The 72,089-nt window shown below is 35.0% G+C and overlaps 4 protein-coding genes and 1 long non-coding RNA gene across 7 annotated transcripts in view; 2 read left to right on the top strand and 3 right to left on the bottom strand.

The window, feature by feature from the left end:
• The window catches only part of LOC127859592 (serine-rich adhesin for platelets-like), a gene marked incomplete at its 5' end in the record, with an annotated part of 13,673 nt that extends 11,591 nt beyond the window's left edge, over positions 1 to 2,082 (top strand). Inside the window, 2 exons of the mRNA XM_052397091.1 lie at positions 1 to 599; positions 2,078 to 2,082. The exon at positions 1 to 599 is cut by the window's left edge and continues 279 nt beyond it. Coding sequence (XP_052253051.1) covers positions 1 to 599; positions 2,078 to 2,082 — 604 coding nt within the window. The remainder of the gene's footprint in view (positions 600 to 2,077) is intronic.
• A 7,234-nt stretch (positions 2,083 to 9,316) lies between these two features.
• Positions 9,317 to 17,256, top strand: LOC127859593 (uncharacterized). Its single transcript, XM_052397092.1, has 5 exons — positions 9,317 to 9,323; positions 11,209 to 11,359; positions 11,862 to 12,022; positions 13,097 to 13,158; positions 16,844 to 17,256. The coding sequence occupies exons 1-5, from the start codon at positions 9,317 to 9,319 to the stop codon at positions 16,856 to 16,858; spliced, it is 396 nt and encodes a 131-aa protein (XP_052253052.1). The 3' UTR covers positions 16,859 to 17,256.
• Positions 17,257 to 18,766: 1,510 nt separating this feature from the next.
• Positions 18,767 to 49,121, bottom strand: LOC127860481 (twitchin-like). 3 transcript variants are annotated; one of them, XR_008039818.1, is made up of 9 exons: positions 48,941 to 49,121; positions 47,238 to 47,522; positions 46,508 to 46,786; positions 45,557 to 45,767; positions 44,970 to 45,046; positions 44,535 to 44,677; positions 43,878 to 44,043; positions 37,808 to 37,948; positions 36,787 to 36,924 (listed from the first exon to the last, which is right to left on the bottom strand). XR_008039818.1 is itself a non-coding variant. In XM_052398570.1 (8 exons), the coding sequence occupies exons 1-8, from the start codon at positions 48,984 to 48,986 to the stop codon at positions 18,875 to 18,877; spliced, it is 1,083 nt and encodes a 360-aa protein (XP_052254530.1). In that variant the 5' UTR covers positions 48,987 to 49,120; the 3' UTR covers positions 18,767 to 18,874. The 3 variants fall into 3 exon arrangements, 2 of the variants coding, with proteins under 2 accessions (XP_052254530.1, XP_052254532.1); XM_052398570.1 differs by lacking the exons at positions 36,787 to 36,924; positions 37,808 to 37,948; positions 43,878 to 44,043; ... (2 more) ...; positions 45,557 to 45,767; positions 46,508 to 46,786 and adding exons at positions 18,767 to 18,888; positions 20,417 to 20,557; positions 21,341 to 21,512; ... (1 more) ...; positions 23,361 to 23,437; positions 24,410 to 24,614 and having other exon boundaries at positions 48,941 to 49,120; XM_052398572.1 differs by lacking the exons at positions 36,787 to 36,924; positions 37,808 to 37,948; positions 43,878 to 44,043; ... (4 more) ...; positions 47,238 to 47,522; positions 48,941 to 49,121 and adding exons at positions 18,767 to 18,888; positions 20,417 to 20,557; positions 21,341 to 21,512; ... (3 more) ...; positions 26,584 to 26,868; positions 27,681 to 27,886.
• Positions 49,122 to 54,443: 5,322 nt separating this feature from the next.
• LOC127860492 (uncharacterized) lies at positions 54,444 to 55,375 on the bottom strand. The gene is made up of 2 exons (XR_008039819.1): positions 55,230 to 55,375; positions 54,444 to 55,078 (listed from the first exon to the last, which is right to left on the bottom strand). It is a non-coding gene; the product is annotated as an uncharacterized LOC127860492 (long non-coding RNA).
• Positions 55,376 to 68,147: 12,772 nt separating this feature from the next.
• Positions 68,148 to 72,089, bottom strand: part of LOC127860479 (protein sax-3-like) — a 7,465-nt gene continuing 3,523 nt past the window's right edge. The window contains exons 5-9 of the mRNA XM_052398568.1: positions 71,439 to 71,515; positions 70,855 to 70,997; positions 69,914 to 70,079; positions 69,159 to 69,299; positions 68,148 to 68,286 (exon numbers count right to left, since the gene is read on the bottom strand). Of these exons, the coding sequence (XP_052254528.1) occupies positions 68,273 to 68,286; positions 69,159 to 69,299; positions 69,914 to 70,079; positions 70,855 to 70,997; positions 71,439 to 71,515 (541 nt within the window). The 3' untranslated portion in view covers positions 68,148 to 68,272. The remainder of the gene's footprint in view (positions 68,287 to 69,158; positions 69,300 to 69,913; positions 70,080 to 70,854; positions 70,998 to 71,438; positions 71,516 to 72,089) is intronic.

Raw genomic sequence — 72,089 nt, forward strand, 5'->3', positions numbered from 1 at the left:
TACTGGCACCATTACAACAACATCTACTGACACCATTACAGCCGCATCAACTGGCACCATTACAGCCACATCTACTGGTACCATTACAGCCACATCTACTGACACCAGTACAGCCACATCTACTGACACCATTACATCCACATCTACTGACACAAGTACAGTCACAGCTACTGGCACCAGTACAACCACATCTACTGACACCATTACAGTCGCATCTACTGACACCAGTACAGCCACATCTACTGACACAATTACAGCCACATCTACTGACACAAGTACAGCCACGTCTACTGGTACCAGCTCAGCGACAGCTACTGGCACCATTACAACAACATCTACTGACACCATTTCAGCCGCATCAACTGGCACCATTACAGCCACATCTACTGACACAAGTTCAGTCACAGCTACTGGCACCAGTACAACCACATCTATTGACACCATTACAGCCGCATCTACTGGCACCAGTACAGCCATATCTACTGACACCATTACAACCACGCCTACTGACACCAGTACAGCCACAGATACTGTTATCAGTAAAGCCACAACTTTTCTCACCAGTACAGCCACTGCTACTCTCACCAGTACAGCCACAGGTACTGACACCAGTATATTAACGTCATCTCCCACTTCTTCAATACAGACATCTTTCACCATGACATTCACTGAATCTGCCTCCAGTACAATAACGTTTACTTCAATACCTACGTCGACGATTATTGCTACCTCTTCAAGCGTTTTATCAACATCAACGATACAACCGTCAAGCTCTTCTGCTGTTGCATCATCATCCACTTCAGGTAATTATTTTATAGATACTTGTGTGAGATCGGTTATAAGCCACGTTTCAGTTCATGCAACGGATTAATAAATATACGAGTAAACATTAAGCTCAAAATCTCTTATAATAGTTTCAATAATAGAAAATTGTAATACATGTATTGTACAATATACATCAGCCTCTATTTGCTATTTTGTTGTTATTTTATGCTAATTATTTATCTGTTTTCATAGAAAGGTATTAAAAGGAACAAAACTGTAAATGCATGATATTTTCTATTAAATAGTGCCTGGTTGCAGTACCCCTATACTTTCGAATGGGCAATTTAACGGTCCTATAACTATAGGAAGTAACGTTACATTTTCGTGCAACCAGAACTATTCTTTAATCGGTCCATCGAGCGCTTTATGCCACGGAAATGGGTCATGGTCGCCTTTGCCAAATTGTACTAGAGGCAAGTAATATGTGTGTACACTTATTTATGTATGTAAATGTCTATTTAATATGCGCTCGCCATGTCATCATTTCAACTGCATTTCTCTTCCTTGATTAAGTCATATATGAGGTATAACACAAATCCGGCAAATTAATATTTTCCGCTTTCTAAGACGTATACATATAAATTATTGAATTTTCACTAAAAGTTTTGGAATCTTTTCTTTTTATGAAATGGAGGCCATGTTTGATAATCAGTCAATTTGCATCAGGCTTTTTTAAGTGATTTCTCTTTTCTTAGCCAAAATTGGATATTTACAGTTCAGGAGTATAACTTACACGCTTTGTCGAATCATCATAAAACTTTTGTTCATGTATTGTGGTATGAAATAGAGAAAAAGTTTGGGTCATCAGACTAATCACACTCTTCTAGATATTGGCCTTTTTTTTTGTAAAACACTCAAATATCGCCACTTCATGACCCATTCATTTTTTATCGAATCTTCAACAAAATTTGCATTTATTTGTGTACCGATTAAATTTAAGTCAAGTCCGATACTGTGAATTTTTCTGTCCATGACCATTTGTGCGGTGTATTTATATATTTAAATGTATATCGTTATTAGTTCATTAAGTGAGGTAACGAAGAATGTACGTCTTTTCGAGTTTTCAACTATGCAATCCAATTGATTATTTGGAGATGTTATTTTGGACTGGTTCTTTTTTTCGGTAAACTAGGAAAACTGACATTCAAAAAAATATATAAGGATAATAAGTCTAGTTGAATCTCGCAATTCATCATTACTGAGGCTAATCTAACAGCAAGAAACTCGTTTTCTTAAATTGTATTGTTTTTAGCATGATTATCTGGAATACACTTATTTATTTAAACCATGGAAACAACCGTAGTCAATGTTATTTATGTATTTTTTATCTTTTATTGTGTACATTTATATTTGAGCGCGAAGAGCTGAACAATATATAATTAAAACTCTACCTGGTCGTTTTATTTTAGACTTTTGTTTATAGCTCATATATATTTATTGTGTTTAAATACGGTTTATTCTCGTTGCAAAACAGAAATGTAATTCTTTGTTACAGTAAGATATTTGTTCACTTTATGACAGACAGACAGACAGACAGACAGACAGACAGACAGACAGACAGACAGACAGACAGACAGACAGACAGACAGACAGACAGACAGACAGACAGACAGACAGACAGACAGACAGACAGACAGACAGACAGACAGACAGACAGACAGACAGACAGACAGACAGACAGACAGACAGACAGACAGACAGACAGACAGACAGACAGACAGACAGACAGACAGACAGACAGACAGACAGACAGACAGACAGACAGACAGTTTATTTCGACTTGTACAAAGTACATCGTCAACAACACATAATGATAACAGTACAGTTTGTCAATTGTGATAGGAACAAGGTTTTATACAAATTTACAAATCATTTACTAAGCAAATACAGTGGCGTGATTACAAATTAAATATAACAACAACAGAAAAGAAAGAAAAAAAAAGAAAAAAGGAAAAATGAAAAAAGAGGATGAACAATTAGAGTATTCTTGCATTTAGAATAGATGTTCGTACTTTAAGTGATTCTTTTACATAAAGGCATATATTAATTAGTTCTGTTTTATTATTCGTTTGCAGTAAACTTCAATATTTATACATAGATGGTCTTATATAATAACATGCTTTAATGTATTTTTTTCTAATGTTTCCAAACGTCGGGCAAATACAAATAAAGTGAAATTCATCTTCAATATCGGTCGAATCGCAACAAATGCAATATCGAAGGTTTCTAGAAATGATTTGTCTCGCATAACGACCGGTTTGAATATGTTATGGGTGGGCTGACAATCTAAGTCTAGTAAAAAGGTATCTCAAACTTCTTGGGATAATGTCTAGGTAGGACTCATATTCAAAGTTGATTTTAAAACTTCGGTAAACATCTAGCATTGAACTGTTGTTTAATGTCCCATACCAGTCCTGTGTAAAGTGATCATATACTCTGCGTTTAAATTCCTCTACAAATGTATTAATATCAATATTAATATTAGTTACATCATCAAATACATAACTGAAACCATAGTCATCAAGCATCTTTTTAACATTAAATATCCAATTATGACAGCCTTTGTGGTAATCTGAAACGGTCAAGTTATATACAGTTTTAATAATGATATTTTTTGATCTACGTATATTAAACCAATATTTAATGACACGTACATATCTATTTATATACATGGGATATCTACCCAGCTCACCATAAACACATGAATTACACGTGTTAAGTTTAACCTTTAATAATCGTTTACAAAATTTCAAATGAATTCTTTCTAATTCCTTAGATTTAGTATAGCCCCAAACTTCCGAGGCATAGTTTAAAATGAAACCAACAAAAGCGTCAAATAGTTGACAAAGTATTTTGGGCTTTAAATCATAGTCATGACATTTAGATAATAAGATATTCATTGCTTTTAATGCTTTACCCGTTAGGTGTTCCTTGTTCAATGTGAAACTCACAGTATAATTAAAAACAACTCCTAGATAATTAAAATCGTTCACTACTTGAATGACATGTCCATTGTAGGTCCACTTTTCGTTGGGCAATAATCCGCCTCTTTTCCTAAATACCATAATCTTTGTTTTCTCTGTATTTACTTTAAATCCCCAAACATTGCAATAATAATGTAGATTATCTAAATGATTTTGAATTTCGTCTGGCGATTTACCTACAATGGCCATGTCGTCAGCAAATAACAGTAAAATCAAGACAATGTCATCAATATGCAATCCGGATTGTACATCATTTTGTAAAAACAACTCGAGATCTTCTACAAACAAAGAAAATAATAAAGGGGACATAACCTCCCCCTGACGAAGCCCCACTGCATATGAAAAATAGTCAGAATATGAAGACAATGACTTAACACAAGATTTCACTTTTTTATACATATCCCGAACAATCCTAAGAATTTTACCCTGTATGCCACATTTATACATTTTTAACCATAATGCATTTCTATATATAGTATCAAAACATTTCATCATGTCCACAAAAAATAATATATAATCTCTTATTTTCAAATAAATAATTTTTAACAAGGGAATGGAGAATAAATATTGCATCAGTCGTAGACCGCCCTTTCCGAAATCCGAATTGGGCGTCCGAAATAGTGTTATTTTCACAACAGATATTTTCAATACGATTGTTTAAAACGGTTGTAAAGAGCTTAGATAAACAGCTAACCAAAGTAATCCCTCTATAATTATTGACATCTTCTTTTGAACCTTTTTTGTGCAGAGGGACAATTATTCCCTCGGTCCATTTTTCAGGATAATACCCTGAGTTCAATATGCAATTAAATAAGTCACATATATGCAAGGGTAATATATCAACACTTTCAATAAAATACTCGTTCAAAAGGTTATCACTACCGCAAGATTTGTTCCGCTTCAATGACTTAACAGCATTAATGATCTCTTCAACTGAAATTTGATCATCGAGCTCAGGGTAAACATGATTAGGATTATCAAAATCATTACAACTATTAAAATTTTCAGCATCATAATTCTTATCATTTGAAATGTCTGTGCTTAGATTTTCAAAATACTTTTTAAACTCATCGAGAGTTATTTTGGAAGATGTTTTTGCAGATTTAGATTGAAAATGTTTCCAAAATTCTCTGGGCCTACTTTGGCGTAAATTTGCCAATTCTGACATACGTGTATTATAGTCTGCGTGCTTTTTCTTTCTAACGATATTTTTATAATTAGTTTTTGCATCACATAAAATGAACATTTACTCTTGTAGTAGAGTAGAAACATGTATCAAGTAAGCAAGACATATAAAAAGATAAATAGATGTATATAGTTGTCGTATTACACGTAAGAAAGGCCTTCTTTTAATATGCGTATTCGCTAAATATCACAATTGTCCTAAATGTCTATGCCACTTTGTAAGATGATGTAATATTCTGATTTTATTTATTATTTTTAAACATAGATTGTGAGGCGGTGGCAGTCATTTCCAACGGAAAGGTGGCCAACTCATGCTTATTTCAGTCATGCACTGCTCAAATTTCGTGCAACCCTACGCACGATCTCATCGGTCAATATAACATCACGTGCGTACCAGGTGGCTGGAGTCACGAATGGCCAAAATGCAGACCAAAGGGTAAGACTATGTCAGAAAGCTGAGGCGGTTGTCATTGCTCATATTTTATTAATTACTTTCGCATTAAATTAAAAAATCTGTTATAATATTTTATTATCAGCGGATACATATAAAGATAAATATATTTAATTGCTTAGGCCACTGTATGAAATGGATTTTTGTGGTGGTGGTGGTGGTTAATTAATCAATGATGTATACGATGTATATGTATTGAACATCCAGTTTGTTATTTTTACTTTATGTCATATAATCATCGTATTTGAGTTATTGTTCTTGACGATTTCAGTAAAATACACTTACAACAATTAGAACAAATGCGTTCGTTTTACAGACCAGTTAAGGGGATCGTTTAGCAGTATCACATTTTCCATTGACAATCTACCCAGGGACGCGCAAGATCTCAAAAGATTCATGGACGCACTAGGAGCTGAGGTATTTAATGCAATTCATTGCTGTAGATTTTACACATAGCATTTATATTGACAGGTTCACCATCGTCGGAATGCAAATAATATCTTTCGGAACGGATTATTCTTTTTATGATATTTAGCTTTGATTATCTAATATTGTATTGTGCGCACGACCAATACAAAGTGACTCATTTGTTTCCTATATGTTTCGTTCTGATTATACTTGGCCTGGTACTTGCATCAAAGTTGAATTAGGCTATGATTGCAATTATTTTTAACGTCTATATGGTCAATACACAATCCATATTCTATCTTAAGATAGGGAACAAAATGTTTAAGTATTTAAATGTAATATGTTGCTTTTTAGCTCGATGACCATTTCAAAACTGAGATGGGATCTTATTACGAATCAGTTACAGTACATTCGATCAGGTAACGTATTTTAAAATAATGTAACATTGAATTAACTTATTACGTTAACGAAAGTCACACAAAACTGCTACCCGAAAACGCATTTTGTAAGCATTTGTTTTGTTTACAAAAAAGCGTAGGTTGCTTACTTGAATTATTTCTGCCACGATGAACAACTGCTATTGTTTAAAAAAAAATGATGTTAAACTTTCATTGACGCTTTCCTGTCGTCCAGCCAATTGCGTTTCTCGTATTCATGATTTGATTTCTGTTTAGAAGTTTAATTTCATTAAAGTACACGTTAATGAAATTGTTTTAAGGACTTTACAGTTTTCAAATGTCAATAATGTTTACAAGAAAAATACCACAACAAGTTTGATAAAGAGGATATTTGTTGGATTCGGTGGTTATCGATTTTAATTCACGAGTGATCATTGAAAATAATATTTTCACGAGTTGCGCAGCCACGATTTGGGGCAAATATATTTTTCTATGATCACGAGAGATGAAAATCGATATTCCACCAAATCCAACAAATTTTTGTTTTATTTTATGCTTTTTTTCACAGTTTATATACATTGTTTAAGAGTTTTACTAAAGAATTTTGTTGGAATAATGACGTCATTTCGTCCAAAAAAATGACGTCATTTCACAGTAAACAATGAAAATTATCGATAATTTTCACTGCTAATTTTCACTGTTTGAAACAGTGAAATTATCAGTTTTAATTCACTGATATTTCTCTATAACCTCCGAAAAGCATAAAATAAATTGTTGTTATTTTTAATTCATTTGAGCCGCGCTTTGGGGACACTTGACTGAATTCATATACTAAAATTGAAAAAAAACCTACACGAATGTAAAGTTGTCAGAATCAAAACCTTTCCAAAAGTTCATATTATTCCATAAATATGCATGTAGCCCCAATGGAGTGGCAAACATCACGTTTTTCATCGGAAACACGGACGCGGCCAAAGCATCATTTGCCAGTTCCATGGCGGCTCTAATCAAGGGCGAACCAATCACCGTGCTGAACAAAAGCGCAAAGGTTAACGCAGCCACACTGGAGTCTGGACAACAAGGTCAGTCCATGTGTTAGTTGACACGAATGGGTAATTAGTATGCAGTACACATGATTTCGTTAGAAACACGTGTGAAAAGTTAACCGTTAGAAAGTTTCAGTTATATTTCTAGTACAATAAACGGTACAGTTTCAATTGTATAATGCGGTGGTTTTATGTGCTGTATTGCACTGATGTTGTACATTTCCATGACATTGCAGCATGATAAATGACTTCATATTTTAATGAAGCGATCGCATTAAATTATATAATGTAACACTTAAAATATTTCAATATTGTAAAATTTATATAGTATGGCTATCCATTACTTGTCTTTATTATAATGATTATAAAAAATGTTCCGAACAAGTGGCATACCCTTGCATAGACAGGTTAAGGTCCTTTAATATATAATACTTATGAAATTTAAACTTAAAAAAAATTAATCAGCATTTGCATGGTTACCAAATCGCTGTATGAATTATTAACACGCGAACGTTTAACAGATAAGTAGTATGCTTACGCGGATTTTTAAGTCTTCGAAAGTTGCTTCCCTTAACATATCCGGCTTATTTAGTAAATCTTATAGATGTTTCTCCAACTGTTTCGTATCAAGGCACACAATGAAATACGTTCTAAGTTTTTATAGGTTATTAGACGTTTCACTGTACAATACGGAGATATATTTGGACGAGCACACAGTTTGACGTTATATTGGACGAGCCGTTATGCGAGTCCAATATGACTTCAAACTGTGTGCGAGTCCAAATATATCACGTATTGTACAGTTTAAACGTCTAATAAGCTTTTTATTATATATCCCTTTCTTCAGTTCTTTGTTTCATTTTAATTTTGATTTTAAAATGCTTTAATTGCATCTATGCTATTTTCAAGACAAGCGCCCTTGTGAGTCGATTATAGTACATTCGGATATTTTTTCTCGGTAACGGCTTTTATAGTTATAAAACAATTGCTTAGTGCACTTGTACTCAACTGTCCAATATGGAAAAAATACTGGTACAGACTTTTTGGATCCAATACCGGAATATATTGGACGGTCACGTGGTAAATATGAAGAATGCCGATTGGATGAATTTATGTGGTATAGAATAATGAAACATATTGCATGATATGCACGACAGAGGAAAATTTAAACACAACTCCGGAGTTGTAATTTTGAATTAACAATACATAATTTGTATCTCAGCTTAATTTGTATTGAAGGCATACATTTAAATTGACTGAGATAGTGGGCGTAAATATGTCTTTGTTCAGTGACCATCAACTTATTGTCTGAACTTATATATAAAATCAACGATAACTTACAATATTGCTATTGCGGGTTTAGAGGCTTACGGTTTAAGGTATCATTTCTTTATAAATCGTTTAATAGCAACAGTGACAGATATGAGCTCAATATGATAATGTTTCATCTGACTAAGTATCAAATACAACATGGAATTTCATTTTTGAAATGCAAATTTTAAAGATTTAAAAACGAAACTGCATGTTTTCGTGTGATGTAACGCACATTTTCACATACCATAATTATGATTTAGTTATACATAGTATACATTTCATAATTGATAAAAAAAGTCATTACAAATGTTTTTATATATTTGTGAACGGTTATGGAGATTTATAAATAACCTGATCAATAAACTGCACGTGAATTTCCAAAACTACGAGTTTTACGAAATGTATGTCAATGTACGTTCGACAACATAGGTTGCGATAGTAAATGCACCGAGCCAAGATTAGTATACCACACATGAGTAACTGACTTTTCTGTTTTGCAGTCGTTTTAAACCAAACGCAGGCGGAGATGTCTTGCGCCATTTACGAGTCAATCCAAGGGTTATGTCCCACTCAGACAAAGTGCAAATATGTAGATGAGAAGCCGATTTGTGAGTAAGTATTATGGCCTGGCAATTATGTACTAGTAGTTGCTATACCGTCGACTGTATAAGTAGATGACGCGAACACTGTCCTGCAAAAGCAACAATGCGACGTAGGTGACTGTTTGAACACTATTTGTGAATACAAAATTACATAGAATCAAAATAGATGATTAAGGATTCTGACAGACATAAGATTAATTGTATACATTCTATCAATCGGTCGGTATTATTTGCTAATCCTCTCGATATTTCCTATCCATTTTAAAGGAGATGTATGATGCTTCACTCAAGCGTTAAGGTCATTTATGCATAATGTCTAGAAAAAAAGGCCTTGGCAAACAGCGTAGACCCAGATGAGACGCCGCATGATGCGGCGTCTCATCAGGGTCTGCGCTGTTTGCTTAAAGGAATTTCTGTAAGAAATATTCTAAATATAGAAATTAATATACTAGACATCCCTTATTTTGGAAATATATTGATTCAATTGAAAAAGATGGGAGAGTCCACTAGGCATAAATGAGTTTAGGTCATTGAGTCACAGCGGCTCAAGTCACACTTGAAGGTTTAATGTTTGAACCACCATGTTCGTGTCCGCTTAGTAGTGTGCATCTCCCATACTCTTTAAACGATCGAACGTGATTTAAGTGTTAAGATGTACAGAAAGCTGGTATGAGTAAGTCACTATGACAAGCGGTTCGACGCATTATTACAAGAAACTCGTTTTTTTATGACAACCTAGGTTCTCATTCTGAGAACCTAAGTTCTCATTTTAAGAACCTAGGTTCTCGCTTGGAGATTGCACATGGCTTCCAGAACCCAAGGTTTTGTTTGATATCTTAGGTTTTCACCAGAACCCAAGTTATCATAAAATGTGCATCAAACGACGATAATCTAAGTTCTTATTAAAAAACCAAGGTTCTGGTAAGAACCTAGGTTCTCAGAATGAGAACCTAGGTTCTCATGAAAACCCTCATTTCTTGGTATTATGCGTCGAACCGCTTGCCATACCCAATCAAGATAGCCACATGTGTACCTTTTTCAGAAACGCTTTTTCTAAAAACATAATTGCTTTCAATGTTCTGTGTGATAATGGTGTCAAAATATTGATCAAAGTTGACAATGCCGGTAATTATTTATATAATAGCATATTTATTTTCTATTTCAGACCTTTGACAAAACAAGGTAAGATATAAATAACGATTAACAATTAATTAGCTCGGGATAAGTCATAAGAGTTAAAACAAACACTTTAAACCAATTGCATATTTCACAATTGAATTTCAAAAATCTAAATGAAAAGTTCATACCTAACTCAACGATGTCCCGCTCATTAATTTAGATGGAGGGTTGAACCGCTTTCATATGAAAATATGTGGGCTTATGTTTTTATCTTCTGTTGTATCGTCTTGAAATACATAAAATAACCCGACAAACAAGGCATCGCACGATGCAAATGGTTTGTAAGTCCTTTGTGCTGAAATAAGTTGTATCCAACCTTTTTCGGTTTTCGTAGAGTTTACATGTTATGTGTGCTGTCATTGGTTGACAACATTCAAATGGAAGTTGTATATTTTTTATTCAAGATATTATAATTAATATAATATAGATAATATATCATTTCTTTTCCTTTTGCTAACGATGCCTGAGATGTATAACGTCACGCATGATTTCGCAGATGACTCCGATTGATGAGACTAAGAGTATCTATTCTTAAGTATATCGTCCAATGTTAGTACGTTCTAGCGATGTGCTTATGAACCAAAAGCAAACGGTTTAAGACAAAGTACTTTGTTATTTAATAAAATGAATAAGGTCAGGTAGTTACTTTTGTATAAACCGACCCAAGGCTTGTGATCTAGCTCTGTCGAATTCAGCATCTGTACAGTAATAGTGAATAAGAAATGCATACACATATTTGCACATATTACATTTCTATAAACTATCCAGTACTATTTACTATGTACTATTTTTATAATTTGTCAAATGATTTCACAGACGACTTCGCCCTGTTGGTGGGCCTCGGTGTTGGAATCCCTATGTTCCTCATCGCCGCCCTTGTATTGGGTCTTCTCACGTACCGGATGTGCAGAAATAAAAGAAAAATGGCGGAGGATGATGATACAATTAGCTCATACACCTCATACAAGTACGGATGCTGTATTCATGTTTTGTTGCCTGAAATTAAATTAAGTATATGCATATTTGACCAAAAAAACACGGCAAGCACTATACATCGGACAAACCCTGATAGTGCTACCTTTCCATGGAAAATGTGAACTAACCGCGTATGTACAATAATTGTAAAAAGGCGTGAACGTTGAAAGAATATTGATGGACAATCACAAACAATAATTATTTAACAACAAATGTTTAAATCCAGTGCACATTATCATCTTAAATATGAAAAACGTTCTTGTTATTGCTTTTGTAATTTTTAAAGTAAAACAGTGAACATATTGACTTTTTCATAGTATTGTGGGGTAACTTGTTCACCTATATTTGTAACCATGGACGCTTGGTTACTAAACGTGCCCGTGAATCAAAAAACTAGTTTTCAATTTCAAATAATCTGTGTGCCAAAAGTAGGAGGAAGATACTGTTTTCTGATATACTTACAATGGATAAGTTTATTTGTCTATTACTTTTAGACCCGTTATGGGACCATTCCTACCGACCATCATTCCGATCAGGTACAATCCGATGAGTCGTCGGGGCCCAATATATGGTAGTGAACATGGGTGGGACAGTATGTCCGAAATAGGAAGAAATAACGCTCCGTCTGATGTAGAAGTTTCAATAGGATTCGAGGGTGAGTAAATTGTGCACATGAGAACCCAATGTGTAGCTGTTTAATGAATCAACAATGATTAAACGCTTTAAGACATGTTTTCTTTAATTATTAGCTACGCATGCATGCTTCATTCTGCGAAACTTTTTGTTTTTAACAAAGATGAGTCATTTGAGGGTGAAAAATCTTTATCCGTTAGAAATTTAACTAATATTATCAGTAATCAACAGGTAAGTTTTTGAAAAGCTGGCGCCTATACATAGAATATATATAACCGTTTTAGCGTAAACATGTTTAACAAATGCTCTTGCAATTCATTATTATTAAATAATTTAGAAACTGTTTAGGCATATAACATTGCAGATTAGCAATGCTTTAATATAAACGAGAAAGGATGACTGCCTATGAGTATTATAACTAGTAAAGGGTTAATACAGTATACACATATATAAATTGTACAATGACATACACATGCCTAACATTGACTGTAAGTAACAAAATAGCGGATTAAAAACTGTCTATGGGTCCTGATACATTTGCTATAAAGTAGACGTAATTTATACGTATTCGATATATTTCAAGCCTCTATAACGCTCAAAATCAACGAAAATTTCGTAAAATATTTCGTAAAATAAAGTTAACCAATTAAAAATCAGTGTTTCTTAAGGCAATTGCCGAAGTTTTCAAATCCAGTTGTGGTCTGGTAAAATAGATGTCTGTAGATACAGAATGCTCGTTTTTATTATTGCTTTGCATATTTATTCCATTTTAATTTCCCGCAACGATATCATTTCATACGATATATGAACGCTAACGTGGTACATGTTCCATTTTAGTGTTCGTGTGTCGTGTGCATAGATATATTCGCGGGAAATTAAAATAGAAGTAATAGTGTCACAAATAAATAAAAACGAGCATTTTGTATCTACAAAAATCTATGTAATCATACCACATCTAGCGTTGAAATTGTGTCTATTCCTATAAGAAACACTGATTGTTTAGGTGTTAGCATTATTTTACGAAATACTTTGCGAACTTTACGTTGATTTTGAGCGTTATAGAGGCTTTAAAACAAGATCTTTGATGTTTTTACAGATCGGTTATATCGTTCGGTACGGTCTTCAAACTTTTCATGGGACAATATGTATCCTCCAATAGTAAGTTGTGTTATTAATAGTATTTGTTTATCAAAATATCGAGTTATTTATTATGTCGAGTATAAAAGGCATGGTCGATATGCTTTCCACCCTTTAAACAAAACAACAACGAATGTGTTACGTGAATCTTTATAATTGATATGGAGCTCTAGCTTTAATCTGTTTAGCTCATCTTAGCACACCATGCTAATTGTGAGCTACTGTGATCCCGTGATGTCCGTCGTCCGTACATACACACATTCATGCATGCGTAAGTTTGTCCTTAAAGCCACACACCATGAAATGAAATAAATGTTAATCAATACATATAGATGCAATTTGAAAGTGTGCAAAATTATCATTAAATCTATAGCCTAGTTAGCAAGTAATTTTTTTTTATATTTTAAAACCGAAAGTAGGATTTCTATACGAATAAGTACGTCCATTTCGAAAAACGCGATTATTTTTAAGTTTTAAAGCGCAAAAAGACAGATTTCTACCTTGTAACCAACCAGATGTATTATAATTGGCATGGATAAAATAATATTGAATCTAAAGCCTAGTTAGCATGTAATTTATTATTCTTCAAACGGTACCGCTTTTCAGGCCGAAAGTAGGATTTTTTAGACGTATACGTCCATTTCGACAAACGCGATTATTTTTAAGTTTTAAAGCGCAAATAACCGGATTTCTACCTTGTAGTCACAATGATATATTCTTATTGGCATAGATAAATATTTTTTTTTATTTACACTTTAATTTAATATGCCAAAAAAGTTGTGTGGCTTTAAATGATTCTTCAAAGGATACTCCTCCTGAACCGGGCAGAATTGACGAAACTTTACAGGAATGTTTTTGGGTTAAAATTTGTTGAAATAATTTGGGGTCATTGATTAATTTGGTCAGAGGTAATACATCACTTAACACCTAAGAATATTCTCCTGCAACCCCTCATAGCTCAGAGATTTAGTACTGGGTATGCATAATCGGATCATGGTCATCTACATATATTGTTCAAATTATGCCTTTGGGCCAACACTGGCCTAGGCCCTGGGGTAACACATGTTACAAAGACATATTTAGGAACAATTTTTTTAATGCTCTTGTTTGTCGTTGCAAAACACTATGCCTTTATATGTAGCATATACTTACATAAACGTATATACCGAAAATCTGTAAAAATCTTATCTGAAACCGAAAGTCCACGTCTTTTATATTTTAATGGCAAGCGGTTCGACGCATTATCCCAAGAAACTAGGTTTTTCATGAGAACTTAGGTTCTTACCAGAACTTATGATCCCAAATGAAATTTTGTGCTCTCATGAAAACTTAGGATATCCGAGAGAACGACGCGAAAAGCTGTCGAGAACCTAGGTTCTTGTGAAAACCTTGGATATCAAACGAGAACTTTGGTTCTCAGAATGAGAACCTAGGTTCTCGTGAAAAACCTAGTTTCATGGGATTATGCGTCAGACCGCGCTGAAAACCGGGGTTCTGAAATGATATCTCAGGTTCCCGTGAGAACCTAAGTTATATGTGTGTATGTGTGTCGTCTCGCCGAGAACATGGGTTCTCGAGCGTAAACTAAGGTTTTCAAATGAGAACCTAGGTTCTCATGAAAAATCTAGTTTCTTGGGATTAGTCGTCGAAACGCTTGCCATATTCTAAACGAGCAAGTTTACGCCGTCCTACGCGTAATTCAAGGAACCTAGGTTCTCATGAGAACTATGGTTCCCAAATGAAAACCACGGATTTAGTATTAAAGATGAGAATTCAAGTTCTCGTCATGAGAACTATGGTTTTCACAGTGTAATTCTGGGAACCTAGGTTCTCATGAGAACTATGGTTCCTTAATAAAAACTACGGATTATGGCAAGCGATTCGACGCATAATCCCAAGAAGCTAGGGTTTTCATGAGAACCTAGGTTATCATTCTTTTTCAAATATGAACATAGGCTATCGCCGTTTGATGCACATTTTATGATAACTTTGGTTTTGGTGAAAACCTAGGATATCGAATAAAAACTTGGTTTGTGGAAGCCATGTCCAATCTTCAAGCGAGAACCTAGGTTCTCAGAATGAGAACCTAGGTTCTCATGAAAAACATAGTTTCTTGGGGTTATGCGTCGAACCGATTGCCACAATATTTGGCATAAAGCATCATGTGTAGAATCTCTACAACGTTTGTTCAAATCTTACTTTATACATATTTTATTTCCAGATAATGACATTATACAAATATATACATTGGTCCATACATGTTCAAATCTTGTCCTGAGGGTCAATAGTAGCCCCATGGATAATTAGTTAAACTTTAACTTGTAATATAGATCATATTGTCTGAAAATACAAAAGCCATGGCTGTTATGTTTTTGTATATAATATCACCAAGAACCCATCTGCAAAGTTTGTTCACATTATGCCCCTTAGATCCATATTTTCTCTACCGGGCGTCATTTTTGATATGGAAATATTGCAAAATAACTTTTAAATCTCTGAAACAGAGAGATTTAATATTAAGTATGTAATATCAGAAAGTGATCCTCCACAAACAATCTTCCAATTATACTTATGGGTTAAAAGCTGGCCAATCCCGAAATGCCACATTTTAATACAGACTTCAGTTCAAATAAGGTATTATCTAGCAAGAAAATGTCCATCGGTGGTGCGGTAGTCGAGTGGTGACACACTACTGGTCTACCATTCCAGAGGTCTCCGGTTCAATTCCTGGCCGGGGTACTAGAAATTTCAGAAATGCTTCAAGTGTTTCCTACCCAACTAGAGATGTACTGGTATGAAACCCAGGTAATTCTCGCGTGAATCGGTGCTAAACACTGAGCACGTAAAAGAACCAAGTGATCTATTCGCAAAGAGCTAGGGTATCGCACCCGGATTCCTTGTATCTCAATACTGTCTCTTCTGCTTGCTGTCTCTTCAGCAAAAAACAAAGGACCCCATTGGAAATACGTGCTTGTACTTTCAGGAGTTATCCTTGACTGCAAGGTCAAAAGAAATACATACATACATATATCGGTGTAATATGTGTTATGTAACATCTTAGGCTGATCCTAAAAAAAATCAATGATTGATATGGGAACAAATGTGAAACACATGTTTGGTAGTGCGAACTGTTTTACATAGATCAGCATAGTAACATATGTTCACATTAAGTCCGGGTCGTCAAAAGGAACTGGGGGGTCTCGAGTATTACGCCACTGTTCTAAACTTTATCATGTTAGCGTTCATGGTTATATTAAGTGATGTGTTTAAAATATGTTCTTTTCTCAACATAACATTATTTAAACAGATGTTTTGTCGTGAAAACGTTAATTATAGCTTTATTATAATATTAATGATGTTACTTTTCACGTTCAACTGACAGTTCTATTTAACAACGATTTCGCGATACATGGTGAATACAGATTTTGTAAACGCAAACATTCAACTCCTTGTAGCAATAGCTAAAATAGCTTGTCATTAAAAATAAAACCGAATTGTTATCTCATTAAATCATTGATAAAAAGAAAGCAAAATGAACGAGTTAATATACATTATATTAATTATATGTATGAACCCCGCTTTGAATGTATGAGCCTACATATCAACACAAAGGATGTCAACGATGTTGTACACATTTTATTGTGTAATTACGCAAGTTATGACAAGCTGCTATAAGTACTAAATAATGATATGACACATATTTCAGAATGAACGACTTTGATCACAGACGTGGATTTCATCCAGATGTGAAATTCCTCAATACATTCCCAGTCGGTGGAAAAACTAGCCACATGGGGGTGCATATCGCCATCTTGATTGACAGCGCAATCACACCAAACAATATCGTTTTCGGGTTCCTATTCAGTGTATATTTAGTGTGAATAGTTTCGATATGTTGTGAAGCGTTTTCAAGGTGTTTCGAAAAACTATAAATGTACAGATACAATTAAAGTTACTTAGAATGTATTAGTTTACACTGAAAGTTTTCTTTTCTATTACGTTTCGGTGTGTTTGAATTTTGTCACTGTGTTGGGAATCGTTTTGTCGCTTTGGATACAAAACTGCCCACGTACAGTTATACGTAATTACGAACATATATTTACCACTGGTACACGTTCTCACTGCACGTGTTCATTTGTTGTTATGTTTATTTATTTTTATATATTTATGTCGCATTACAATCGTCGACGATATTATATTAAACTTGTGCATATATGTAAATAATGCCACTAAATATTTTGACGTTTCAACTAAGTCAATAAAATGATATATATTTATATATGTTGCTAACACTTTATATCGATCTCTCTTAAAAGCTTAGTGAGTGAAATGATATATTCAATTGAATACATTTTTAAACTATATGACGAATTTTACACGTATAGGGGCATTCCAAATCACCAATAAAAACTTAGAAAAAACACATATCTTGATATTATAGAAGGTTATAATTGAAATTACAAGAGTTGACAAACTCGTAGCATCAGTACATGCAACAGGCATTTTAGTCGCGGTACTTAGTTCTTCGTCAGCACATTAGTGGCTATGTTTGTATTGTCTTCATTTAAACTGTGTCACATGTAATTAAAATGTAATTTTACATTCAAGGACAAAATCCACAACTTGCTGGTTTTCGTCACGCGCTGTACCAGCGTCTGTAAGTTTTAAAGCTTCCTGAAATAAAATGTGCGACAATGTGCGAGTTAACATTTGTTATTCTAGCTTTCAAAAATATTATGTCGATTGACGTGTTGTTCATTATATGCACGTATAAATATTTTTTCATTTTATTGTTCAGTAAATAGAAACGCTTTACAACGACATTGTATATATTGGTGTGCAAAATCACGTATATTTCAAATTACCATTAGACAATAATATATTTATATAAACGACCATTTAGTCATGAATAATGTTGTCATCAATAAAAAAAGATTTAATTTCTGAACTACACTCTTATAATCGCGCATGAGAGGATCTGCTTATGTTTCCTATAAACCATTCTTTCAAAATTACGCCCCTATGATAAAATTGTTTACCGGACACAGATTTTGGCATGTATTGAAGTTTGTCATCAAATGCTTTATATTGATAATTGTAAATATTGGATAAAAAAAACTCTAGTAAAAAAAAGAATAAAAAAGTAAGATGGGCTCAAACCACTGACCCATGGAGTGAAAAAGTCTATCGCTTAGACCACTCGGCCATCCGTGCTCAAACTATAATTGTTGTATTTTTGTACTTTATAAGCAATCTTCGTAGCGTCACAAAATATAACGAGGACAACAGAACTCTCAAAATTATTCAATCGTTTCGCGTTGCAACGCTTTATAATGTTCAAGTTTTTAAATCTTCAAAAGATGCTTATTGTGGATATTTTATAGCACACATATCATAACTACAACGAACATTTGCGAATCTGAAACATTTTGTTTCAATTATAATTTTATCAATTTACAAAAACGTGAAAAGTCCCTTTAACATGTGCATTTACCTCATTGCTGATTTTCGCAGTTGTCTGTGTAATCTGTACGCACTAAATAAATCAAGATCGTGCGCTGCAGCATTTTTTGAAATAACGTTAAATGAGCACTTCTTTTTGTCGAATACATTTAAAACAAAACACAACTTCGACCGTAAAAACAATACAATTTAGTTTTATTCAAAACATCCAAATGTATTCGATGAATAAAGTTGCACTGAACCAGTTGTGTTGAAAAATATGGACGCAGGTCCCTTATGCCTTCTCATCTGTTAAAATAAAATGTTTATATTAGAAACGCGTCGTGCGAAAATGGGTCTTATGACATTTCCGAGAAGTGAATCTCCAGATATGCCTCTGTCTCCGTACACTCTGACGACCAGTATTGATCTCCGCTAATTAATCCATTTATGCTTAGCGTCTAGAAAAAAAGGCATTGGCAAACAGCGTAGACCCAGATCAGGGTCTGCGCTGTTTGCTTAAAGGAATGTCTGTAAGAAATATTGTAAATAAAGAAATAAATATACTAGACATCCCTAATTTTGGAAATAAATTAATCCAATTTAGAAGGATGGGAGAGTCCACTAGGCATAAATGCGTTTAAAGAGACCTCAAACTCCCGTGACCTTACAGCGGACAGGGTAACTCAGACTTTGCGAATGCACAGACTGGTCTGGATGTACGCTGGCTGCTTATTTCATATGACCAATTTTCGCAAGACGTTGAAAACTTAGGTAGTCATTCTGCGTATGAAAAGGCAATGAAACAATGTTTTCAAATGGTTTGCCAATCATTTAGACGTATTTCCTTTAATTTGTAAAATGCATGTTTTTAATCATTGTCTCAAAATGTGCAGTATAATAAATGGAAATATACTAAATTTCACATGTATTACAGATAAACACAAACAAATATAAACACCAACAAACAGTAAACGTTACGCTGATATTTTACTAACACTTTATACAGATCTCTATAAAAAGCTCTTTGAGTGACATGATATATTCATTTGAATACATTTTCAAACTATATGACGAATTTTTCACGTAAAAGGGTATTCCAAATCATCAATAAAAACACACATAGCTTGATATATTTGTATGAACTCGTAAAGTGACAATTCGCTTATGAATTAATTTAACCCTTAAAGCGCTGGAGCCGAATTTTAAAGGCCTTTGCAAACAGTTTGGATCCAGATGAGACGCCATAGAACGTTGCGTCTCATCTGGATCCAAACTGTTTGCTATTCTGATAGTATTCTTTGAAAAAAAATGAAGAAAATGCTTATTTTAGAAATTCAGCAGACGACATTTTAGCAGAAGACAAATTACCCAGCATGCGAAGGGTTAATATCTTAGTCCTAGATCAAATCCCTGCCAACTTATTGACGGTGTTTCTGCAGAACAATAAAGACGTCAGTTAAGCAGCCTTTAAACTCTTAAGTTGCAAACGTTGTCTGGTTGCTCAAAACTAACAGCCGGATAACGTTAGTTACAAATTAAATAAATATTACTAGCAACGTATATATCAAGCATTTAGAATTTATAAGGAATAAAACTGTTAATTAAAACACCCATTTGATAAGTATATAGTTTCTTTAAGTTAAATGACTTTAGTTATTTCTTGGCATTCGTTCCTTTGACGAAATGAAATACAGAACCGCGGAGTCTATTTTGTAACATATAAATGAATTACAAAATTCAAATCCATTCCAAAAATAATTTATATTGAAACCGTGCTTATATAAGAACATTGTAATACACTCAGCTTAGTATTCATCACTGATAGCTAACTTACAAGAGGTACGCATTCGTCTCCATTTGAGAAGGAACAGCAAGACAGCAGAAATTCCAAGGATTAAGATGACCGACCCCAGTGCAACACCTACGACAATGCCCGTTGAAACGGGATGCAGAAGATCAAAGGTGTTGGGAGAACCTGCAACGCATATTAGTTTTGAACATTCATGGTTTAAACCTTCTAAAATAGTGTGTATTATGTATGACCAAGCTCGCAAACAAGTACAGCGTAATATGTGCCTGTACTGTCATTGTGTGTATGGTGCGCTGCAATTTATCGCAGTGTAAGTGAACTCTTCGATTAGCCAACATTGTGCGTATTATGTCAAGCTTACTCTACAGCAATTACATTGTCATGGGTGCCTTCAACCATTCTTTGTTTGGATTTGTATACCCTATTTTGCATTTAATAATGTACTGATTGTAATGTTTAATGTACACGACTACGTTTAGCCCGTTAAACCTTTGTGTACTAAAATAATTCTCCATAGAATACCAATTATTCACTTAAACAATCCTATTCCAAAATAAGGAAATTATCATAAAAAATACTATAGACATTCCCACAAAGATCGCACTTTTATAGTTCGAATCAAGACGATTTAAACCATCGCTATCGTCTACTCAACCACTTGTTAAACTATCCACTTAAATTTACAATTACACTGTTTATTTAGTAGTAATTAGAAGTTATCTTGCAAAAGGGAGAACACTTAATCGAACTATCAAACCCATAGAGTTGTCGCGACAACTCAGATTAGATTGATAACGTAGATTACATCGATCACATTGCAATGTGTCAAACTCAACTACACGTCATTTACTCTAAGTTAAATGGTTGAGATGTAACATATTGACTAGATTGGTTAGGTTGAAAACATCGATTCAAAAGTGACAAATAAACGAAGGGTAAAATACCCACCGCTAGTTGTGAAAGTTGTCGGCGGCATTGAAAATCTCGACATGCGTTTTTGTTCGTTTATCGCGACGACCGATATGTTGTAGAACGTGTTCTTGGTGAGTCCGTCAACCACATATGTCCACGTTTGGTTGATGCCGTGTGTCGTGGAGTTGTCGTTGATAAAATCAGTCAGCTTAAAGGTTCAAACAAATTTGTTAAACACCAGACAATACAGAGCCATTCGGTCCAATATTACAAATTTCGCAGATATAAGGTACTTAATAAGCATGTTAACATCGGAAATATTGTTGCGATATCTGTTTGATCTTGTTTATGAGTGTGCTCATCTTCCACTCACTGAACCCCTCATTGTTGTGTATAATTATAAGTAAACACAAATGGGCTAAACACAAATTACATTTCGAATATTTGTTGTTTTCATAAATAAATCAAACAATGATTTGAAATAAATATGTGTCTGAATAAACGACATTTAACAGTAGAAGATTACCGTAGAAAAGGAGTTTCCATTGTAAAGTTTCAAGACAAGGAAGCGTTGATGTGAGCCCATGTCGAAACCTGACGTCCATCGGACCGTGACGCTGTTGTCTGTGACGTTGTAGATATGAACATCGCGAGGAGCTTCCGGGAAACCTTAACACGAAAGATAATAGTAATTTGAACGAGCCCTGTTTGAAGACTGATGATTTTACAATATTTCAACTTTAAGTCGTGTGTAAATTAATATTATCTCAATACAAGAACATCCTTCTCAATGAGTAGACATCAGGTAAAAATGAAACAATAAAAAAACACCGTATCAAACAGTTATACACGTTTTAATTTTCTGTGGATTGTTCAAAGTTTGGCAACACGTGGCTCACAAGCGTATAGTTAAAACGCATTTATATTAGCTCGACTGCATAGAAAGCCTAAGGCTTATTTGAAACACTCTCGAGTCCGTTTCCAAGGACTAGAACCAGTACTGGGTGTCTATGGGGGGACATCTAAAAAAAACGTTCCCACAGTATCACGCACACTACTGGGCAAAGCGGACACACAACTTCTTGAATCGCGGGGCGGCCTCCGCCGTTGCGCCGCATGTAACTTGTAGTTCAGAATATTTTACCGACATTGGAAAACGTTGTGGTAGAACTAAATCAAAAGAAATAAATCTCCTTGAACACTGAAATTGACTTGTCATGTTTAAAAAAAAACTACGACACATTCATAACGATACAAAAACGACGTTATAAATACTAAAATTTCGTCAAAAACACGCAGTTTACAACGATAAGATGTTATATTACAAGATTGCAACTGCACTAAACTAGCGAGTTTGTACCCTTCGTTCGTTCCGGTGTTTGGATAGTCGGTCAAATCGATCATCGTCGACGTCACGCTGTTAATACTACGGTGCTGACGTGTCTCTACGACAATAATGCAACCTTTGCGTGCGCATTGCTCTGCTTGTGTGTCATACGGCGTTCTAGCTAAGACAACGAAAGAGAGCGCCGTTTCGGGGTTTTCTTTGAACATGCCCAAAGTTTTTACCGTAAGATCGCCAACATAGGCGTCCTTGACGATTAAACGCCGCTCTCATGGGTTCCCACGACAAATACCTCAGAGATCTTCCGCGTTCTGGGTCGCAGTCAGCACGTAGTAAGAATACCAGCTCTGAGTGATGGGGGTTTAACGCGTTTGCTAACGTTAAGGATCGAATTGCCTTTACGGCGTTAAATTGCGTCGAAACATGATTGAGACACGGTGGATTAATTATGTAATAATGTAAAGTTATACATGTCCATGCACTTATATAGTACACTTGATGAAATTCTACTAATTTTTATATTGTACCATTTTGTGTGTTGCCTAAATACTTGATACCGTTGTATTTATATTACGGAAAGAAAGTAAACAAACACGTGTAAATTGTCCGATAGATGTGTTACCGCCATGTATAAGATTTAAAACATTCTACGGGTCATAACACGTCTCTGTCCGCATGTTGAAAATATGTAAAATATATTCAGCTCCCTACCATCTGCAGTAAGTTGCATCGTTGCCGTATATGTTCCATACTCATTTTGTAACGTAACAGAGTAGTTCCCAAAATCGCTGAAAAAAAAACTGTTTATACATTAACACACCATATGTTCACTGTACAGATGTTTGTTTGTGTTTGCCGTACATAAATGAATTATGAAGTATGAAGATTTTTACTTATCATATAAAAGGATAACCCAGTTTTCCTTTCAAATTAGCTGATATTTGCGCGACATTAAGTTACAATAAAGCCCTAAATGACCTAAAGTAAATTAATCTGCATTAGGCCTAAACCCCGATAAGCATCGTATTCGAAACTATATAGTATGAAACTTTCAAATTGCACCAATACCGGAAAATGTGTTAACTAATGTAAGGTTTAATACATATTTTAATTGATGAGATGTTAATTATGTACTTGCTGAAAATGAAATTATTTGATAAGACATCAGGAAAAGCTGCTCCTCGAACAAACCATATTTAAAAGGCATGCATATGAATACTAATTCCCATTATTCTTCTGTGTATACCTCAGCCAGAATGGTAGGATACTGTGCGCATCCTCTACTATATCAGGGTGCAGAATCAACTGGGTTTCAGGGGTTAACGCACGGGCCGGACAAAATGTAATCACACCGTTAAGAACTTTATTTTTGCAAATTTCTCAAGTTATTGAAATACAATCTTAAGTGAATAAAATACAGTTTTCGTGTGTAATGCAGTTTGTGTCGATATCTTAAGGTACACGAATAAATCCTTGAGTGCGTCTGAAATCGGTGGCAACATTTCACGTTGCGTGATTCATAACCGTGAAGTACAAATCGAATTTTGAACAATACACAGGCTTATTAAATAAATTCTGTATTTTATGCACTAGTTGAAATTTGTAAGTAAAAATGTTAATTGTTTTTATTTTAAATAAAGAACCACTTACATTCTTGTTAACAACCATTAATGTTAAAAGGGGGAACCCCAAAAAGCCACGTGATCCTGCACCCTGATATAAGAATCTTATGACGTTGCGTCGATGGACAATAAACGTACCTGACTTTGACCGGATTCAAGCCATCCCATTCCAGTTCGGTCCTGTCTTGCCAGTCGTTGATCGCTGCCCTTATTTGTTGACCGTTCGGTCTTGACCATATTGTCTTGGGACGTGGATTGGAAGAAAAGTTAAAGGTCAGCTTGGCCGGTTCACCCACGGACCCCTCGAAACTGAAAAGCTGTCCCCATACCGGCCTTGGTGGATCTAACATAGATACAAAGGAGCAATAAACCTAATGCATATTCCCATGTTTATAATTTAATGATATAAAAGCCATCTTGAACAATGTGCGCGCCACAAATGCGATTAAGTCCTTGGCCTTCTGGTTTCAACGAAATCAATCAGCTGAAAAGATTACATGTAGTTTTTTTTTAATAAGTGTTCCTCATTCATTAACCTACCAACATTATTTCAGTTATTGAACTTCTTCACGGATTACCTTAAGCATTGAATCGCGTGTTATTTACGTTTTGGACCACCATAATCGGGTTAAACAAATCCTCAAAAATAAATGGAGATGTAAACCGAGGTCTCCTGGTTCCAAGGCTAGCATTTTAAGATTATGTATGCATCACATTACTTAAAATGGTGAATGTCGCGTTTTGTCATGGCAGCCGTCTGCGCGATGTAATATTGGCCGATTTCCACTTAATCAAGGCGGATAAACATTGTATTATCTTATTATAAATAACACTAAAATGGAAAAAAAGACATACATGTATATTAATCAAAACGTTAATATCCAGATTTTAATAACGTTTTTGCTTAAATCGAGTTGCAATACATTGATTAAAAAATACACAAAAATGTTATGAATAAGCATGACTTTTGCAAAAGATACGTAACGTTATTATATATCTACCAGTAAAAAACAACTGTGCAACCATGTAAGCATTGCGGTATTTAATCGCGAAATTAAGGTAGCGCTCCCGTAATTATTTCCCGCGATTTTTTCAAAGATCGAAGAGCCTTTTTACTTGTTTATTTATGGGTATCTAATTTAAGCAGGTACTGAAGTTGTCGTGGCCGAGTGGCCTAGTGGTTAAGGCGATATACTAGAAATCTGTTGGGATGTTCCCGCGCAGGTTCGAATTCTGTCGACAACGCATACTTTTTGCGACGCGTTGTATTTCTTTTCTAACGTAATTTGATTTAATATTGCATTTAAGCTTTGTTTATTGTAAAATATGTTGCAATTTTTATGCACATTCTTCAATTTTTAAAAACGTTATTGCTAAATTGGGTGATTTACTGCTGAAAATGCGAATCATGCATGTTGCATTTGTATTGTTATTTAAAAAAGTAAACGGTAAATCAGTATATTTCTTGGTATTTTTGCTGTATATAGTGTATCTATAAAAACTAATTTCATAATATTACTTAAAGAAACAAATGTATTTCGAATTTTATGACACTTTGTTGTTAACCAACACAATTTCCACTTGGCTGAAACCACTTACATTTTATGGCGCTCTTCCATAGATAACAAGTTATAAAAAAAAAGTCTGTAAAAGAAAACTTATTTCATCTTGTTTAAACTTTAAACACATTTACTGCATCTGTACACACCAATTGCATGCCTATATGTGGAAATCTAGATGAATTATGGAACGTTCATATACCCCAGGGGTGCAAATAAACTGGAAAAAAGCCGAGCGTGTGGGTGGTTTTGAAAAAATCAGTATATTTTTTTAAAGGATGAAAAGCCTACTTAAAAATTTGCGTCTAGTTCAGTGAAATGATGCTGATTAAGAAAATAATACATTAGATTATATTTGGAAAGGTGCCCATTACGGGTGCGCTACCTTGAAATAACTTCATTAATACATCTTTTTTCCACAGCAGATAATTAAAATTTATCTTGTGCAACGTTACACGTTATATACTTTAAGTAGGCAGAGAAATAAAACAAAATCAAAATGTTGAACATACATTTCTAATACCATGAATCTTTTAAGTATCTGATTTTAGTTGTGGACATGTTTTAATTTATAACTGTTATGTTTATATGTATTAATACAAGATAATGTAGCTTTACCGTGGTCACAATATGCCACATGCTATGCTTTGTGACCGGTTTTTATGTGTTTAAAATGATATTGATAGAAAAAAGCAATAGCATGGCATACCTTTGACGTTTGAAAATAAGAAACAAATGATAATATGAACATACATTCTACGTCCACTGTGATGACGTCAATGGTGACGTTGGTCCCAGTCGCGTTGAAGTAAGGAGCGTCCGTCATATTCAAGGCGTAGCAGACGTATTGACCGGAATACGTCCGGTCGATGTTGAAAATCAGGAGGTCGGTTCCCTTCTGCCGATAGGGTTGCCTCGAGTCTATTTTGGCCCAGTATACGTCGATGTGCGGTAGTACCGTGGCGTTACAGCGTACGATCAAATTGTCGCCTTCTAAACGCGTGTATTTGCTGAGATTTGATGATACGATCTTAAAGCCTGAAATAAATGTGCGTAGTTATAATTTTCGCTTTTAAATGAGACGGCATACATCTATAGTACGATATAATGATTCATTCTGAACAGCGCAAATTTCTTGGATTAGTTATGTTATTTGATTCTACGGCATACGTTATAGTTAGGTTGCATTTAACCAGCATTAAAACTATTTAAGTTTGGACCGTGTTTAATCTTAAAAATGATTTTTTTTTCCGGAAAACACACATAACAGTTTCAATAAGTCGACTTTCGATACTTTTTTAATAGGTAGTAGAAAAATGAATCCGTGGAGTCAATATAATATTTATTGTGAAATGTCCGCAGTCAATATTCAGTTCTAATTTAAATATATAATTAAATAAATATTTACTTATGTCATAACGTATAAAATATCTCAGTTTGCGGATTATGCATCTAAGTTGTTAGATGGTAAGAAACTTCTATAAAAATTATGTCTATTTGAATGCTTTAAAACAGTGAAAAATTTTACACCACAAACAAAATTCAGTACCGTGTATTTTGTGGCCTTGATGTTAAGCAATACCAAGAACATGTAAACATAGCAAAGTCATCTAACCTGATAATAATTCGCCCCATTGGTGCAAAAAGGTACCATGTGTCCTTGAAATCAGAAGACAAATGGTACCTTTTAGCACCGATTGGGCTATATGACAGTAGACATATGAATAAACTGCTCTTTCCACGCAGTCAATATTTCGTATAAACATTCAGACATATTTTAATTTATTTTTTTTTTAATATCAGCGTTCACTAATGCGGTCTCTGAGTATGAACAACGAAAACACTCTTACCTATTATAAAAACACATATAGTAGTTAACCGATCCATATTTTACTTTTAAATACACGTTTGGTTAACTTAATACAATCTATTAGTCGGTTATATCACAGATATTTTGTTATCATCAGCTTTTATTTAAGCGGAGTGACAACAATCGTCATTTCTAAATTTATTACAGGTAACATATCCAAACTCTTTTGCTTTTAGCAATGGCGATACGATATCAGTATTAAAGATGTATGACACCCTGTTACTTCGTTTGATCAAGATATTACCGTGCGTCGGTTAATATACTTAGCCGAGTGTGTTTCAAACTATGTGAGAACCTTACAAGTAACAGAAATACTCAAAATCAATGAATATTTCACAAATTATTTCGTAAAACAAAGTGAAACCGATAAACAAGCAGTGTTCCTTATAGGAATAGTCACAATTTCAACGCTAGATGTGGTTTGTTAACATAGATAAAACAACGTATAACGTGTTTATTATTTTTTGTTGCACAATGTATTCCATTTTAATTTCCCGCAACGGTATCTATTCATACGACACACAAACACTATCTTAGTACATGAACAAATTGTCTCGCATAAAAACAAACAGAGCATATTGTACCTTGTTAAATTAATGTTATCGTTGAAATTTTGGCTAATGCTATATTTGACATTGATTTTGTTATGTATTAACTTTATTTTTCGAAACAGTTAACGAACTTTTCGTTGCCTTTGATGGTTAATTTGCTTTTAAAGGGGCGGTCAAACAGATTGCTATATATCACGAAAACAAGAAAAGTTATAAAATACCGTATTAGCTTAAATTGATTAAAAATATCACGACTAGTATATTGCATTACTTGAAAAATGTTGTTAAGTTTTCATATTTTCAGTAGATTCGGTAATACAATTTTACTGAGTATGTCTACCAGGTAATTTGGAGAGTTCTGTTGTTGTCGTTATATTTTGTGAAACTACGAGAATTGCTTATATACAGCATAAAATACAATGCTCGTTGTATGGACATGGTTGGTCGAGTGGTCTAACTGAAAGACTTTTTACTCTTTTTACTTCAGGACACCAGGGGTCAGTAGTTCAATCTCTGTTCAGGGTTACTTTTTTCCTTTTTTTTTCTTTTTTTCTTTTTTTCTGGAGATTTTTAGATCCAATGTTTAAAATTTATCAATATAAAGAATTTAATGACGGTATTTTAGAACTTTGTTTTTTCGTCAATCTGATTGACTTCCCCTTTAATGCCGCGGTCGGATAATGTTAGATTACGGAATGTATCTTATTTTATGTGTCTGATTTTCTTTATGTTGAGATGGGACGTAATTTAAATCAAATTAATCACACTAAACAAAAATAAGCGGTTACTGGTTGTTTTGTTGTTGAATTCTTGATTGATGCGGTTGGGGAAAAATAGAGCTTTTGTATCTGGAGAAAACCCCATGCTGCCTGTCATAATTGTACTCATCAGCCCAAAAGTCAACGATACTTGTTTTGTAGCTCTTGAGAACAAACAACAAGATGTACAACTATTTTGGTATTGCTTTGTGTTTTTTTCTCTACATATTTCCAAATTCGAATATAAAAGTATGACAGCAATTGTGTCATGTAGCCAGTAAATACGTACATGTGAAATTGAAAAACATGTACTTGTTTGCTCCTTCAAATGTGGTTTTTATCATATGTTTTGGAAAATATTTATATTTATCAATCCTTCCTATTTTTGTATACCTCATCACTGCTTCATTATCAAATAAAACAAAATCGTGCTTACTTGTTTTCTGCCATGGCGGTAGCACACCTTTAATACAATATATCTAGAACATACGTGACAGGAGCGATCAGCCTTGACAATGCGAGACTAAGATAAAGGATACATGATTGCGCATCTTGGGTAAACGTCTAAAAATAAGGGCCCGGTATTAAACTCTCCAGTTGTGTAACGTCTGATAATTGTTACACTGATCACATTTTGGCGACTGATTTTCGCTCAAAATACAAGGAAAACTTCTCAAAAACTAAAAATGAATCCATTTGAGATTTACTCAATAATAATCATTAATACAAAGCGTGAATTAGCTGTCATTGAAAATAAGTTAATGATATTATTGAAATTTCCTTTTATATAACTGATTCTTGTATTGGAAGGCAAATGTCACATATCAATATGGTTAAAAACTAATAGCGAAAGTAAATTAAAAAATAATAATATCATATACATGTATTGTTATGCTAATTACAAAATATATGCCTCATTCTATAAACAATTTTTGAAAGCAATATTATTTGCATATCATCATATTTCACTCAAAGGATTTTAACATTATAGATTTAATACCATCTGTGTAAGAAGGTTAGTCTTTATAAATAACTCGACTAAACCACAAGCATAAAATGACACAGCCGCAAACTGAATTTATTCGGATATACATCAAGGTGTCTGCGCAATTTTTAAGAAATTTTAGAATTACTGCATCGGTTGGGGAATAAGTTACACCGTAAAATACCACGTTTACACAATAATACTATGATATATGATCGCAAAGAATTGCGTTTTGTAGGTGCATTCGCTTTTCACCACGCCAACACAGGGTCAATAGCCGCCCTCGATGTAGAAAGCTTTGTATGTTGTCATCTTAACGAACATGTCTGGATTCATCCGGCACTCCGTTTTTTCCCAACACCAAAATAATTCACGAAATGGACACTCTTTCAATTAAAATAAACATCCGGAAATTGTGGATATATCAAAATTCTACTCAACTTACGTGGGTCTAGTTTATTAATTCAGTAGTAACGCATTCACCGAATGATTTTATTAACTTCGCAATAAACACGTTGCGTTATAATTTGCTTCTCAACTCATCGCGGCATTGAAATTATCATTATTGATTGTTGTCTTTGTAGGCTTACTAAACACATAAGTTCTCTCTGTTAATAAGTCTTATCATAAAATACATCTTTAAACGTGAATAACCTATTTTGGTCAGTTTGCATTCCCTAAAACACGAACATTTTATCAATTCTATTAGCAGTCAATGTTCTCGCCGCATATGGAAATATCAATGCGGGGAATAACGTGGTCAGTTTTGTGAAAAAATGGCCGCCGATGCCTCGATTCGATAGAGAAATTGAGTCTTCAAACAGGTACATCTACCTTATTACTTACTTGTTTTTATTCGGATAACGACTATCATAGGGCCAACCGGAAGCGGTTTCAGCGAGTATCAACCGTTTGCCGCTGGTTGGTCTGAGTGTGGAGATAACTCATGGAATATTTCGCGATTTCCTGAACCGTCAGAATTGAAGACTCAATTTCTCCATCGAATCGAGGCATCGGCGGCCATTTTTTTTTCAAATCTGATCACGTGATTCCCCGCATTGAATACAAATATCAAAATCCGTCTAAGACTGCTTCGATAAAGCATAACTTTAAGCTAATCAAAATTCTAAACAAATGTTGGTGTAATATGAGCTTTGTCAGATGGAGATAATATGCATTAGTCTTTTGTTGTGATTTTTATTTTAAAGGTAAATTACAGTTATACTTCATATAGATCTAGTTGGAGGCTTCCAATTCAAAGGAAGGTTTCGTATTGAATATATTATTTGCATCTATGTCGTGGATAATTTTAAGTGTTGATAACTTTAAGTGTTTTCTTTTATTTTTCACCTTTTGTGGTCCTGCCATATCTTGCTCAAACATGTTCAGTGTGTTTTAATTATTTGATAATTATAGCGGTTTTTGAAAACCGATGACATCTGTTTGGTTTTTAATAAAACACAGACGTGTTTGTGAATCGATTGTCGTAAATCATTTAAAATAAATAGTTTTTCAAACAAATATAGCCGCAGATGGGAAAGGCAAGTTTCAGCAATTGCATGTATACTTGATCACAAACAAAAGATATCTTAGCTGTATACCGCGCAAATTTTAAGTTCCAGCGTCACTTGCAATGGTTCTTACGTTTCAACAAATGAATAGGCCATGATGATGCTGAAAATAAGAATTTATGATGTTGCATAAATTTATTAATCATATTGTATTCATATATAGCTATCATAAACTGCTTACAAGATGTACATGTAGGACATCATTTGAAAACAAAAGCAATCGGTACTGAACTAGTTCAATCTGATCAATTCATGTTGCTTACCTACGTATTGCTATTTCAGAATATCATAGTTTTCAGAAAAGTTTAATTGTGCAAACTGTTGTCAAATTATGAAAATAATGGAAAGTTCATAATCAAATCGTATCGTAACAAACAATGTTTTTACATGTTACCTACACAGGTCAGCAAGACAGTATTCACTAAAACAGCGAAATTCAAGACAATTCAATTCAATGTTTTATTAGAGTCTCATTCGCAATACATATACAATTAAAATACATATAAAAGCACAGTTACATGTTTGCGACCAATCATAATATGATTTATAAGAGACTATATAATTACATACATGTTTACTTAAACTTCATACAGAGAAGTACGGATATTTGGAAATATACGGATTTCTTAATCCTTTTTAATTTTGATATTGTTATTTTATGTTTTTTTTATTTGCAACAACATTCTATATGGAATTTTCTATAACACGTATAGCAGCAGAATACAACTTCGAAAAATAAAGTTTGCCTCCTCCGTGAATCGAACACGGGAGTTTTCGATTCAAAAGCGTAAGCTTAAAGGTTACAATACAGAGGTAATTATTTATTTATACCAAATCTTTACATGAAATGGATCAATGCAATAAAATCACTTTTTAAAAGCATGTACAAAACAATAAAATATTATATTAAACGTTGGATTGATTGTATACAACCCAGGATGTCTTGGATGTTTACGGACCATCATCTATATAAAATAATACAATACATAAAGCAATTGAATAAGTGTAATTTGAAACATAATTGACCAACATTATAAAAATACAGAGTCACCCATTATGAAGGAGTATGCGCACAAAACACCGGGGTCGAGTTGCCGTGGAAATATCAGCTGATTAAAGCTGTAATAGCAATTTCGTGTCAAAAAGAACAATGTGTCATTAGTTGCCTGTATGATTGATGGCGCCGATGTAACACACGAGTGTAGTCACTGGTGGAACATGGGTAGGCGTTGTTGTATGATTATATTTCAATACTTTAAAATAAATATATAGTCTTAAGCAAAAGATCATGATTTGTTTAGTAACCGTCCAATAAACTGTGTATAATATATATGCGGAGGTGTATAAAAATCGGAAGTTTCACATATATGTCTTGTATAAATTGCATTTTCAAATGGGGATATCGTATATTATGTCGTTTGTTTTTCATCACCTCTTTAATTCATATGATATTATTAATAATAGTATAAATTATGTATTCATTACTGTAGATACTACAACCTTCCGACGTGAACTCATACAAATAAGTTATTTCATATAATTTATTCTTCATAATTTATTCATCCATATGTCGCAGTATACATTAACTCTTATGTAATCATATATCCTGTCGACGATAGAATAACCAGGCCGCAACAAACAAGAGGACAAAAGCTCCCAAAAATCGAATGAAACTGCCATAGTTATATTGTAGATTTCTATTGATATGTTTATTATGGTTAATCGCTTAATTCATTCGATTTAAAGGAAGCTAAAAGAACGTTTGAAAGCAATGGTCCATGACACACAAATAACAAATGAATCGAAAATAAGAACGAATAAGCATAAACCATGTACGGTTTTAACGGAAATCCAAGAAAAAGGCAATTGAGGTGTTAAACAATGCACGTAAATATTACAAAACTGCTATAAGGCATCGAGAATTTACTGACGCGGCAGATAAACCATTCAACATATTTGAACAAGATTACTGCTGATTTTACATAGCATCATTTCGATCAAAGCATCCGCCAAACTTTTTATTGCGCAACATTTATTTTCAATTGTAAATTTATTATTAATAGTGTTTAATAATCTATTATTAATAGTGTTTAATAAAACATCATTTAACAAACATTTTTTATTGTTAATAAAATGGCAGAGTTGTATTTTCTTCTTCAATAAACGATATTATAAAATATATTTTATCGACTACCTATAATGTTGTGTTCTTCAAAAAAATGTGTAATTGGCGATCCAATTTAACACAGCGCGTGAAACCAATTAAGTTATTGCAAAATCACTCTTCAAACATAACATGTCAATTATAACTATTTATCAATGACATTATTTCCGTAAAGAGTACGAAGTAAAACAATATAAAATGTTAAACCTCTATTTGAATATAATAGCCTTTTATCATATCGATAAATGACACCCTTTGAAAGGCAGCGTAAACTATTGGCTTTGTAAATACATGTTCTCAGGTTAAAATGTATAAAGTTATAATCTTACATTAATTTATGATTCAGAGTAAACAACATTGACAAAGATGTGAACATCACCTAGAAGTTATATATACATTTTCGATCAGACGTTTACATAGCGGTGCATTAAGGGTCAAATCTATACTCTTTTATTTGTATTTCCAATCGAGTAGTATGACTGAGTCTGATAGATGTTGCTTAAACTCAAATGATATGCACACTTCGTAATATAATTTTTAGTTGTTCGCTTGCAAGTCGGTCTGCTCTTAACTACGCTAAGAACGATAACCACCGCATCTGCCTGTTTATACTTCACCACTGGTACACTGCAGACAGTGAGTGTGTGTGTGTAATCAAGTGTTATACAGCTTGGGCGATGACATTTGCCAGTTTGTCATTGAAATCTGTACATATTGGTTGCTTTCAGAGAAAACAGGGCTTAATGCATGTCAAATATGTGGTGTCCTAGATTAGCCTGTGCACACTGATTAGCCTGTACAATGCACACAAGCTTATCAAGGACGACACTTTCTGAAAAACGATGGTGTTTTTCGTTTAAAGAGATTCTCTGGTACTGGGATAACAGATAATGCATATGCATTAAGCCATGTTTTCCCAAAATGAAGCTTAAATTATCTTTTCTATTAATGATTTCAAAAAAAAGAAGATAAAGGTGATCAAAACTTCAAAGTAACCTCGCAGACAAGGCAAAATAACTTTTAAAATCAAATAAACAACCAATGAGTGCTAAAGTTTTACCTTGTGGCATTTTCAGTAAACATCTAAAAGGAACCTTTTCACAGTTTGTTATTAAATGCTTAATATTGATAAATGTAAACATTGGATCTTAAGAGCTCCATTAAACCAAACAAGAATAAAATTAAAGAAACAAAACAAGTTACCCTCAACTGGGCTCAAACCACTGACCCCTGGGATAAAAGTCTATCGTTTAGACCACTCGGCCATCCGTGCTCATACAATTAGAGATGTTTTTTATACTTTATATAAGCAATCCTCGTAGAATAAAAAAATATAACGACAACAACAAAACTGTCCAAATTATTAAATCGTTTAATTTTGTCAATTTACCAAAACGTGAAAAGGTCCATGTAATGTCTTCAGACTTGCAAATTGAATGAGATAAATACACTGTGACATCATGAATAACTTACAGGTTTAGCGGTTGCCTGTTTGCCTGGGGCCAGTCGATTTAAGCCCAGGGAACTCAATTTCAAAAGTTGGTTACAGTTGAGCTAAAAAGCTTGGCAGCTAGCTTTTTCAAAGCTTGAACAACTCAATCCAATTAAACAAAGAATACTTATTGGCGACTGTGGATAAATTAGGCCTAGGAAATGGTTAAATTCCGGCTCACAACAAGACATGATGCATTTAAAGTCTGTCATGTCGGCAGAAGTGTTACTTAATAATTTAAAGAAAAAGATAAAGTAGTAGATGCACATGGCACAGTATGTACATGATTCTAGGCTTGTTATTCTTTAGCAAGGCAACCAAAATTCTAAAGATGGTTGCCAGTGCAGCAACCAATTGCGAAAAAAAGAGACATATTGTTGTTATTTTGTCTAAGTTATCTCTATAACATAAATATGAGGTTAAACAGTACACACACACATCTCGACTGTGCTGTAAGACACACTCTTTATAAATTTGAATGGGCTGTGTTCCTTTCAAACTTGCAATATAAAAAGCTATAACATAATTTTGAAAACTGAGTTGCGTCTAAGATTATGCAAAAGCGAACAACTTCAGTGCCTTCAGCGCTTTTATTCAGTTTTCTTGTCAATCGTTTACACGTGTTGTTAAATGTTTGCTTGGTGTTTTACACGATACATATATTCGCGCACTGTAATAAGAAAAGAATATTAAAACTTTATATTTACTATATTTGCACTGCATTTGTAAACCGTTAACAAAGTCCTCTGTGTTTGTATTTATTGTTTGTCTTTAAAATGTTTTATTTTAATGCTCATCGCCTATACGAATTTTAGCACCCGGTACGAATGAAGAAATGTTCAAAATTTGAAAGCTTTATAACGAATCCAGTAAAAACTCATTTACTTTCTATACAAATGGTAATATCATTCACTGAAATTTAAGTCATACAATGATCAAATCTTAACAGATTGACAAGCATTATTTTTAGTTAATCACTTAGTAAGTAGCTATATTTCGACGTGGAACAGTATTCACTCGAATTGATGTACACAGCAAATAAGGAATATAATCGCGCTACAAAATTGGTTAACAAAACAGTCGTAAGCGAAAAATCATGCAATTTGCTTCACTGATTTTTTATTATAATCGTATGATAATAGTATTACATTTGAGTTCATTTATAAAACGTATTACCAGAAGTCCACAATTTAATTAAATTTTATTCGGTCCGTTTATGATAACTATGGACTGTATAAATGTTAACCTACCCACTATAAATTGAGTTATTCCCTAATGCAAATACAAATAACAAACCAAGACATGATTTCAGATAATTTTCAAAATAACTTTAAATTTAGAATGTCATTAAGCAATTTGATTTAGATGAGCTCAAGGATTTAATCTTATCCAAGTTGGAACTATTATAATGCATGTGTAAAATAATTCTAGGCAACGAGTTATTTATCTCACTACTGCTTTACTAAACTATTTTTTTCAATTCAATAACAACACCCCTTTTATTATAATATAATGCGATAAAGATTGGAGTTATATCAGATAAACTTCAACAAAACAAAATCCTCTACCATTTAAATAGATTTTATTCATAGTACACACATTTAATATCTATGTAATGTTTACACAAAATAACATTTTATCCATAAATAAAGTTTCACTTCACCCGTATTGATTCAAATGTAGATCTGCTCATGCTTTCTCGCCTGCAATAAATAAAGTTTTCTTTACAACAGCTACTAACTCGATGGGTAAAAAGCACTTTTCAACATGTTTTGACAAATAAACTTCTTCATATATATTTTAATGCGTTTTTGAAGTCTATATGAGTACACATGTATCGTCCGTGCATTATTGGTTAATTCACACCACTTGGTTTAGATACTAAATTAATAACTAAGACAATTCATATTATTTATGTCTGACATGCATATATACCCTACATAATACAACATTAAAATCAACATTCGGTTGACCAAGGTGACGAGCCTTTCAAGCTCTTCGACAGACATTTCTTGTAAGACATCCCTATCTGTTAACACTATTGATTATGTCCGTAGAACTCATACCTAATCATAGGTACATTCTAATCAAAACGCGCATCGGCCATTGTCCGTTTGCTGAACGCCCAGATTTGTCATACAGTTATAACGTAAACATTCGTATTTTGTATGACCAGGCATGCACATTAAGCCAAACAATATCAGCACATGGATGGACATCAATTTGCTCAAAATAACTAATCGAATATAATTGTACAGAATGGTTGATTTATGTTCATCCATTTGTTAAGTAAAACATCTTTATGAATAGATATCGCTTTTTCAGACCGAATATCGACTAATGACCTTAACAGGGCTTTCAGTAAGACACAAATGTCATTTAAGCTCTTTATTCTAAATAGCAGTGACACTGTTAATTTAATCTCGTCGTCTGTCCAATTACAAAAATAACCCAGAATATTAAAGCCTATTATACATCTAACAAATACAGGGTATACGCATCAAATAAGTATGCAATTAGAAACGTGCTAAGATAAGAACAGGGTAACACATTCTGCTTAGCATTCATCATGGGTGGCTCACTTACATGAGGTACGCATTCGTCGCCATTTGAGAAGGAACACCTAGGCCGCAGAAATACCAACGACCACGATGACCGACCCCAGTACAACACCTACGACAACGCCCGGTGAAACGGGATGCAAAGTGTCAAAGTTCTTGGGAGAAGCTGAAATATAAGTACTTAACAAGGGACAAAATTGTCACAAAACCAGGTTTTCATTGTGAAAAAAAAATCTGATAAAGGGAGAAAACTCAAACTGAACTTTTGAAATGACCAAAAAAAATTAACCCCCTTTGTAAGTTTTTTTTTTTTTAAATCTATTTTTAGTCGTGGCGACCTTGACATTGGAGATATTGACGTGATTCTTTCGTGGGACACACCGTCCCATGATGGTGAACAAATGTGCCAAATGATTTTAAAATCTCACAATGAATGACATAGTTATGGCCAGGACAAGCTCATTTATGGCCATTTTTGACCTTTGAACTCAAAGTGTGACCTTGACCTTGGAGATATCGACGTAATTATTTCGCGCGACACACCGTCCAATGATGGTGAACAAATGTGCCAAATGATTTTAAAATCTGACGATGAACGACATAGTTATGGCTCGGACAAGCTCATTTATGGCCATTTTTGACCTTTGAACTCAAAGTGTGACCTTGACCTTGGAGATATCGACGTAATTATTTCACGCGACACACCGTCCAATGATGGTGAACAAATGTGCCAAATGATTTTAAAATCTGACAATGAACGACATAGTTATGGCCCGGACAAGCTTATTCCACCAGCCCGCCAGCCCGCCAGCCAGCCAGCCCGCCAGCCCGCCAGCCAGCCAGCCCGCCCGCATTCGCCAATCTAATAACCAGTTTTTTCCTTCGGAAAACCTGGTTAAAAAGTTGTATTATACGCAATATAACAGCGCGTGTATCACGTATTACAAACGATCACAATCATTACAAAAAACTGATAAATAAGCAAACGTTAAAGAACTGTCTACTGTCATTCTTTATAATGGCTGTTAAATGTTCTAAAACAACTTATTTTGCATTATGCAATTTGGTCTGACGTGCATATTCCAAACTAGCATTACAGTGCTTTTGAAACAGAACGAAATTAAACAAGAGGGCCATAATGGCCCTGCATCGCTCCACTGTTTTTTCTTTGCGAAAAAAACGTGTAATGCGCATGGGTTGAAATGTACTCAAGCAAATTGTGACTTTCTCTTTCTATCCCTCGTCCCACTGGGCGCTTAAAGTTGGAAGGATGAGCATTTTTATATATGGAAAAAGTTACTACCGTGTTAACTAAACAGACAAAAAAGCCTGGGAATTGTTGCACAGGTCCTTTGCTTATAACGTAGGTACATTTATCTCTCCAAAATATATTGTCGTTCTTTCTATTTCACATATTTTTAGATGCTGAAGATCAAATCTACACATTTGATTTGAAACAGATTCACAAGACCCATAGGAATCAAAATTCCTTAACCCTTTACCAAACAACACATTTTGGACTTTCCCAATTTGAAAGAGGTTGCAGACCTCAATTGAATTAAAATGGAATATGAAGGAAATGATCAGGTAGGGTAGAAATAATTGTGATAAAAGGAGTAATTGCTCATCAACCCACACATCTCTAAGACCAACAAGCCTGAGAATATTATGATAATCTAAAGATTATTTCTTTATATTTATAAATGTATTTAATTAAGTAATACATTTGTCTTCTAAGATCAATTCATAACTAATATTAAGAAAATTATAAAATGGTCAGAAATATATATGGATTGTTGAGCAATTGACAATCATTTCAACAATTCATGATCAGTCACGATTCACAAATGGAACAATGAATCATTAGTTATTAAAAAGCAGCATATACGATAGTTAAGACATTGCACTTCATTAATTTCAACACCTTCTCTTCGATACAAAGTTTGAGTTTACCGTGCAGTATCATATATTGACTTTCCTTGAAATAATTATGTTCATGGAAGCTGTGTTTTTAAAATCAATAATATATTATTAAACTGGTTTTAACACTATAAAAAAGACATGAAATTAAGATGTCATCCAAAATATTTTCATCCGGATATATGGTCACTTTCGACATATTTAAATAAAACCCGAGTTTTTTCAGATTATAAGAAAAACATTCATAACACATGTTCTTACTTCAATGCCTTTGTAAGCAGTCACCATCTGACCTAAAATGGCACTAAATGACAGGGTTTTATCTCATGTTTACAAGATGTTGATGTTGTTGTTGGTCACAGCCAAACAGCCGCAGTAATCTCCACTGGTAAACGTCAAATGTTCAGTTTTGTGACCCCCGGGGCCGGGTCAAATTTGAGCCCAGGGGAATAATTTGAACAAATTTGGTAGAGGACTATAAGAAATCGCTACATACCAAATTTAGTAGCCCTAAGCTCTATAATTAAGAACAAGAAGATTGTTTAAGTTTGCACAAAAAAGGCCTTATTTAAGCATATGTTCATTTTTGTGATCCCTGGGACAAGGTCAAATTTGTTCCTAGGGGCATAATTTGAACAAACTAAGTAGAGAACTATTAGATGTCACTACCTACCGAATTTGGTAGAAATAGGCCCAATGGTTATGGACAAGAAGATTTTTATAGTTTGCACAAAATGGGCCCGATATAAGCATATGTTCAATTTTGTGACCCCTGGGGAACGGTCAAATTTGATCCCAGGGGCTTAATTTGAACAAACTTGGTAGAGAACTATAAGATGTCAGTACATACCAAATTTGGTAGCCCTATGCCATACGGTTATGGACAAGAAGATTTTTAAAGGTTGCACAAAATAGGCCTTATATAAGCAAATTTTTGATTTTTTGACCCCCCAGGGCAGGGTCAAATTTGACCCCAGGGGAATAATTTGAACAAACTTGGTAGAGGACTATTAGATGCCACTACATACCAAATTTGGTAGCCCTAGGCCCAATAGTAATGGACGAGAAGATTTTTAAAGTTTTCACAAAATAGGCCATATATAAGCAAATTTTCAATTTTTTGACCACCCGGGGCAGGGTCAAATTTGACCCCAGGGGCATAATTTGAACAAACTTGGTAGAGAACTATAAGATGTCACTACATACCAAATTTGGTAGCCATTGGCCCAATGGTTATAGACAAGAAGATTTTTAAAGTTTTCACAAAATAGGATATAAGCAAATGTTCAATTTTTTGACCCCCCGGGGAAGGGTCAAATTTGACCCCAGGGACATAATTTGAACAAACTTGATATAGGACTTTAAGATGTCACTACATACAAAATTTGGTAGCCCTAGGCCCAATGGTTATGGACAAGAAGTTTTTTTAAAGTTTTCACAAAATAGGCCTTATATAAGCAAATTTTCAATTTTTTAAACCCCCGGGCCCGGGTCAAATTTGACCCCAGGGGCATAATTTGAATAAACTTGGTAGATGACTATAAGATGTCACTATATACCAAATTTGGTAGCCCTAGGCCAATTGGTTATTGACAAGAAGATTTTTAAAGTTTGCACAAAATAGGCCTTATATCAGCAAATTTTCAATTGTTTAACCCCCCGGGGCAGGGTCAAATTTAACCCCAGGGGCATAATTTGAACAAACTTGGTAGAGGACTATAAGATGTCACTACATGGCAAATTTGGTAGCCCTAGACCCAATGGTAATGGACAAGAAGATTTTTAAAGTTTGCAGAAAATAGGCCTTACATAAGCAAATTTTCAATTTTTTAACCCCCCGGGGCAGGGTCAAATTTGACCCCAGGGGCATAATTTGAACAAACTTGGTAGAGGACAATAAGATGTCACTACATACCAAATTTGGTAGCCCTATGCCATACGGTTATGGACAAGAAGATTTTTAAAGTTTGCAAAAAATAGGCCTTATATAAGCAAATTTTCAATTTTTTGACCACCCGGGGCAGGGTCAAATTTGACCCCAGGGGCATAATTTGAACAAACTTGGTAGAGAACTATAAGATGTCACTACATACCAAATTTGGTAGCCATTGGCCCAATGGTTATAGACAAGAAGATTTTTAAAGTTTTCACAAAATAGGATATAAGCAAATGTTCAATTTTTTGACCCCCCGGGGCAGGGTCAAATTTGACCCCAGGGACATAATTTGAACAAACTTGATATAGGACTATAAGATGTCACTACATACAAAATTTGGTAGCCCTAGGCCCAATGGTTATGGACAAGAAGTTTTTTTTAAGTTTTCACAAAATAGGCCTTATATAAGCAAATTTTCAATTTTTTAAACCCCCGGGCCCGGGTCAAATTTGACCCCAGGGGCATAATTTGAATAAACTTGGTAGATGACTATAAGATGTCACTATATACCAAATTTGGTAGCCCTAGGCCAATTGGTTATTGACAAGAAGATTTTTAAAGTTTGCACAAAATAGGCCTTATATCAGCAAATTTTCAATTGTTTAACCCCCCGGGGCAGGGTCAAATTTAACCCCAGGGGCATAATTTGAACAAACTTGGTAGAGGACTATAAGATGTCACTACATGGCAAATTTGGTAGCCCTAGACCCAATGGTAATGGACAAGAAGATTTTTAAAGTTTGCAGAAAATAGGCCTTACATAAGCAAATTTTCAATTTTTTAACCCCCCGGGGCAGGGTCAAATTTGACCCCAGGGGCATAATTTGAACAAACTTGGTAGAGGACAATAAGATGTCACTACATACCAAATTTGGTAGCCCTATGCCATACGGTTATGGACAAGAAGATTTTTAAAGTTTGCACAAAATAGGCCTTATATTAGCAAATTTTCAATGTTTTGACCCCCAGGGGCAGGGTCAAATTTGACCCCAGGGGCATAATTTGAACAAACTTGGTAGAGGACTATAAGATGTCACTACATAGCAAATTTGGTAGCCCTAGGCCCAATGGTTACGGACAAGAAGATTTTTAAAGTTTGCACAAAATAGGCCTTATATAAGCACATTTTCAATTTTTTCGACCCCCGGGGCAGGGTCAAATTTGACCCCAGGGGCATAATTTGAACAAACTTGGTAGAGGACTATAAGATGTCACTACATACCAATTTTGGTAGCCCTTTGCCCAATGGTTATGGACAAGAAGCTTTTAAAGTTTGCACAAAATAGGCCATATATAAGCAAATTTTCAATTTTTTGACCCCCCCCCCCCCGGGGCAGGGTCAAATTTGACCCCAGGGGCATAATTTGAACAAACTTGGTAGAGGACTATAAGATGTCACTACATAGCAAATTTGGTAGCCCTTGGCCCAATGGTTATGGACAAGAAGATTTTTAAAGTTTGCACAAAATAGGCCATATATAAGCAAATTTTCAATTTTTTGACCCCCCCCCCCCCGGGGCAGGGTCAAATTTGACCCCAGGGGCATAATTTGAACAAACTTAGTAGAGGACTATAAGATGTCAATACATACCAAATTTGGTAGCCCTAGGCCTAATGGTTATGGACAAGAAGATTTATAAAGTTTGCACAAAATAGGCCTTATATAAGCAAATTTTCAATTTTTTGAATCCCCGGGACAGGGTCAAATTTGACCCCAGGGGCATGATTTGAACAAATTTGAAAGAGGTTCACCACAAGAACATTCCTGAGAAATTTCATCAGATTTGGAACAGTAGTTTAGGAGAAGAAGATGTTTAAAGAAAAAGTTAACGCACGCACGCACGGACGCACGCTCGGACGCACACACGACGGACACAGGGCCATGACATAAGCCCCGCTGGCCTTTGGCCAGTGGAGCTAAAAATTGCAGCATTTATAAAACTGGCTCAACCACAAACCATATGAACAAGCGTTGATGTTGCCACTTATATCGATCTGAAGAGGCTTCTTATTGAATTATAATTAATCTTTCAGATGGGACACGTTTTAATAATACGCGTAAAATTCAGGCAGTGTAAATATGTAATTCCACAAATGGAATAGTAAAAATATATTTGGCTCTGATAATAACTGACATAAATCAGTGTGCGTTTTGCGCGAAGACTGAGATGTATTATGTCTTAAATCAGGCATACAGACAATAGAGCAGGTGTCATAACAAGAAAAGCTTAATACTCACCTTGCGTGGTAAATGTTATCGGCTGTGAAAATCCCTGGAATCCTCGTTCATTTTCCGCGACCACAGATATGTTGTAGAACGTGTTCTCTTTCAGCCCGTCAACCACGTGGGTCCAGGTTTGGTTTATCCCATGTGTCGTCGAGTTGTCGTAGATATAACTGGTCAGCTAAAGCGGTTGTACACGAATTAGTTATATATACATTACCAGACGATACCAGATGATTCAAAACTAGTCCAGGTCGAAAACTTGTCTACATTATACATCTCGCGAATATCAATTAACGGGGTTTAACCTCCAATCAATTCTTTTCACTGACCGTTTCAATTAGGCAATCCGCGCTTTAATCATGTTCGCATTGTGATGAAAAATTATCTGGCTTTAAGAAAAGACTATCGGAAGAGGATTTCTATGATGATAATATGTCTCAGAGTTTCTTCATTCTTCGACATAAACATGCAATTTTCCTACCCTCCAGCATAAAACGTGTATGGCAAAATGTGTTCATGAAGAAGTGATACGTTTAGATAGAAACAGTTTCAAAACAAATGAAAATAAACGTTTGTTTATTTCGTTTCACATAAATTAATTAATAAATCATTTTCTCTTATGGCAACGTTGTCATTATTTATGTTGACCTCATTATTATGAACGACTACCAAAGAAAAGGTATTTCCATTGTATAGTCTCATGACAATAAAGTGTTGCGGAGAACCCATGTCGAAACCTGACGTTCATTGGACGGTGGCGCTTTGGTCTGTGACGTTGTAGATATAAACATCACGAGGGGTTTCCGGGAAACCTAAACATTACATAATATAAAAAATGACATTCTCCGCTGATTTATGATTAATAGTACTAAAACTTTTCTTACTAATTGAGTATGAGCATTTCTAGTACATATTTTATTTACTCACTAGACATTGCATATCTTCGTAATAGTGTCATCGTTTATAGACCGCAATATGCGATGAGATCAACTAATTAAACGCGTATGCTCACAAAGCGCCTGCTTATCATTAAGGCGGGAACGATAAATTCATTTCGAACTTTTTTTGTTAAATGTTGTAACTATTTAGTATACCATCACCCACCATTTGCAGTAAGTTGCATCGTTGCCGTATACGTCCCATACTCATTCTGTAACGTTATGGTGTAGTTCCCAAAGTCACTGACATAAAACGAAAAAAATCTTAACGTGTATACCTTTCAAATATAGTTGCAAACTTTGTATTTGTCAACATTTTCCAACCTTTACATATTATAATTGAGTATTTGAAAAATTAATTATGCTAAATATATTTGTTTTATTGTGTTATTTTTGCAAGAAAAGGGACATAATCCAATGTCTAATTACTCAAAGTCACACACTACTGAAGATGCATGCGATATGTGTAATCTTCGAATTTAAACATCGATCAGATCTAAGGTTAATTTGTAACATGATACCGATCAATAAACTTGCATCTATACGACTGCGTACTGAAATACAATTCAATCGTTAAAATGCTATTCTATATCACTGCTGAATGATACAATGATATTTTATTGCACCGTTAACAAGTACTTCAAAAGAACCGATTATAGTAAAGTTATTAGAAATATCGGATTGCATTGCATTTATGGTGGTTAAATATATTAGATACGTTTATTTACAACGTGAAATCGCTTTTCAATGTACCTGACTTTGACCGTATTCCAGCGGTCCCACTCCAGTTCCGTCCTGTTCGGCCAGTCGGTGATGCTGATTCCAGTCCTAAACGGTTGACCGTCCGATCTTGACCATATCGTTCTTGGACGTGGTAAGGATGTAAAGTTCAAGGTCAGTTTGGCCGGTTGTCCAATAGATCCCTCGAAACTGAATCTCTGTCCCCATATCGGCCTTGGAGGACCTTAAATAAGTAGCCAGACGGTGTTATTTTGAATCATTCTAAACAATCTAGAACAATCACCAAGCCTTACACACAATTTACATCTGGCCATCTTTTTTTATTGCAATCGCGATATTCCGCATATTTATAGAAGCTTTCACATACAGCTGGAGATATTAAGTGGACATGATAAATCAGCCTCTACATGTATCTTACTATTTTACTCCCGAATTTATTTAATGGATTACATTGCGCCTGGTCATAGCACAATGGTCTTTTATTTACGCTTGGGACCAATATAACCCAGATTGAAAATCTTCGAGGCTTAACGGACAATGAACCTGCTCCCAAAGCTAGCTAATAAGGCGATGAAGTATATGTGTCTCGATGTTGTTCATTACTTCAAATATACAGTAAATAGTGTTCTATATGATTCAGGCAACGAGGAAATAGGTCCAAACTCGCTTTTTATTGTTTGCGTAAAACATCTGAACGAATATGTAATGTTGGTGCATGGTGGAAATTTGTTTAATTTATTAAAAAAAAGTGCGAACAATTATTTCATGAGCAAGTTCTATGAGCAAAAAATCTAACGGTAAAACTGTATACGGTGTGTCGTAATTCTGTATTTTAACACAAACAAAAATACTCATCAACGATTATTTTCAATTCATTTGTAATCATATAATAAACTAAGAAAGCGGTAAAGGGGAAATATATCATATTAGCAAAATCAAGCAAAGCGTATCAAGGTAACTTACACAACACGGTTAAATTTGCCCCTCGCGTTACGTTCTTTTCGTTACTTAACCGGTTGTAGCCGGTGCATACCCACAATCCAATGTCATCGAAGCTAGCGCCTGGCGACTGCATTGTGACATCAGCAGACCCGTTTGCAAAGAGCATCGACTTTCCCGTGTTTAGGTTCATGATAGACCACGTGGGGTCGGGATGGGCTTGGAAGTTGCACTCAATGCTGAACGTGGCGTTTTCCATGACAGTGGTAGGGCCGAGGGAGAATCCGTCTATTTCAGCCGGGTCTTGGAGATTACAATTGTATGAAGTTAGTAGTAATTAAGTTTTTATATACAGTCGAGAATTTCTCAGTTGTCATTGATATATTTTTCATAAATCAAATTGTTCGATCACAATAAATAAATAGGTTTTCTCAAATCAACGTGTAATGAACGAATTGAGATGCACAATGTAACGTTATTAGAACGCAATAAATTAATGAAGATTCGCACCGTATTCATCGAATAAACAACATCTTTGCCACCATGTATGGATTTTAATATTTTAGCTTAAGTTTAACGTTTGTTTATAATTCACGGTTGATGTAATTTAAAGTGATTATAATACGCCTCATGTTAGGTTGTGTTACTGCTTTCTTTAAAAATGATATTGATACATAAAATGAACACTTAACAATAACGCGGAACACCTAAAACGAGTCAAATTAATGACAGTTACAACAATAATAGGACCTACATTCTACGTCCACTGTGATGACGTCAATTGTGACGTTTGCTCCTGTTGTGTTGAAGTACGGAGCGTCCGTCATATTCAAGGCGTAGCAGACGTATTGGCCGGAATACGTCCGGTCGATGTTGAAAATCAGGAGGTCGGTTCCATTCTGCCTGTAGGGATGCCTCGAGTCGTTTTTGGCCCAGTACACTGCGATGTGCGCCTGAGCCGTGGTATTACAGCGAACGATCAAATTGTCGCCTTCCAAACGTGTGTACTTGCTAAGATTTGATGAAACGATCTGAAGCCCTTAATAAAGAAACATTTTGCGTGCGAACAATTTTTACATATTGTATAGGAAATCCAAAATCTAACTAACGCCATAACGATATTTCATAAATTCAGCGGCATGTCGGGGTTAGGTATATGTTTTCGGAAAACAATTCTACACTATTTTGGCACGCTGCGATTAAAAACAGCTCAACGTATAACTTATTGACAATGTTTGTAACATTTATAATAATTGTCTGTTTTAAGTACGGGGAATAATTTGTATAAATATATAGATTAGGAGAAAATCGGGTTACTTAGTGGGTGCTTTAAATGGATTTTTTGTTCACCAAACAAAACATTATCCTTATGACAAACGAAAGCTTGGTGAAAGAATATCTCAGTAAAATACTGTAGTGGTGTCAGTAAGTATAACTTTCAAAGTGGAATCCGAAAATGTCAAATGAAAGCGAATTAGCTTGTTTGAAGCAAATGCACATTTTCAAGGTAGCTTAATGTATATTAAATTACCATAGACGACTCACATAACATTATTTTGGATATTAATAATATTTCGAAAGTTCAGTTTGATAAACAGTTTCGTCTACTGAACACTGGATTATTATTGCTTACAACAGTTTATACACCTAAAGTTTTCAAGTGCAGTTGTTATTTCATACATTCTTTTTGCCCTGTATGTGACACCTCGGTTGTTAAATCTAATTCACTGACTGTGGAGGAACAGTGTTTCTGTGAGTTAATAAAACATAATAATAAATGCTATCCGGTCTGTAAGTGTATGCTAGAAGTATGGTTTGTAGTGAGAAAAATACATTATGAATATTGCATTTTCGTGTTTATTTGAATGTTGTTATTTGCCTAATACATTATATCTGTGCAATATATAGGCTCCTCCAAAAGGGTTTTTCGGTAAACGGGTATAGCGTCATTTCAAGACCAAAGTGCGTTACAAATTTTGTTGTTGAGCACCACAGTTCTCTATGAAGGTAGATTGGTGTCAAGAAACTACAATTGTAAATATTTCGCATAGATCTACTGTTACAATAATTGTCCATCATTGGATCAGCACAATTCTTTACATTATGAGCAGTTATTAATTTACGTAATTTAATGAATATTTTACATGTAAATATTCGTTCGCGTTATTAAGTTAGTCCATATTGTTATAAAAATAGTTAAATAAGTGCTTTGGTAAAAATATAATTTTCGCACTACTTGTATACCATCTTCTGTTTTTTTTTTTAAATTAAAAGCTTATATTCAATACACGACTTACTTTATTACTACTCATTTATTTCCATCTAAGCAACATTTTAGTCAGACATCAAAACTTGGTCAAATGTGTTTGTCTGCAAAACGTACGTCGGTTTCACTACTCAACAGCATATAGATAATGATAATGAATTTAAAACAAGTGATAACAAATGCAAACGTACCTGCTAATACAAGACATATCGTAAAAAACCGATCCATATTCAACATCCAATCACAGGTTTGTTAACTCAATTTCAGTTGTCAGTTGGTTAATTTATTGACATTGTGTTATCATACATTGAATTTACAGTGAAATAGCATTAATCGTGGTTTCTTAATTCATAACAACTCCAGGCTCTCCTGTTTACGATAACAACGATAATATATCGAGATTAAAGGAGCATGACCCTTGTTACCTGACATTGAAAACTAGAATCACATGCATCGTTAAATACACGTAGTACGTCATAGTGTTTGTTTTTCAAACATTCAGAGGTCCTTTCGCGCCTTAGGGGCATTCTTCGAGTACCTTTAATTCGTCCCGGCATCCTGTATAACTTAATAACTGAAATACTTTCTGACGTTGGCGACATGTGAAACATGTGAGCTGCAACTATAGCAATGACTATTCAGTGCTTTTTATTTTGTTGTAGATTACTTGCTTTTGTTGCTGGGTGGCGAAGTTAGAATACTCGAAGTAATGCCCACCTGTCGTAGTGTGCTCTCCATCTACCCCAAGGTGTACACAACTCTTCAAAAATGGGACGAACAATTTTGGGTTAACCGCTTTTCACAACAATAAGTGTTAACAGTTTGTTGTTGAATTCTGTACTATTGCGACTAGGGAAGAATAGGAGCTGTAGTACCCGGAGAAAACCCAACCCGACTAGCAATAATGACAATCATCAGTTCAAAGGTCAACTATATATGTTCCGCAGCCTTATATTAATTTAAATAGAACCATAAATATACGCATCATTTTGGTGTATGTTAACCTTCTCATTAATATCACAAAGTTAACCTTTCTTTCCAAAATCCGTTTATTATTTCAGATTTCTTTTTCATTTAAGACAGAAAGTTTCGACACGTGAAACTGTTTCAATGTTTTCTTCATAAAATACAATTTAACTCATATTTTGGTTGCATAATATCTATATTGGTTACAGTTTTACTTGATAATAAAAATCAATATTTTTACATTACTTTTAAATCTCGACATTTGATTTTCTTCCGATTTTGTATAACCTTTTTTTATTATCTTTTTTTCGCTTTCTTGCTCTCTGTCATTACGTTAACACAGCTTTAATACACAATATTTTGCAATGTTCAATCTAGTACACATGTGATAGAAGCGCTCCGATCATCCTTGACATTGAGAAATGAACATATAGGATTACAGAACTAAGGGTTAATGTTTAACAAAACATTGCCCTATGGTAAAATCTCCAGTTGTGTACGTCTAGTAAAGGTTATATATATATACCTAAATAATTCATTTCTGCAAGTTTAAACACAACCTGTATTGAAAAAATGTATTGCACAAATCAAATTTTTAACTGAATATGACTTGCGTTCCCTGACCCGTGATTTTCGCTCTAAATTAAGAAATATTTTGGAAAACTATACTTTATTCGTAGCTCTATGTCATAAGATATAAACATTATAAATTACCCGTAGTTTGAATACAGTTATTATATTGACTGCCCTATATATGCATCACTCCAAATAAAATAAGTCGAATATGGTAATGTTCTTTCGTTTTATTGATTCTTGGTCAGTCAAATTTAACACATATATATGATTACAAACTTATTGCGAGTGTAAATGAGAAGTGCCTTATATCAAACACATCTATCGAGATCTAGTTATGCTTGATTTAAATTGTATTCGCATCATTTTTATATAACATTGTTTATTCTTGCTAGGACATGTCCAAATATTTTACTAAAAACAAACAGGCGTTAAAGACTTCAGACTGAATAGCATTTGCTTAAGATGGTAAGCATTTATAAATCACACACGCGGCCACAAACATAAGATAACACATACGCTATCTAAATGACTGTGTTCGTATTAAGACGTCTGTGTGCTATGTTAAAGAAGAAACTCGTTTTCATATTGTTGTTTTTTTCTTGCAAACTAGAAAAAATTCACGGGTTGGAAAGTTGGTAAGAACGAGATGCACCGATTAACACAATGGTAAAATGAAATATAAGCGCATATATAATATTTTATGCACACATAAAAGATTTTATGTCATTGTACGATTTCTTAATTGTTGAACATTATATTGGTTCAAGCCTTATATTTAATTACTTGTGTATAACCTCAGTGTGGGGTCACATGGGCTCTTTTGACCAATCAAATTCAGTGTTGGCCATTGTGGCCCTTTGTATCCTTTTAGACTAACGAGGAATCCAATGTGGTCGAAATTAACAATTACGCTCTTAAGCGATACTTCCAAGGATTTATTTTAATAGGATATGATGCCGTTTCATTCCGTTTATGTGAAGGATTATCTCTCGTTGTACGAAGACTTACACCAATGGTGTTATCCCGTGTGATACTAAGTTTAAAGGGCAGTTGAACAAGTACACATACTTATCACTATCAGTGCCGTGTGCAGAAAACTTTCCGACGTATACGCAGTCTAGCGTGAAAGGTTTCCAAGTTGGCGGCGCCCGCAGCGTAATTAGCGCATATCGCCAGTCACTTTTTTATGCTGATCAGCTACATAGTTGTCGCTGCCCTGTATCAGTCATACTGATTCAGTTCAGATATTAAGTATTCAAATATCGTGTTAACATTTGTGCCTGACTTTAAGTTCTGGCTGTTTAAATTATTATTTTTTCTGCCTTTTTAAGAATGATGATCAATTCGGGTCAGCTCTATATATCTTGTATATTTATTATTGTCTTATTTAATTTAAAGTTCAGCCTGGGCTTATACTTTATGAATATTTACGACACATTTATATTATCAGTTTAGCTGGGTTTCCCACTGTCACATTAACCGATGTCTTCACGTTTTTATGAAATAAACAATGAAACACCCTTTCATTTTAGTCTATATTACCATACCTCATATGGTCAACGTGTGTATTTTAAAATTCTTGTGATGTGTTTTGTTGTGCTATTGTTGTTCATGTTTTCTTTATGGCAATTATTTGGTCGTAATATTTTCATTAACATATCCTTGTTAAGTCTGTAACTACTAAAAACTATAAATAATTTTAATATTCTTAAAAGCTTCATATTCATATATATATATATCTTATTTGTATGTGGTGTGGTGTGTCTTATAGTCACAATGTAATTTTAACCTTCAAGTTTTGTCTTGTAGTCACATCTGGTCAGTCTATTTGTGACTTGTAGTCACAATAGTTCACATAAGGTTATACCCAAGGAGTGTCCGTAAAGGTGACCGGTAGCTGCAGAATCCCACAGCCAGAGCCAGAGAACAGAAATATCCTTTCGCGTATCCTTCAGTTAATGAAAAATCGTGTCTTTATGATGCCAAAAACTTGCTGAAGTTTCTTTCTACATTTTTATTTATCAAACTATTTTCCATTATTATACTTTCATTAATGCTTCATAAGTGTAATATCTATCAATCTTAATTTTTTATATCAATTTTATGTACAGGTATATGTTTTGTAAACACATTTTGATTTATATAATTATATACACAGGCGTTTCATCAAATAAGCAAGTTTCAGGTTTCAAGTATTTGTGTACGTATAACATTTGTGCTCATTATAAGCAAGACATATGTATTTGTATCTATCTCTAAAACACACTCTAGTGTTATTGTCACTAAAAGCCATGCTCGCTATTTAATATACTATCATTTACCGGTATGTGTCTTTATGTACTTAAGTCATGAACAATGTGAATCATATTCACAATCTTGAACTCGTGGGTTATATACTGTATGAATTATAAAAAAGCGGCTCTTCTTAACATTTGATTATGTTTTCGACTCACAGTATATTTTACAATAGGATTTTGGAGACAATTATTTATAATCTCTTTCGCAATATTAATGTAATTTTTGTAATCTGTCATTATATTTTCAAGATTATACCAAGTTTAAATAATTTTAATCATCTGTTCTGTATGCTGCTGGTTTTATAATATATGAACGCTGTTAGTTATCATTTCAGGCCATGCCTACCTCTCAACACCGCAATACAAAGGACCTGTCCGCTGGCTGGCACTTCCTGTACAAGTACTACAAAGGGGCGATAAGGCACGTTTCCAGCCCTTCCTTTGAACACTACATTAAACCTGCCTACCTCTCAACACCCCAATACAGAGGACCTGTCCACTGGCTGGCACTTCCTGTACAAGTACTACAATGGGACGATAAGGCACGTTTTCAGCCCTTCCTATCGAACACTACATTAAACCACGAAGGACCAGTACGAACAATTACGGCTAGAAACAGGAAGACTTCACTCTTCAGAACATTGTGTTTTATCTAGTGATCTTCAGTTTTTTAGTTTTATATGTCATACTTATACATTTTTAATGTTACGTCCGATTATAGTTACCAGCTCAGGCTGATACTAATGGTTTAGTTCTCTCCGAAGTAAGTATGTATATGCCTGATTAAAAAATTTTCAGTTTAGACTGATATTTATGTTATAGTTCTCTACGAAAGAACTATTTTTATGCAGGCCTTGATTATATTTTTCAATATATCGGCCTGATTTTGCTTATACCGTTCAGGCTGATATTGTTGTTATAGTTCTCTACGCAGGAACTATGTTTATGAAGGCCTTGCTTATTCATTTTTCAATATTTGGCCTGATTTTGCTTATACCGTTCAGGCTGATATTGTTATTATAGTTCTCTACGCAGAACTATGTTTATGCAGGCCTTGCTTATTTATTTTTCAATATTTGGCCTGATTTTGCTTATACCGTTCAGGCTGATATTGTTATTATAGTTCTCTACGCAGAACTATATTATAGTTCTCTACGCGGAACTATGTTAATGCAGGCCTTGCTTTTATATTTTCCATTATTCAGCCTGATTTTAGTTATACCGTTCAGGCTGATATGGATGTTATAGTTCTCTACGCAGAACTATTTTTATGCAGGCCTTGCTTATTATTATTTTCCAATATTCAGCCTGATTTTAGTTGGACCGTTCAGGCCGATATTGATATTTTAGTTCTCTACGCAGAACTATGTTTGTGCAGGCCTTGCTTATTATTATTTTCCAATATTCAGCCTGATTTTAGTTGGACCGTTCAGGCCGATATTGATATTTTAGTTCTCTACGAAGGAACTATGTTTATGCAGGCTTTGCTTATTATATTTTACAATATTCAGCCTGATTTTAGTTGGACCGTTCAGGCCGATATTGAGATTTTAGTTCTCTACGAAGGAACTATATTTATTCAGGCTGTGCATATATTTTTCTATATTCAAACTGATTTTCAGTATTCCATTCAGGCTGATATTGATGTTATGGTTCTCTACGAAGGAACTATGTTTTATGCAACCCTTGCTTATATTTTTCAGTATTCTTTCTGATTTTAGTTATTCCGTTCAGGACGATATTGAGGATATAGTTCTCTACGAAGGAACTAAATTTATGCATGATTTTAGTTATTCAGTTCAGTCCATGCTTATATTTTTCAATATTCTGCAGGATTTTAGTTATTATCCCCACGCTTTTTGAAAAAAAGGTGGGGATATTGTGGTGATCTCCGCCGTCCGTCCGTCCGTCCGTCTGTCCGTCCGTCCGTCCTGGCCACTATCTCCTCCTACACTAAAAGCACTAGAACCTTGAAATTTACACACATGGTAGCTATGAGCATATGTGCGACGGTGCACTATTTGGAATTTTGATCTGACCCCTGGGTCAAAAGTTATAGGGGTTGGGGTGGGGCCGCGTCAGAAATTATCACTCATTTTTTTAGGTTATTTTACATTTACTTCTTTATTTCTACACCGATTCACTTCAAATTGATACTGGACCTCACCTATGACAATACGGTCAATCTCAACCATGCATGGCCCCATTCCCAACCCTGGGGCGCCCCGCCCACATAGGCCACACCCACCAAAAATTTCCATTTACTATAATTTTTTCATTTCTACACGGATTCACTTCAAATTGATACTGAACTTTTGTTATGACATTAGGGTCAATCTCAACTATGCATGGCCCCAATCCCAACCCTGGGGCGCCCGCCCACATAGGCCACACCCACCAAAAAAAATCCATTTACTATAAAAAAAATTTAGGTTATTTTACATTAACTTCTTCATTACTACACTGATTCACTTCAAATTGATACTGAACCTCTCTTATGACAAAACGGTCAAACTCAACTATGCATGGCCCCGTTGCCAACCCTGGGGCGCCACGCCCACATAGACCACACCCGCCCAAAATTGCCTTTTACTATAATTTCTTCATTAATACACTGATTCACTTCAAATTGATACTGAACCTCTCTTATGACAATACGGTCAATCTCAACTATGCATGGCCCCATTACCAACCCTGGGGCACCCCGCCCACATAGGCCACACCCTCCCAAAATTGCCTTTTACTATAACTTCTTTATTTTTACACCCATTCACTTCTAATTGATACTGAACTTCTCTTATGACAATACAGTCAATCTCAACTATGCATGGCCCCATGATCAACCCTGGGGCGCCCTTGGGTCAAACATGCGGCGTGGGGATACGCGTCGGCCTCTGCCGCGCCATTTCTAGTTCAGTTTAGGCTGATATTGATACTATAGTTCTCTTCGAAGGAGCTATTTTACCTAAGTTGGGTACCAGATCAGGTCATGAATGTACTTACATGTTCCGTCTGATTCAGATATCTGGACATGCCATGCATATATTTATCTTTTAATTTCTGCCCAGTCAGGCATCGTTGGGGTTTACTCTACCCCTCTAACTAAACTTATTTCTATTTCCTATGACCAAAGTTTTTAACTTATTTTCCCTGTTTTTCTGATTGGTATGTGCCAATTTTACCGTATATGCCAATCTTAACGGGTAGTTATTCTAACAGTTCTAGTGTCAACACATCTTTCCCATTGGTACTTGTTCAAATACCAATTCATTTGATTAATACCCAGATTATACTCCTGGGGTTCATAAACCTGTGTGTTGGCTTACTATACGAATAAAATTGCCTTCTGCCCGATAATCTTCATCTCCCAAAAGATGCTTCTGGGTCTAAGATTTTGAAGCTACTGTTGGGCATATTAGTTTTTCATATCTCTGAGTTAAAGGGAATGTCGCCCCACAGGGATCTGCCACATCCCTATGTAAATAATCATGCTCCACTAAGTCACACCAAATAAGATCAATAAGTTTCCTAGGTTTTGTCCTCGAAAGCCATTACATATATATTTTACTTTGCTTACTCATAAGCGATAATCGATAGCCCAGTTCTTTTACGTTTTAAATCACGGGCTTGTTACCCGAGCTGTTCCATATGGTTATTCCCACAGATATTCCTCTGGATTATTGGTATTTGTTGTATATGTCTCTTTAACTGTCTGCCAGTTTACATCTGCAGCCCAATTGTTTATTACTTTTTGATTGGTCGCTCTTTTTCAAGTACATTCCGAATCTTACTTTTGTCAAGGTTTTTCATATTATGTACATATGTTAACTGACAGTTTATTGTTCTAATGGTCTTTTACTCATTTACTGGTACATGTACTTCATGCCAATGCTGGTTGTCTGTCGGTTCCAAACCACAGCTCCATAGTTGTACTACACGGTACATTATTGCTTTCCCTGTTTATGTGTTACAATTATTAATTTGCTTTTGTTGTCTTGCTTAACTGTTTATGTTTAACCAACAGTTTAACCCCGCAGGTAACCTTTTACCTATTACCAAGGTCTGTTATTAAGGCAATGTTTGTCTTTTTTATCTCATTGTCTGATAGTTTAAGGATGCAGTTCCATTGTTTTACTATATGATTGCTTACTCCTGTATGGGTACATATTTTTACTTTTGTTGTTCTGCTGTACAATCTATGTTTACCTGATAGGTAAAGGGTGCAGATTGTATTTAAAATTTTACCAATACCCTTTATTCAGGCCAATATGTGTTAAATACTTTTCATATGTTGTTTGATTGTTAAGGGCAGCCCCTACATTGTTTTACACTGGGTTCATGATATCATACTACTTAACCACTGCATTTTAATATTTTGCTTCGTCAGGTTCTTGTACATTTAAGGTTAACCTTATAGTTTAAAGCTGCACATTCATTTTCACCTCTAAACAGGTACCTGTACTTAGTCTTAATTCCAAAATCTGTTGTATACATCTGTTTGGTCATCTTGTTGGTTTAAGGCCGCAGCTCCATTGTATAACATATTATTGTTTACTTTCTTATCGATACAGGTAATTTTTCACCTATAACAAAGGCCTGTAATTAGGGCCATATCTGTTGTATATATCTCCTATGCATGATGGTTTAGGGCCACAGATCCATTGTTTTCCTATATTATTGCCTACTTTTTACCGTTTTTATACGCCCGTATAAAATACGGGACGTATTATGTGAAACCCCTTGGCGGCGGGCGGCGGGCGGAAGGCATCACTTTGTCCGGACTCTAATTCAAATTGTATTCATCCGATCTTCACCAAACTTGGTCAGCAGTTGCATCTAGTTGATATCTAGGCCAAGTTCGAATATGGGTCATGCCGGGTCAAAAACTAGGTCATAGGGTCAATAAGTGCATTTTCAAAGGGGCCACTTTGTCCGGACTCTATTTCAAATTGTATTCATCCGATCTTCACCAAACTTGGTCAGCAGTTGCATCTAGTTGATATATAGGCCAAGTTCGAATATGGGTCATGCCGGGTCAAAAACTAGGTCATAGGGTCAATTAGTGCATTTTCAACGGCGCCACTTTGTCCGGACTCTAATTCAAATTGTATTCATCCGATCTTCACCAAACTTGGTCAGAAGTTGTATCTAGACAATATCTAGGTCAAGTTCGAATATGGGTCATGCCGGGTCAAAAACTAGGTCACAGGGTCACTTAGTGTATTTCAAGCATTTAGCATGGTGTCCGCTCTCTAATTGAAGTAGTTTTCATCCGATCTTCACCAAACTTGGTCAGAAGTTGTATCTAAACAATGTTTAGGTCAAGTTCAAATATGGGTCATGCCGGGTCAAAAACTAGGTCACAGGGTCACTTAAACCATTTCAAGCATTTAGCATGGTGTCCGCTCTCTAATTGAAGTAGTTATCATCCGATCTTCACCAAATTTGGTCAGAAGTTGTGTCTAGACAATATCTACATGTAGGTCAAGTTCAAATATGGGTCATGCAAGGTTAAAAACTAGGTCACGAGGTCTATTAGTGCATTTCAATCATTTAGCATGGTGTCCGCTCTCTAATTGAAGTAGTTTTCATCAGATCTTCATCAACTTTGGTCAGAAGTTGTGTCTAGATGATATGTAGGTCAAGTTCAAATATGGGTCATTATAAAGTTATAAAGTTGTCCAAAGCCTTAAAACGGGCGTATCTTGTGACAGTTTGGCACTCTTGTTTTTTATTTTTTTTTATTTTTTTTTTTTTTTTTTTTTTTTTTTTCGTTGCTTTGCTTTACACTTTATGTTAACCTGACAGTTTAAGGCTGCAGGTAGTTTTTCATCTATTTATAAGGCTGCTGTTTAAGGCAAGTATCTGTTGCTTATATCTCCTATGTTGTCTGGCGGTTTAGTGCTCGGATCGGGGATTATACTATATTATTGATTGCCTACTCTTTTACCGGTACGTTGTCCTATTTTATCGTGTGTTGCTTTGCCGTACAATTTATGTTTACCTGACAGTTTTAGGCTGCAAGCAAACGTTTCACCTTTTAACAAGGCTGTTTATTAAAGCCATTATTTGTTGGATATATCCCCTATGTTGTATGACAGTTTAAGGCCGCAGATACATGGTTTTTTCTTCATGATTGCTTACTCCTTTAAGTGGGCATCTTCTTACTTTACTTTTGTTGTTTTGCTGTAAAAGTTACGTTTCCCTGACAGTTAAAGGCTGCAGGTAGTCTTTCACCAGTTTTACTAGCGCTTATACTTTATACAAATATTGGTTGTTTTATGTCTGACCGGTTAAGGTCGCAGCTCCAATTATTTACAAATAGGTCTAAGTCAATTTTGTTGACAATTAGGTTAAGCAGTTCTTATTAACACTGCTTTTTTCTGGCAGTGTTTTTCTTATGGAGCATACACATATAATTAAGTTATGCTTATTCTAGTGCTCGTTGAACACCAATCCTATTGTTTTTCAATTAATTTACTTCACTATGTTTTATAATTTGTTATTAATTAGCAGATGGATGATTTAAGCCTAGGGGCTCTTAACAAATCAAAGCTTATAATGCTTATTTGTCCTTAATTTTCACATTACCTGACCTTAATCGTAAGGCTACATTTATATTCATTCAGGGGCAACTACCCCCTTTTGGAATTGCGGTCCTCTCCCGTACTTCATGGGCGGCGGGGTTCCCGTTCCGGTCCCCTTTGTGGCGTGTTTTTACCACCCATTATGCCTTTCTGGAAAGAATCTGTTCTATTTTTATCTTTTTTATGGCATTTTATAATAAATGCCCGTTTTCAATCAACAATATTGTGTTTGTTCTTTCCTTCAAGTCATACGAGTTCGTCCGGTCTATGACCTTTTCATTACCACCGAGGACAATACATAAATAATATTTTATGCACACATAAAAGATTTTATGTCATTGTACGATTTCTTAATTGTTGAACATTATATTGGTTCAAGCCTTATATTTAATTACTTGTGTATAACCTCAGTGTGGGGTCACATGGGCTCTTTTGACCAATCAAATTCAGTGTTGGCCATTGTGGCCCTTTGTATCCTTTTAGACTAACGAGGAATCCAATGTGGTCGAAATTAACAACCCACCTCCACCCCTTCTCCGCCATAAGGTTTTGACTCCCGTACTATGTATGTTTTTACCTGTGTGTAAAACACATTTACACTCGCTTCTAACCACGGCAATCCGGGGTGAATATCCGCTCCCGATTCATGTGAGCTTGGTAGTCACCATATCGAACGGGTCTGGATTTCTCCGAGCACTGCAGCCTCGCCACATATCACAATACTACACCCAAATCGACAATCATCAATAAAAAATGTCACAGCTGGGAAATTCGGCTTTTTCAAAGTCGACTAACTTACGAGAGTATAGATAGTTATTTAGTAGAAGGGCTGGGACACACTCCGAGTCCACACATAAAATGCCTCAGGTGCGGAAGGGACTTTATACACTTCGAAACTTACATATTGTGTGATAACCTGCTTCCTAACCAGTGAGTTGCAGTTGATGGGGGAGGGAGGGAGGGAGGGAGGGAGGGAGGGAGTGGAGGGGATGTAATAGAGCGATAGAGAGCTCGAGGAGCGAGAGGATCGCTCTACTCTATATCGCGATATCTAGATTTATCTATCATCGCATCTAGCTGGTCATTTCTTTCTAGCGATCTACTCTCTCTCTATCTCTCTTCGCCTGCTCTTCTGCTCTCAGCGCTCTCTCTCGCCTCTATCTCTTCTCGTATCGCTCTCTAACCCTCTCTATTTGGGCCGACCACTCACTCGTTTTTTAATGACTTGTTGGTGCAGAGGAAGGATAGATACCACGCATGACTGTAGCCTCTTTCTATAATAGTTTCAATGGAGGGACGCAATATAAGGATATTGTGTTATATGTTCGCCGAAAATATGACATACTGAGTGTATTCGAAAATGTAATGTGAGGTCGTATTATGAAGTCCACATAAACCATAAGTGGATGCAATAATATCGCTTTTGATAAGATGTTCATTTAAAGGCTGCGCTTTGTTCATAGACGCGTGTTTAACTCTTTCAGCGCTGGAACCGAATTTTGAAGGCCTTTGGAAACCGTTTGGATCCAGATGAGACGCCACGGAACGTGGCGTCTCATCAGGATCCAAACTGTTTGCTATTCTGCTAACATTTGTGTTCGTCTCTGGCGGTATGAATTTGAAATCGGTTGGTTGATCGATGTTAATTAGCCTTTTGAAAGAATGGATCGATTCAGAGTTTTTGACGTCATCTGAAAGATAATTTCATTCAAATACAGTCGATGATAAAAACGAATTTAAATTAAGAGACGATCACGTGAATTGTTCGGAGATTTGACGTATTTCTTTATGAGTAATTGCTAAAAACATAAGACTCAACGCGTGCAGCCCGATGTTCTCCGCGTGGCTTCGGTTTGGATTATTTTAAGTTCATCTTTGTCAAATGCGCATAATTATTAAAAAAAAATAGTCTGAGTACTCAATGATTAGTCTTATAAACGACAAATTTGTTTTCTCTAAGTTTTTCAATCAAAAATTATTTTTTATCGACGCATTATATGAACTCGTTCCCATGCCTTTCCGTTATGAAAGATCTACGCGCATGCCACGTAGAGTTATTGGAAATAGAAACACCTCAATGTTTATGGACCTTACAAATGAGTACATTTGCGTTCTGCATAGTTAGTAAGGGTGTCACGGTACTCCGTGGGACGGTATATCGTAATAGTCTCCCCTCGGTACGGTTCACGATACGCCTCCGAGTCCGTACGGTACGGTACGTCATTTTCCATGACGCATTTCAAGGGAAGTAACTGTAAAATGCCCCAAAAATGGCGGAAGTTTAATTGAAATCATCTCCAGCGAGCTTCTAATAATAAATATGAAAGCATTTTGTGTTATCAGTAAGAAAGTGGTAGGTGTTTATTTCGTATAAACATTTGCTTTATATCAAGACTTTAGTCGCTACGAATTTCCTAAGCAGGAGCTGTAATTTTGTGATTCCGCTGAGAATTTCGCAAATTCTTTGAAACCATTTAAATTAAATTTCAACCACTCAAAAATGTGCTGTGTCGCCTACGTCACGAAACAAGGTGCAATATATGACTGGTTCTAAGAATTGCGCTTGGAGTTTTGTTACCGCACAAGCAAAGATTGGCACAAACCAGTTTGACTAGTTAGTAAACACGTTTAATTGATACCTTAAATAATCTATCGCAGTAAAAGAAACTTAAAGCAGTCCGTAAGTTTCAAACATATTCATAATTTCGTCTTCATATTTAATCAAAGTTTTAGATTTGTAAATAATAATAACTAATTGTCAATTAGTGTACTTTCATAACATAATATGGTATTTTGTATATTGTATGACGCATATGTAGAGGTCTTAATGGTTTTAAATGGTTTGTATGTTGTTTCCATCTGACGATACGTATCGCGATACGTATTGTATCGTACACACTGTACCGCGATACGTATCGTATCGTAAGGTGAGCGTACCGTGACACCCTTAATAGTAAGTGGTGGATGAGATGGTTTATTAATTTTGATTGATATAAGCATTGTTTCGGGTTAAAGCATATCCACCATCAGCCCATCTGGGATCTTTTATCAACGTCTTATTTCAATACGGCTTCAGTTTCATTAGGCGAATTCACGACCATTAAAACAGTGCCCCAGATAATTATTTGGGTAATAGGGTTTTCACCCATCGATTTTGAAAAATAGGGTTAATTCGTTTTTGAAATATGGTGAAATGAGTTATAAAAATGCATACCTTACAATCATTGCTGCTTTACTTTTGTTGAAGCTGCACACTAATGTTGATTGAATAAAACTGTAAACTATCATAATTAACTTTAATAACCTGATGTTTCATAATATCTTTAATCCTTAAAACTGTCAAAAATATAAACTTTAAACTTAACAAAAATGATTTTAACTGACATCTTTGTATTACAAACTGTCAAACATATAAACGTGTTCTAGAAATTGTTCACTCAAGGCACCCTTAGGAAGAACTTCCAGTAGTTGTGGCCGCTCTTTTACGTGGCTTGTATGGTTGTACAAGCCTCCTCTTTCGACTGTTTTTGGAGCTAAGCCACACCTTACACGCCGGAACTGGATCATAGTCTCAAACAGATGGTCCATTTAGAACAATGTTCAGTAGAAAATCCAATATCTCTTTGTTTAGTGAACTTCTAAATTTGTTTTTAATTCTATTTTGGAAACTAAATGTTCTTTCACATTCGACACTAGTTACCATGAGACAGAGGGCAACCTTCGACAAAACTGCAATATTGGGGTAGATGTTCTGATAAAGCAATATCATCCTCTTATATATTTCACTGACTGTGAGCTTGGAAAATGATCCCATTACCATAGCACAAAACACAGGACATTCTTTCATCAGTGCTTCCTTGTTTATTTATGGAGAAATCACAGTTTCTGTTTCATGAACACCCTCAAGCAGGTCACCATGTACTAATTGAGCTGTCTTTTCAGTTCCATAGATATTGGCCAAGAATTTCACTGCTTCCAGACTCTCAGAGTCAGAAGAAAACTGCATGGTAATGGGTTCAATCAGATGTGCCATATTTTCCAGAATTTTGCTGCTTTCCTTTGAAAACCTACGTTTAATGTTCTTTGAAATGTTAGATATATATTCGAGTTTTAGATTATCTAATTGTATGTTAATATGTTTCCATAGTTTTTCAGATCTTCCCCCTTGAATGATGCATTGTCCTCTGATATTTCAATATTCTGCCTCATCTAAGCCAATCGTTCCCCGTCACATGTTTTCGAAGCTTCTAAATGTCCAAGTGTGCTGTCAACAACAGGTTGTATTTCACTGAACAACAAGTCTTTTTTTTGGAGGTGCACTCCCAGGGAAGCTAACTCACTGTGAATATCTAGCATGAAAGCTATTAGAAGAGCCACTTTGTAGTAAAAAAAAGTAGCATTCTTATCATCTGCAAACTTGGAAAGCGTTACCAAGACTTAGCCATAAAATATATACACTGTGTGTACTGCGTTCTTCAAGCCAAGCCAGCGAATTGAATATGGCTCCTTAATGGCAAACTCAGGTTCATCAAGAAGTTGCTGTATTTGTTTCAGTGTAGACGTTCGAGAGGAAGAAGCTTTTATGAAATGGTAAAGAGCACTAAACGTGTCCCTAAATTTGAGCAGAACTTCATTCTCTTTAATGGAATCTGTAAGGGCAAGGTTAAGTCTGTGCGCAAAGCAAATGCGTCTGAATAGCAAAGGGTGCATATTTAGACTGTATTTGTACTCCAACACCAGTTTTTCGCCCCACCATGACACTTGCTCCATCAGTCGCCAATGAAACGCAGCGTGACATATCTACTCCCGACTCCATTAGATAACTGTAAGTGGTGCTAAAAATGGAATGTGCAATGCCATCAAGGATGCTTACGTTACCTATGGTTTTAGTGATTGGATCTCCGTCCTTGACATAGCGAATGCATATAGCTTAGTGTTTTTCTACTGCAATGTCAGTGCTCTCATCTAACATAAGAGAAAAGGACACAGAGTTGTTAATTTCAGTCACAATTGATTTCTTCAACACAGTTGAGATGCACTGCTTAATGTCATTTATGGTGGTCCAACTCAAATTCTGGTATTTAATGTCAACCTCGTTTAAAGTTTGCAGTTCTAACATATCATTTACTCTTTCTGATGGTTTTTCATTTTTAGAAAGGCTATAAATAGTTCTCAATAAAAACACATCTTGCTCACTGACATTTCCATCATAGGTTTCAGTTTCGATACACTCAGTCTCAATGCTAATATCAAAATTCCTACTCAAAACAGTTTTGCAGCACTTACATGGTCTTTGGATTCATTGTGTCTTTCAACTGACGATCGCTGTATGTTAGGGGTTCGTTCTGCTGACCATACGTTTTTTAAATTAAACTGGGTACAGTATGCACATTTCAGTCTGTTTACTTCCCCATCTATTTCAACAATTGTTAACCAAGGAAATGCATTTTTCCATTTTTGACAAGTGTTTTCAGTCACGGACTTTCCATCATGTTTTTTCGATGTCAAGTCAACTGCTGCATTAACAGTTTCTAATAACATTGATACCACGAACGATCCTGCACTTATTGTCCCTTGCTTTTTTTCGAAAAAAGTTTGCAATAGACTGACATTTTTGCGAAACAATCGCGAACGTCGTGCGACCCCGCTTAGACATTTTATGTCGCAATCGTAATAGAAACTGAAAGTACAGACGCGTTACAAATACACGCACAATAAGCGTCGGATTAAGTCGCATGTATGTCGTCGTTAATATTTTGGTCAGACGCTTTATTCAAAAATGAAATCTAGTTCGCAGAGCGTTTGAATAACTTTGACTGTTCTTCTGCTCCGTCATCAAGGCGCTTCCTAATGAAAGCGTCGCCGCGTTACGATAAGAATTTCAAAGACATATTACCGCAAATGAGCAAAGCATTTTCGATCGAAGTTATTATATCGTATGCATCAAATTTGACTAATTTGCGTAAAAGTTATATTGGTTGCGTATTCGATACGCATGATATTGTATTTGTTTGCGTTTTTAAACATTTTAATAGGGTGAAAGACACAGATACGCAGTTTATCTGGGGCACTGTTAAAAGGCTTGTATCGTAAGCAAACAAAGGTGTTTGTGTGCCAGCGATAGTCTCATTTATATACGCTAGAAATATGAGTGGTCCTAAATTAAGGTATTGCTTAACGACGGCGAGAATTTCAATATGGTCTGATCAGGCTCCGAATACGATCTGCAAAACTTATTCTAAATATATGTAAGCTAACTGACAGAAGAATCAACGAATCCAGATTCATTGGGGTCAACAAAATAAGAATATGCACAAATAAAATAAAAAAGTGTTTATGTTATATCCTGCCAATGAACGTCTGACTATTTATTTATTTAGCAGTGATATTGGTCGATAACAAGACGCTAAGAATGGATTGCCCTTTTTAAGATTAGACACCTATTTGCAATTTTCCAACAAGAAGACATCTTGCAAGTATTTAAACAAGCGTTTAATACGAATATAAGCCTAATTTATGCATTTTCTGTTTTAAGAGTCGATTGTCTATTTCTTCAGGACCGGCCGCTTTTCCTTCCTTATTATATTTAATTGATTCAATGAGCTCTTCTTGTGTTATACGAATTGACTGAAGAGTGTTACCGTTTGTACTGTACATAAGTGGAAGATCATCGTTGTTTTCATCAACTGAACAGGGACTTGCAAGGTACTGGTTTAGCATATTAGCTTTACTTGTGTCATCCACTACAAGAATATAGGTATGATCATCGTTACGAGGTGGATTTGTATAATTTGAGATAGCATGAATTCATGTTAGAAGTGTCGTTCACCTGTCTTGTGCGCAAAGATGGGATGACTTGAGTTTCTGTGCAATATTGTTAAAATATCCTGTTTCCGAATTACGTTAAAGTAATACAGCCTTATCCCTTACCTTCTACTAGTGCATATCACTTTTGAATTGTTTGGCTTCGGTATAGGCGTTTCCGTTGTCGATTGTTTCTTGTTGTAATTGTTTATTCATGGAAGCTGACGGAAGGATACACAAATTTTCGTTCGGAATAAATTTGTTCCAGAAAGCCGTACCGTATTGCGATTGCTTACAAAGATGAAGTCAATTATGCAAGACATTAGTTCAGTATAATATGTTGGTTTATAAATTAGGAGCGTTAGGTCCTGTAAGTGACATAAGTAATTATTAGTTCGTGCCAACGATTCACTTAGGACATTAATGCTAAATCAACTAGCATAATCATATCATTTGTTCGCGTTTCTCTCGCTAGCGGTATATTATCTTCTATATAATGCATTTATGATCTATCCGCGCTAGGCGTTCTATAAAGCACGCAAACAAGCATAGATTTATTTTTCAAGGGAAACACTTCAATCCACATACATTCTACATTAAGTTATTCAATATAATGCCATAAAACAATACTTTCATTTATCTATAAGGAAACGCCATCGTTTGAATTGAATGTATGTACAGTATGTACAGGTTTAAAATGGGAATAAACAATGGATTTCTTCATTATGTTTATGTTTTTAAATGTCATTAAATGTTTAATTTTGCAACAACATACTATGAGGAATTGTCTAAAACAAGTATAAAAACAAAATACCGCTTTGATAAAAATAATTTTCCTCCCGCCGTTTTCAAACCCCGGACATGTCGAGTAAAACGCGTACACCAAAGAGGTATTTGTTATTTTGTGATAAAAAGAAAATGTTTCGAAATTTTGATCGTAGTTTTACGCACGTACCCGAACACCGTTCTGGGCAACGGAAATGTACGAAGTTAGTCGATATGACTCGAAGTTCAGCAGAGGTATACAATATTTACGTTAATTGGATCAATCCAACTTTGGCAATACCTGCTATGATGCGTCACGCATTGATTTGGATGTTAACGGACAGATGTTTATACAAAAGAAAACAAGCACAAAGAACAACTCATCAAATATGTGTCACTTGAAACATACTTGACAAACATAATTAAAATACATAGACACCCATTCATTAGAAGTATGCTTGCAAGACACACAGTTCAGGTTGCCGTGATATAATAAGCAGACTGAAGGTAAGTCCGTGTCATAATGAACAATGTGTCATTGTCCGCCAGTTGTCAGGATCGTGTTTCCCGCATGACTTATGGTCACGATGTATGGCGCATTTGTAATCAATGTTGGAACACGGGTAGGCGTTACTGGGTGATTATATATGGTAAAGTTTTAGATGGATATCTTCTTTAGCAATGCTTTATTATTCAATTTTTCAATTTAGTTACTGTCCTGTATGTCCGGCAGACATATAAGGGAATAGGTAAACATGGCTAGAGTTTCATAAATTTATCTTTATATATTGCCTTTTGGAGATATGGTATAATAAGGATGTTTCGTTTTCATTACCTCTTTCGTTATATTTGTACATTTTTCATTTACTAGTGTGAATATACCAAAAGTGCATATAAACACATAATTGTTTTCAACGATTTCTTAATATAATACTCTTCTTATAATTTAAAGTATTGTATTATAGTATAGATTATTATCCATGAATAACTAAAATTGTATACGATACGTGAATGATAAACACGATTTCATGAGTGTTAATATATTATGTCTTCTATATATTATGTTATCTAAAGGCAATATAATAGAACAACATCCGTCCAACATAGGTTACATATTATGTTATCTAAACCCATTATAATCCAAAAACATCCGACCAGCATATGTTAAAAACAGCAGCTTCAATATATGGTGTCAACGGGCCGTTTGAAGTGGATAAACACACTGTTTTTTAATCAACCTAACGTTTGGAACACGAAACTTTGCACAACTTCATAATATCTTAAAATCTACCGAGCAAACGTTTCATTACCACAGCTATAATAAACACGTTTTCATTATCATATAACCGTATTGAAAGTGTTGTGTTATCAACCACGTTTGAATTAAACAAAACAAAAACATATACCAGTCAAATGTCATTTATTAATACTTAAAATACAAAATATGTATGCAATACTCATACAAAACAACATTTATTCGATAAATTAAGTTGCTCTGCTCCCTTATCATCCGTAAATGTTGGTCTTCTCATGCTTTCTCGTCTGCAATAAACATTGTTTTACATCAGCTCATTCTTCTATTAATAAAACATAGTTTCGACATGCTTTGGAACAATTGTATTCTTATAACTTTTATATTTTAAAGGCACAGTTGAAGTCCATTTCGTTACATAAAATATCGTCCGTGCATACATGTAATTAGTAAATTCTTAACACTTGGTTTTGCTCTTTATTGAAATCATAAAGCCTTCATAATATGTATGTTATACACGAATACCCCACATACACATACTTTAAACTCAACATGCAGTTGACCAAGATATGACTAGCATATGAGAGCATTTCAAGAATCTGTTAAACGAAAGCCCATATTTGCCGTAATACCTCTATGCTTTATTTGCTTGCCACTATCGCATTATGGACATGATGTTAGTCGTATATTGGCTTAATCAGGACATGGGACATATTTATAAATTAAACAGAGATCAGTCGACTGAAAATTCGATACCTGTTCATTAAGCAGGTGATATTACAAAGTAACAGTAGCAAATTGACGGTTATCTAATACCAAACTAGTTAAATGGTCAATAATGGCTTATCGATGTTAATCTAGTCTCTGGGTAAAAATAAGTTATTGAATAAATATTGCTTTCTTAGACCGGATTTATACCAACGATATGACAACAGTTCTTTCTCTAAGACATAATCGTCGTAATTTTAGCTCTTTATCCTAAATAGCAATAATATTATCAATTCAATTTCGCCATGTGTTCAATGGACACAAATTGCACAGACCAGCATGGCCTTTAAGCACATACATGGTATACTAGTCAATTAAGTTTTCAATTCAAAACGTGCTTTAAAAACAGTGTAACACAATCAGATAAGTATTCATTTACAGGTGGCTAACTTACATGAGGTTCGCATTCGTCGCCATTTGAGAAGGAACACCAAGGCAGCACAAATACCAAGGACCACGATGACCGACCCCACTACAACGCCTACGACAACGCCCGGTGAAACGGGATGCAACGGGTCAAAGTTCTTCGGAGAAGCTGAAATATTTGAATTTGAACATTGTATTCTTAGGGCGAATACGCGAGGAATTTGTATACCATGTGTAAAAAAAGATTACAAACATCTCCTAACTAATCAGACAGAACCGTAAACGTGTTGTATATGGCTCCATGTTAATGAATGCGTTCAATAAGATTTTGTGATATTTTAGCGGCTTATCTAATGTTGTAAATGCCTCATGTTTCATTGTATAGTAAAATATGACATATTCAATTGCCTAAGCTAGCATTGAAACGCCTTTTAAACAGGGCGAAATTCTAAAATGACAGCCTATATTAAAAATTCATACGCACCAAACTATATACTAAAACTACATAACTTTTGAACATTTCGACCTCAAGAGGCTACATGTATTTGTTAATAAACGTCAAATATATCTTTTAGATTGAGATAAGTTTCAATGATACGTGCGAGATTCAGGGCTTGTAAAAATGTAAGTGCACACATGATGTTGTAAACTTAACTGTGGGATTGATACAACTGGCAGTAATACTTTATTCGTTTTGCGCGTCGACTGAGTTTGTATTACGTCTCAAAAGAGGCATTCCGATAATAGTGCAGATATCATGACAAGAAAAGCTTAATTAGTCACCTTGCGTTGTAAATGTTATAGGCTGTGAAAATCCCCTGTATCCTCGTTGATTTTCCGCGACAACCGATATGTTGTAGAACGTGTTCTCGTTGAGTCCGTTAACCACGTGGGTCCAAGTCTGGTTGATTCCATGCGTTGTCGAGTTGTCGTAGATATAGCTGGTAAGCTTAAAGAGCCACAGACAAATGTATTCATTGCAAGGTCTATTCAGGGTGATTCAAAATTAGTCCGGGCGGTAAACTTTTTAACATTACACTTTTCGCGGTAATTATTTTATAAGCTTTTGCAAATTAATTCCTTTTATATTTTCGCGATATTATTTTAAACTTAATTCTAAAGCTTTTAAAATACATATGTGCTCTATCACGTTATAATCGACGTAAATTATTTTCCGATGAATATTTTAAATGTATAATGCATAGCGTCAACAGGTTTAATCGCCCGCTGCTTCTCACTGACCATTTCAAGTATTTCAAGTAGGCAACCCGAGCATTAATCATTATCAGATTGTGTTGTATATGTTTTTGGTCATTTGCCTTGAAGAAAATACCATCGGACGGGGATTTCTCTGATGATAATATTTATCGACATTGCAATAATCATATACAGTCACATGATATTTGCATATTACCTTCTAGCATAATACGTGTATGGGTATATAGCATCATGCGTAATTTCGACTCTACGTTTTCGGACACCTGTATTTTGTAAATATTTTTCGTATATAAGTTTTCGGACACGAACAATAAAAATTATTTTTAAGTGTCCGAAAACATAGAGTAATTACGGTAAATAGACGAAATGATACATTCAGATAGATAGAAACAGTTTCAAAACAAATAAAAAAAACTTTTAGTCCACAGTAAAACATAAATCAATTATCTCCCCTTAAAGCATCGTTGTCGTACATTCGGATTGGCTTTGTTATCTTGAATTATTACCGAAGAAAAAGTGTTTCCATTGTAAAGTCTCATGACAATGAAGTGTTGCTGAGAACCCATGTCGAAACCTGACGTCCACCGGACCGTGACGCTTTGGTCTGTGACGTTGTAGATATGAACATCACGAGGGGTCTCCGGGAAACCTTAACAAGTAAATAATATGGAATAAAAACATTCCGTAGATCTACGATTTTCCAGTATTTGAATTTGTCCTCGCCGATTTTGTATCAGCATGCATAAGGCTGTTAATGCAAGTAAACATTCGTAAACGAGCAATAATAAGACATTCAAATGTTTATTGAATTTCATAACAACATTATGTATTCCATCTGATTTTGATTGCCTCATTCCTGTTGTGTTATTTGGATTTACAATTTAAAAGTATAAACAAACAGGCGAAAAGGCTGTCAGGCTAGTTCAAGTACCGGAACATGTGTTTTTCTTCAGTGGTTATTGTAAATTCTTATTCGACATCGTTTACGGATATGTAAAACCGTTAATAACGGATATATTATTTACATTCTTCCTACATGTCTGTTATACGTTCAACAAATGTTTAAACTTTGTAATATACCACCACCAACCATTTGCAGTAAGTTGCATCGTTGCCGTATACGTCCCATATTCATTCTGTAACATTATGGTGTAGTTCCCAAAGTCACTGAAAAGAAATATATATATAATTCGTATACCTCTCAAAACATAGTTGTACAATCTATATCGCCCCAGCGGAACAAAAAGGTACTATGTGCCTTCTAACTTCAATGTCACATGGTACATTTTGCACCAAGGGCGATATTAATAGTTACAGGGTTAGTTACAAATCCGATACGGGATATACGGTTCTGTGGAAAACCGAAGGTCGAGCCCCGATATTGTTTTCCACAAAACCGTATATCCCGTATCAGGTCAGTGACTAACCCTGTACCGATTATATCACGCTAACAACTTTCCATCTCATCAAATAAACAAACAATGTTTTTTTATAACTAGTATTACTGTATCGAAAATATTAACTGCCCAATATAAAATATTAACTGCCCCATATAAAATATTCTACTGCCCCATATAGTCTACTGACACCATATAGAATATATGGGGTAAGCATGTGACGTCAAACAGCCAATAAGAGAAAGGTATTTTGTAGCTTGCGTGATATATGGTTATGTATTCCATTCTTTAAATGAGCTATACAGTATAATAATATGAATATATCAATACTGTAATTATATTCA

Source organism: Dreissena polymorpha, chromosome 15 (assembly GCF_020536995.1).
Source record: "Dreissena polymorpha isolate Duluth1 chromosome 15, UMN_Dpol_1.0, whole genome shotgun sequence".
Lineage (NCBI taxonomy): Eukaryota > Metazoa > Mollusca > Bivalvia > Myida > Dreissenidae > Dreissena > Dreissena polymorpha.

Excerpts from the sequence above, each read along its gene's own strand:
- LOC127859593 (XM_052397092.1), top strand. Across the intron at positions 11,360-11,861 it reads AGCTCATACACCTCATACAA|ACCCGTTATGGGACCATTCC; the intron begins GTACGGATGCTG and ends TATTACTTTTAG. Across the intron at positions 12,023-13,096 it reads AGTTTCAATAGGATTCGAGG|ATCGGTTATATCGTTCGGTA; the intron begins GTGAGTAAATTG and ends ATGTTTTTACAG.
- LOC127860481 (XM_052398570.1), bottom strand. The coding sequence starts at position 48,986 with ATGTTGAATATGGATCGGTTTTTTACGATATGTCTTGTATTAGCAG. Across the intron at positions 24,615-47,237 it reads CATCACAGTGGACGTAGAAT|ATCCACCAAGGCCGGTATGG; the intron begins GTAGGTCCTATT and ends TATCTATGTTAG. Across the intron at positions 21,513-21,830 it reads ATGGAAACTCCTTTTCTACG|CTGACTGATTTTATCAACGA; the intron begins GTAATCTTCTAC and ends TGAACCTTTAAG.